At 39.5% G+C, this 72,089-nt stretch overlaps 2 protein-coding genes across 2 annotated transcripts; one reads left to right on the top strand and one right to left on the bottom strand.

The window, feature by feature from the left end:
• Nucleotides 1-36,162: 36,162 nt before the first annotated feature.
• On the top strand, nucleotides 36,163-59,653 carry LOC100667948 (olfactory receptor 1J4-like). Its single transcript, XM_003407469.4, has 2 exons — nucleotides 36,163-36,651; nucleotides 58,706-59,653. Exons 1-2 carry the CDS (start codon nucleotides 36,163-36,165, stop codon nucleotides 59,651-59,653), a joined length of 1,437 nt encoding a protein of 478 aa, XP_003407517.4.
• LOC100676301 (olfactory receptor 1J1-like) lies at nucleotides 41,438-42,452 on the bottom strand. Its single transcript, XM_010602581.3, has one exon. The coding sequence runs from the start codon at nucleotides 42,427-42,429 to the stop codon at nucleotides 41,488-41,490; it is 942 nt and encodes a 313-aa protein (XP_010600883.3). The 5' UTR covers nucleotides 42,430-42,452; the 3' UTR covers nucleotides 41,438-41,487.
• Nucleotides 59,654-72,089: the final 12,436 nt, after the last annotated feature.

Genomic DNA, 72,089 nt, shown 5'->3' with positions numbered 1-72,089 from the left:
TGTTGTAAAAGTTGGGCCTTTTCTTTTGAGAATTTGTATCCCTTTTCTGCCAGGTGATTTACAGTTTGAATAACATGTTGGTGTCCCAGTTGTTCTGGGGGGGAGCAGATGAGCAGGTCATCTACATATTGAACAACTTGCCCACCGCCCTCAAATGTTAGATATTCTAAGTCCTTTGCCAAAGCTTGGCCAAAAAGGTGGGGGCAGTTCCTGTACCCTTGGGGTAAGGCTGTCCATATTAACTGCTGTTTGTGACCAGCAGGGTCAGACCATTTGAAGGCAAAAAGAAACTGACAAGCCATGTCTAAAGGGATGCAAAAAAGCACATCCTTCAAGTCTAAAACAGAAAACCATTGGGTGTTAGGTGGTATTTCTCCCAAGATGGTGTAAGGGTTAGGAACCACAGGGTGGAGGGGAATTACAGCCTCATTAATGACCTAAGGTCTTGTGAAAAAAAAAAGGTCTTGTACTAGCCTATATTTCCCATCTTTCTTTTTGACCAGAAGAATGGGGGTATTGCAACGGGAGCTGCAGGGAATTAATATTCTGTGATTTAAAAAGGTAGTAACTATGTTTTGCAGTCCCTGCCTAGCTATTGTTTTTTTCTTAGAAATTTGTTGCAGTCTTTTAACCTTACCATTACTGGGGTGGCGTTATGTGCCCGTGCTGGTATCTCAGTAGCCCATGCCTGGGGGTTTAACTCTTGCTGTTCTTCTATATCTATGCAAGTTCCATTTCAGTTAATTTGTAAGGTCATTATTTGTTTAAGTGTTAGATCTTCTGTTGAGATCACTCAACTTTTTACCTTACTTAATATGTCCCTTCCTAGAAGTGGAACAGGACATTCTGGGAGGATTACAAACTGGTGTGAGAAGCTCATTGCACCCCACAGGCAGTGTAATGATGGAGTAAAATATTTTACCATGGGTTTCCCTTCTTCTCCCTGAACTGTGCTTTTGTTAGAAGAAAGGGGTCCTTGATAGGAGATTAGTACAGAAAAGGAGCCTCCGGTGTCCAAAAGAAAAGTTACTGACCTTCCTGCTACATCTAGGGTGACCCTCAGCTCCTGTGCACTGACGTTGATGCTTTCAGCGCTCTCACTGAGAGCCTCTGGGAGCCCAGGGTTCTGTCAGCTTAAGGCTATTTCCATTGAGGGATCGGGCCTGGGAGTCCTTCTACCCTCAGGGAAGTCTCACCTCCAGTGGCCATGCTGTTGTCAATTGGGACAGGGCCTCTGGGGAGGTTAGTTCCAGGGGCAACCCTTTTTCCAGTGGCCAAGTTGACCACATCTGTGACATGCACCAGGTGGAGCATCCTTGGGTCTTCCTGCCAGCAGCGGGTGGTGCCTGCACTGTAGGGCGGTGAGGAGACAGGCCTGCCTTTTCTCTTCCTTTTTCTCCTTTTCTCAGAGCCTTTCTTCTTCCTGGTCTGTATTATAGAAGACTGAGGAAGAGACCTTTAACAGTTCATTTAAGAGAGTTTGGGGTCCTATCCCTTGTTTTTGAAGTTTACACCTCATGTCTAGAGCAGCTTGAGTTAGAAATCTATCCTTTAAGACGAGTTCTCCTTCTGGTGATCCTGGTTCTAAATTGGTATATTTTAAGAGGATTTCTTTTGGTCTTTCTAAGAAGGCAGTGACGTTTTCTTGGGGCCCTTGGTCAACGGTGGCCAGTTTATTGAAATTGGTAGGTTTTATCCTGCAAGATTTCATTCCCTCAACCAGGCACACTAACATGTGTTCTCTTGCCCGTCTGCCTCCCTGGGTATTATAATCCCATCCCAGGTCTATGCCTGGGACTGCAGTGGTGCCAATGGGGTAGACCTGTTGGTTTTGTATATATAGCCCATCTGCAAATCATCTGGCTACCTCGGTGAGATTTAATCTTTCTCCCTGGGTGACCATTTTGTTACAGATTATCATTATGTCTTTCCAACCCAAACCAAAGGTGAGTGTTAAGTTCTTAATTTTTTCTGTATAGTTGTTAGGGTCACCAGAGAAACTTCCTAGCTGTTTTTAGTTTTCCTAAGTCCTGCATTGAAAAAGGAACCTGTACCCTGACTGGTCCATTTGGGACAGCCACTTCTTGAAGAGGGCACAGGTAAGGCAGTGAAGATGTTGTAGATGAGGAATTGGAGTAAGGAGGAGTAGGAGGAACAGACATTTCTTTGGTATTTAAAGGTGGGGTTGCAGGGTTTGTAGGGCTTGGGTCTAAGGTGTCTATTGTTTGGTTTGTAATGATGGTGAGAACTGCAGAGTCTATCCTACACTTTTTACGCAGTTCTGGATTTTCCCTTAAGGCCATAAAAACCTGGACATAAGGGACCTCTGTCCATTTGCCTTGTTTCCAGCAAAACAGATGTAGCTGAAGGATGGTATGGTAATTTAGACTTCCCTGTTGTGACCAAATTTCTACATTTCTCAATTTATATTGAGGCCACGTGGTATTACAAAAGAAGACTAATCTCTTTTTCTTCAGGGTTTGAGGGTCAAACCTGTCCCAGTTTTTGAGGATACATCCCAGAGGCGAGGCCGGTGGTACTGAGTTTTCGTTTCCCATCTGGGAAGGAATAGAGTGAGTCATAGGGGGTAGGATGTCTCCTGTGCCCCCCATGTTAAATCCCTGCCTGGAGAAGGTGTTCCTTCTCAGGCTTGGGCTTCCAGAATTAACTAGCCTTACTGTGTAGCCCGCACCTGAAGTTTCTTGCCTAGAAACTTCCTACTGCCTCTGTCTTAGGGGTCCTTGCTCTTGTCTATGTCTGCCGTCTTGGTGGGACATGGACCTATATATTTGTTGATGTCCTTGTTCTGCCAAGAAACTGATTATTGCATACGCCACTAGCCATTTTAGGGTGGGGGTCCTTTGTACCTCCATCTGGGAAGCCCTCATTTTATTGGCAAACTTTACTATCCATTGAAGCTGACACCTTGGTTGCCTTGCCCCCAACACAGCGCATAATCTTGGAGGTCCCTTGGAATTGGGTGTAGGAGATGATTTAGCATTTGTGGGAGCCCCTCTTCTGTCCATATCCAAGGGGGGGTAATCCTATTATTTTCTGGGCCCCACCCTTCCTTTTCTCTGCAGAACCAACAAACCCATTCCTCATGTCTGCCCCTCTCTGTATACTTTTTGAATTGTTTCTGCACACTGAAAGAGGGAATCATGGTGCAGAGCGCTGTCATAAAGTAGACTCCCGCAGCCCACTTCTTTGTATACTCTAGGACATTCAGATTCTTTGTAAGGGGGGTAACAGATATAACTTTAGTTAGTCTAATGAATAGCCTTAAGATTCTTGATTCAATGAGGCAGACCAGTGTGTCCCTGTTCACTCTTCTATAGCATGTAAGCAGGAGGAGCTGATCAAGGAAAGGCCACCTGCGTTTAGCTTCACAATGGCAGTATAAACAAGGAAGGGACAGAGGTCCTTCACTGGAACAATTATCCCTCAGCCTATCACAAATACAGCATTGATCCCTTTTGCAAAGCACACACGGAGGATATAGATGTATGTTAGCTAGGAGTTGGATGGGGCTGACAGGTGCAAAAGGTAGATGGGTCACAGGTCTCTTAAGGAGACTCACCAACTTGGCATGACTATTGCTGAGGTTAGCGGGAGTCAGGTGCTCTGGGCTGGAAACACACTGCTTTGTGAGCAGGGCTCCCATAGGGTGTGACCCCTCTAGTTGGCCGGCCCTTCTCTTATGCGTCTTGGTTTCTCTCCCAGTTGTCTAAGACAGTCTGGAGGGCTCGAAGAGATGGGCAACCAACGCTTACGTGCACGTTCCCAGACGAGCCTGGTTGTTAATTAAGTGAAGTTGGAAGTCCCTGTGAGTCTCCTGCACGTCTTGGGTTTGACCCAGACACCTCTGCAAAGCGGAGGGAGGAAGTGCATCTTTTCTTCGGAGTCTGAAAGAATCACTCATTATTACCGTATTCTTGTTAATAGTTAGACCAAGTACAGACAAATATTTCTAGTACCTCTCAGACTTCTCTCTCAAGAAGAAACAAAACACACACACGTAGAGGTAGGGATACCTCAGCTCTGGGCTGGAAAGGAATAGAGCCTGCGCTCTGAGGTGGACTCTCCACTTTGCTGATGAAGGAGGAGAAAGTTTTCTATCCGAGTCAGGGCATCAGAATATGTTACTGGAGAATAGCCTTGGTTCTTGTCTTCGGTGTAAGAAAGAATTGGAACACTGAGACAAATAGTGCCAAGTGAACAGAGGTTTATTAGCAAGCAGAGGGTTAGTAGATTAGGGAGCATCAAGCAGGCTACTCAGGTAGGGAAAGAATCTGAGTGCCCCAATAGTTGTTTTCTTAGGGTTTTATACCCTTCTTGTCTCTTATCGCTCCCTGTTAATGTTTAACAGCCAAGACAGGGACCCCTCCAGAGACTGTTTCCTTGGCTTAATGTTTAATTACCAAGTTAGAGACCTTATCAAGTTAGAGACCCCTATAGGGACCACTTCCTTGGCTTAACGTTGAACTACGTAGGGACCATCTTATTGAGGAATGTCACCCCCCCATCTCTTCTTCTGTAGGAACTATCTTGTGAGGAATGTCACCACCCATTGTCTCTTCCTTTTCCCGAGTGCAAGCTCTCCCCCTCCCCCTTATACTTTTTTCTGGTGGCTGAGGGCTCCTTTTGCTGTCCTCTTTCTATTTGTTTGAGTTGTATAGCTAACTTTTTGATTTTGTTCCTTTTTTCTTTTTTGATGTGAGCATTTATTACTATAAATTGACCTCTGAGGGCTGCCTTTGCTGTGTCCCAAAGGTTTTGGTATGATGTGTTTTCATTCTCTTTTGATACTAAGAATTTTTTTTATTCCATCTTTGATTTCTTCTATTACCCAGTGGTTTTTAAGGAAGATGTTATTTAGTTTCCATGTATTTGATTTTTTTTTCCTTGCTCTTCCTGTTATTAATTTCTACTTTTATGGTGTTGTGATCACAGAAGATGCTTTGTATTATCTCAATTTTTGGATTTTTTTTTTGAGAGCTGCTTTGTGACCTAAGATGTGATCTCTTCTGGAGAATGTTCCATGTGCATTAGAAAAGAATGTATGCTTTGCTGCTGTTGGGTGAAATGTTCTATATACATCTATCAGGTCAAATCTGTTGATTGTGGCATCTGGATCTTCTGTATCTTTGTTGAGTTTCTTTCTAGATGTTCTATCCTTTAGTCAGAATGGTGTGTTGAAGTCTCCTACTATTATTGAAAAACCATCAATTTCTCTTTTGTCAGCTGTTAGAGTTTGTTTTACATATTATGGAGCCCTGTTGTTGGGTGCAATCTGTCCTCATGGCAGATTGTCCCTTTAATCATTATGCTATGTCCTTCCTTGTCTTTTATGGTGGATTTTGTATAAAACTCTACCTTATTTGAGATTAGTATTACCACCCCTGCTCTTTTTTGGTTACTGTTTGCTTCATGTATTTTTTTTCCCATCCTTTGATTTTTAAATATTTATGTTTTTGTTTCTAAGTTATATCTCTTGCAGACAGCATAATGATCAGTCCTGTTTTTTTATCCATTCTTCACTTTTTGCATCTTTTTTTTTTTTAACTTTTATTAAGCTTCAAGTGAATGTTTACAAATCAAGTCAGACTGTCACATATAAGTTTATATACACCTTACTCCGTACTCCCACTTGCTCTCCCCCTAATGAGTCAGCCCTTCCAGTCTCTCCTTTCATGGCAATTTTGCCAGCTTCCAACTCTCTCTATCCTCCCATCACCCCTCCAGACAGGAGATGCCAACACAGTCTCAAGTGTCCACCTGATACAAATAGCTCACTCTTTATCAGCATCTCTCTCCTACCCACTGTCCAGTCCCTTCCATGTCTGATGAGTTGTCTTCGGGAATGGTTCCTGTCCTGGGCCAACAGAAGGTTTGGGGACCATGACCGCCGGGATTCCTCTAGTCTCACTCAGACCATTAAGAATGGTCTTTTTGTGAGAATTTGGGGTCTGCATCCCACTGATCTCCTGCTCCCTCAGGGGTTCTCTGTTGGGCTCCCTGTCAGGGCAGTCATGGGTTGTGGCCAGGCACCAACTAGCTCTTCTGGTCTCAGGATGATGTAAGTCACTGGTTCATGTGGCCCTTTCTGTCTCTTGGGCTCATAGTTATCGTGTGACCTTGGTATTCTTCTTTCTCCTTTGATCCAGGTGGGTTGGGACCAATTGATGCATCTTAGATGGCTGCTTGTTAGCATTTAAGACCCCAGATGCCACATTTCAAAGTGGGATGCAGAATGTTTTCAAAATAGAATTATTTTGCCAATTGACTTAGAAGTCCCCTTAAACCATGGTCCCCAAACCCCTGCCCTTGCTCTGCTGACCTTTGCAGCATTCATTTTATCCCGGAAACTTCTTTGCTTTTGGTCCAGTCCAGTTGAGCTGACCTTCCATGTATTGAGTATTGTCCTTCCCTTCACCTAAAGCAGTTCTTATCTACTAACTAATCAGTAAAAAACCCTCTCCGTTCTTTGAGTTTTAGTTTGTTTCAATCTCTTTTTTTGTTTTGGGTCTATTTAGTTGTTCTACTTCTGATTGTGTTAGTTTAGGTAGGTAGTGTTTTTCCAGGAATTCATCCATGTCTTCTAGGTTTGCAAATTTGTTAGAGTACAATTTTTCATAATATTCTGATACTATTCTTTTAATTTCAGTTGGGCTTGTTGTGATGTGGCCCATCTCATTTCTTATTTGGGTTATTTGTTTCCTTTCCTGTATTTCTTTAGTCAGTCTGGGCAATGGTTTATCCCTTTTGTTAATTTTTTCAAAGAACCAACTTTTGGCTTTGTTAATTCTTTCAATTGTTTTTCTGTTCTCTAATTCATTTAGTTCAGCTCTAATTTTTATTATTTGTTTTCTTCTGGTGCCTGATGGATTCTTTTGTTGCTCACTTTCTATTTGTTCAAGTTGTCGGGACAGGTCTCTGATTTTGGCTCTTTCTTCTTTTTGTATGTGTGCATTTATCGATATAAATTGGCATCTGAGCACTGCTTTTGCTGTGTCCCAGAGGTTTTGATAGGAAGTATTTTCATTCTCGTTGCGTTCTATGAATTTCCTTATTCCCTCCTTAATGTCTTCTCTAACCCAGTCTTCTTTCAGGAGGGTATTGTTCAGTTTCCAAGTATTTGATTTCTTTTCCCTAGTTTTTCTGTTATTGATTTCCACTTTTATGGCCTTGTGGTCTGAGAAGATGCTTTGTAATATTTCGATGTTTTGGATTCTGCAAAGGTTTGTTTTATGACCTAATATGTGGTCTATTCTAGAGAATGTTCCAAGTGCACTAGAAAAAAAAGTATACTTTGCAGCAGTTGGGTGGAGAGTTCTGTATAAGTCAATGAGGTCAAGTTGGTTGATGGTTGTAATTAGGTCTTCCGTGTCTCTATTGAGCTTCTTACTGGATGTCCTGTCCTTCTCCGAAAGTGATGTGTTGAAGTCTCCTACTGTAATTGTGGAGGTGTCTATCTCACTTTCCAGTTCTCTTATAATTTGATTTATGTATCTTGCAGCCCTGTCATTGGGTGCATAAATATTTAATATGGTTATAACTTCCTGGTCAATTGTCCCTTTTTTCATTATGTAGTGTCCTTCTTTATCTTTTGTGGTGGATTTAAGTTTAAAGTCTATTTTGTCAGCAATTAATATTGCTACTTCTGCTCTTTTTTGCTTATTGTTTGCTTGATATATTTTTTTCCGTTCTTTGAGTTTTAGTTTGTTTGTGTCTCTAAGTCTAAGGTGTGTCTCTTGTAGGCAGCATATGGACAGATCGTGTTTCTTTATCCAGTCTGAGACTCTCTGTCTCTTTATTGGTGCATTTAGTCCATTTACATTCAGAGTAATTATAGATAAGTATGTGTTCAGTGTTGTCATTTCGATGCCTTTTTATGTGTGTTGTTGACAATTTCATTTTTCCACTTACTTTTTTGTGCTGAGACATTTTTCTTTGTAAATTGTGTGTTCCAGATTTTCATAGTAGTTCACTTTATGTTTGCTGAGTCATTACGTTTTTCTTGGTTTTTATTTTGAGTTATGGAGTTGTTATACCTCTTTGTGTTTACCTTAATATTTACCCCTATTTTTCTAAGTAAAAACCTAACTTGTATTGTCCTATATTGCCTTGTATCCCTCTCCATATGACAGTTCTATGCCACCTGTATTTAGTCCCTCTTCTTGATTATTGTGATCTTTTACATATTGACTTCAATGATTCCCTGTTTTGAGCTTTTTTTTTTTAATTAATCTTAATTTGTTTTTGTGATTTCCCTATTTGAGTTGATATCAGGATGTTATTTTCTGTGACCTTATGTTGTGCTGGTATCTGATATTAATGGTTTTCTGACCAAACAATTTCCTTTAGTATTTCTTGTAGCTTTGGTTTGGTTTTTGCAAATTCTCTAAGCTTGTGTTTATCTGTAAATATCTTAATTTCACCTTCATATTTCAGAGAGAGTTTTGCTAGATATATGATCCTTGGCTGGCAGTTTTTCTCCTTCAGTGCTCTCTATATGTCATCCCATTGCCTTCTTGCCTGCATGGTTCCTGCTGAGTAGTCTGAACTTATTCTTATTGATTCTCCCTTGAAGGAGACCTTTCTTTTCTCCCTGGCTGCTTTTAAAATTTTCTCTTTATCTTTGGTTTTGGTGAGTTTGATGATAATATGTCTTGGTGTTTTTCTTTTTGGGTCAATGTGAAATGGGGTTCGATGAGCATCTTGGATAGATATCCTTTCATCTTTCATGGTGTCAGGGAAGTTTTCTGTCAGCAGATCTTCAACTATTTTCTCTGTGTTCTGTCCTCCCTCCCTGTTCTGGGACTCCAATCACACGCGTTATCCTTCTTGATAGAGTCCCACATGATTCTTAGGGTTTCTTCATTTTTTTCAATTTTTTTATCTGATTTTTTTTTTTTTTTCAGCTATGTTGGTGTTAATTCCCTGGTCCTCCAGATTTCCTACTCTGCATTCCAATTGCTCGAGTCTGCTCCTCTGACTTCCTATTGTGTTGTCTAATTCTGTAATTTTTTTGTTAATCTTTTGGATTTCTGAATGCTGTCTCTCTATGGATTCTTGCAACTTATTAATTTTTCCACTATGTTCTTGAATAATCTTTTTGAGTTCTTCAACTGTTTTATCAGTGTGTTCCTTGGTTTTTTCTGTAGATTGCCTTATTTCATTTCTGAGGTCATCCCTGATGTCTTGAAGCATTCTGTAAATTAGTTTTTTATATTCTGTATCTGATAATTCCCGGATTGTATCTTCATTTGGGAAAGATTTTGATTCTTTTGTTTGCGGGGTTGTAGAAGCTGTCATGGTCTGCTTCTTTATGTGGTTTGATATCGACTGCTGTCTCCGAGCCATCACTAAGATATTGTAGTGATTTATTCTATATTTTCTCACTGAGTCTTGTTTTGTTTTCTTTCAATATACATGGATGGGCTACTAGATTGTGCTGTCTTGATTACTGTAGCCCTTGACTTACTTATGACCTATTACCAGCTGGTTTGGGCTGTTACCAGATATATATGCCTGAGTCCATTCACTATTCTTGAGTAGAATCTGATTTTGGGTCAAGTGTGTGATGCACCCTAACACCTATCCACCTTGAGAAGTAGTGGTGATAGTTGTGTGCACCAGATTCTATTAGTAGCTGGGGTTCACACTCCTGGGGGGCAGGATGCTGACAGGCTTCCCCCAAGTGTGAGTGAGGTAGGTGTGTCTCTATTCCTAAAGCACCTTGGTGGGTGGTCTCTGCAGCTGTACATTAGGTCCCCAATGCAAGTACCTCTACAGATTGGTAGGTGTCACCCTCCTTAGACCCCTAAGACAGGAGGCTAGGTGGTCTGGGGGGAGCTTCAGCCCTCAGTTCCCTGTTGTGGGTCAGTGAGGGCTCTGTTGAATACGCAGAGATATCAGACCTGGGAAACTTGTCTTTCCAGTAAATCCGCTAAAACAAATGCAGTCAGATCCCTATCAGAAATGCCTTTGCATTATAATAGCCACCTTGTTCCCTGTAGGGATGAAAGCCGGAGACTGTGGGTCACATATGCTTGGCGGGAGCTGCTTCTGTGTTTTTAGCCCAATTAGGGGATGATTTTTGGTCCCTGGGTTTTTTGTGGTTGCTTCTCTCAGTCCAGAAGAATGGGTTAGGAAAAGACCAAAAAAAAAAAAAAAGGAAAAGAAAAACAGCAGAGCATTTCTTCCTCTGGCTCAGGAAATTCCAATGTTAGTGAAGGTGCCTGGGAAGGGGAGGGGAGAGTTCAGAAAAACAGGAGAGAGTAACACCCCGGAATATAGACAAAGTTACTTATCTTGCTTGGGATGACTGTTTTATCTGAGATGCCCGAGGGGCACATCGCCTGTGTGGGCTGGCTGGGTAGAGATTGCTCCCGAGGGTCAGGCCCGTGTCCCGTGCTTACGCTGTCTCAGAAGCCCCTGCCAGTCTAAAGCCCAGCGTCAAGTTTCCCTGGCTGGGACGCTGCACTCCCGACTCCAAAACCAGTCGCTGCCTCCTGTTGACTTCTCCTTCCACCAGCCGTGTCACTGCGCCGCCTGTGCAGACCGGCTGGGCTCCCCCAGATCAGTTCAGGGGGCTGGGGCTGCGCCCCGTGTTTGCACCGTCACAGAATGGGGTGCTCAGCTCCCCTGCCCCCAGTCCAAAGCCCGGCGCCAATGTTCCCCACCTGGGACACTGCACTCCCGGTTCCAAAACCAGTCGCTGCCTCCCGGGGACTTCTCCTCCCGCCAGCCGCGTCATCGTGCTACCTACACAGACTGGCTAGGCCCCCTCCTGGGGTCAGTTCAGGGGGGTAGGGCTGCGCCCCATGTTTGCACCGTCATAGATGTCCTGCTCAGCTCCCCTCCAACCAGTCCAAAGCCCGGTGCCAAGGTTACCTGACTGGGACGCTGGCTCCAGGCTCCGAAAACAGTTGCTGCTTCCCCGTAGTTGTTCGTTCTGGGTCTCTGTCACTCAGGTCAACTCTTTAAATCTGTGTTTGTTGGTCAGGGTTCGTAGATTGTCATGTATGTGATAGATTCACTTGTTTTTCCGAGTCTTTATTGCATGAGGGATCTGAGGTAGCGTCTACCTAGTCAGCCATCTTGACCCCGCCTGTCCACTTTTTGCATCTTTATGGGTGCATTTAAGCCATTTACATTCAGTGTGATTAACAATAGGTGTGAGTTTATTGCTGTCATGTTGTAGTGCTTTTTTGTGGTGCTGATGTTTTCTTTGTTCTTCTTACTCTCCTGTGCTTAATTCCTTTTGTGTGTGTGTGTGTGTTTCATTCCTTTCAATTTTGTAGATTTTGTGTTTACTGAGACTTCAAGTTTTTCTTTTATTTTGATATGTGAGTTTGTTAATTTTGAAATTTACCTCATCTTCCTAAGTTTAAACCTCCTAAGTTTTATTACTTTACATCGCCTTTACTGCCTCTCCATTTTAAAGCTCTCTACCTACAACATTTATTCCCTCTTTTATTGTTCTGGAAATCCAGGTGGTGTAGTGATTAAGTGCTACAGCTGCTAACCAAGAGTTTGGCAGTTCAAACCCGCCAGGTGCTCCTTGGAAACTCTATGGGGCAGTTCTACTCTGTCCTATAGGGTCGCTATGATGGCAGTGGGTTTTTGTTTTTGGTTTATTGTTCTGACATTTTTGTCATTTACAGATTGATGTCTCTGTTTCCCTGTTGTAGAAATGTCCTAATTTTGCCATTACACCTGAGCAAGAGCTTTGCAGAATACATTATTCTTGTTTGGCTCTTTTTTTTTTTCCTTTCCAGGTTTTATATATGTCATCCCATTGCCTTCTTGCTTGCATATTTTCTGCAAAGTAATCAGAGCTTAATCTTATTGTTTCTCCGTTGCATGTGACTTTTCATTTTCTCTTAAGCTGCTCTCTGGATTCTTTCTTTGTCCTTGGTTTTGGGAAGTATGATTATGATATGTCATGGTGACCTTATTTTGGGGTCTATACTATAATGGATTCATTGAGATTTTTTGATGGTTATTTTTTCATCTTTCATGGTATTAAGGAAGTTTTCTGTCAGCAAATCTTCAATGATTCTCTCTGTGTTTTCCATTTTCTCCCCCTTTTCAGCAACTCCAGTCACACCCTAATTTTCGCTCTTGATTGTATCCCACATAGTTCTTAGATTTTCTTCATTCTTTTCTTTTTCCTCAAATAAAGTGGTATCCATGGATAAGTCTTCAATTTTGCTGATCCTGTCTTCCACTGTTTCAAATTCATTCCTAAACCTTCTATTTCTTTGTCCATTTCTGAAATTTTGTTGTTTATCTCTTGGATAACTAAGTGCTGTTTTTTATGATTTCTAATTGTTTGTTTATTTTGACATTTTGCTCTTGTATTATTTTCCTGAATTCTTCCATTGCTTTGTCTGCATTTTCCATGATTTTGACTATTTTTTAACTGAATTTTGTCTGTGTTTTCCTTCATCTCTTTCCTAATCTTTGCAAAACCCTGGACATTAGACTTTTGAATTCCCTAACAGGTAGTTCTAATGCCTTTTTTTTTTTCTACCAGAAGGTCATCTGGTGTTTTATTATGGTCACTTTCAGAAGCCATCCTGTCCTGTTTTATGTGTTTTGATATTGTCTGCTGTCTCTGAGACATTCAGGAATTATCTTCTTTGTTAATTAATTTTAGTTTGGATTGCTTTGTCATGATTTTTTTGGTTTATTTTGTTGTGCCTGGGCTGGTGGGTTCCGTGTGTTTTGTTACTTGCTCCTTTGTGGGCACAATACTTCTCCCCACCTTGTCCATGTGGGCAGAGCCAGTCACTCAGCTATGGTGCAGCAGGGCAGGACCAGAAGGGGTGGAAGAATGGGGATGGATCATTTGACTCAGCACAATCTGAGTTGGCTGGGCAGATCTGGGGTAGCATGGTGGGGCAGGGTGGCAGTCCAGGTGTCTGCGCTTTTCCCACATAGAAGCTTGGTGCTCTGAGGGGTGGAGCAGGGAGCAGTGTGGGGTGGGGCCTGGGGTTCCAATGGTGTGCATCAGTGTCGCTTGAGGGTGCAGCATTCAGCGGAGTAGGGCATGGTCCGGGGGTCCAGAGGTCTACACCCAGTCCACAGAAGCATGGTGCTCAGCAGGTTGGGGCTATGGGATGTCATGGGGCAGGGTCAGGAAGTGCACATTGGTGCCACTTAGAAGCATGGCATTCAGCAGGGCTGGTCCAGGGGGCAGCACAGTGCAGGGACCAGGGATATAGGAGTCCATGCTGGTGCTGCTTCGGTATGCAGCATTCAGTGAGCAGGGTTGGGGATAGTGCAAAGCAGCGTCCTGGGGTCTAAAGGTTTACACTAGTGCTGCTTGGGGGCACAGCTTTCAGTGGGCAGTGAAGAGAGGCAGGAGAGAAAGAAGAGAATGTGATGTGGGAAGTTATGGTCAGAGGGAGAAAAAAAAAAGAGAGAGAAACAAAAACAAAGCCAACAAACAAAAAAATGGTGGGGTGACAGGAGTTAGCCTGTGGGGGCAGAGCACATGCGGGGAGGCCATGTGCTGGTAGCTCTCTAGATGAATGGTGCAGCATGGCCCATCGAGAAGGGGTGGAGGCCGTGTGTGGCACTAGGTGGGCAGGAGAAAGTACAGAAAGGAGGGGAAAGAGAGAGAAGAAATAAACAAACAAAAATATGGCACTGAGGGAACTGACAGTTGAGGACAGAGTAGAACCTGAGTGGTGGCAATCTAGTGTCTCTCTTGCAGGGTGGCACAGCCCACTGGGAAGGGGTAGAGGCCACACAGAGGACTAGGGTGGAGGGAGAAGGAAAAGGGAAAAAATAAAAAAAGTGGCACTGAGGGAGCCAGCCAGTGGGGGTGGGCAGACGCCGGCAGCAGTGAGCAGGTGTCTCTCCAAACAAGTGACTGTGGCCCATTGGAAAGCAACAGAAGCAGAAGGGTAAGGGGTGGGAAAGCATGTACCTCTAGTTTACCGGGTGCTCTGTTTCCTGTTGAGACCTCCTTAAAGTTGCCTTCCTTTGCTCCCTGTCCAGGGTCATTGCTGCTTGTGTGCTCCAAGATGCTGAAGTTGTGGCATGTTAGCTGGCTGGGGATCTTCACTCCACAGTTCTTCTTGTTCTCTGCTCTGTGTCAGGTTGTTCCATTAGGTGCTTAATCTAGTTCTTTATCTTTTAATTTGATACTTAGGGTTCCAGGATTAATGTTTGTATCCATTTTACCTTGCTTTCCAGGTCTTTGCTGCAGAGGGACAGCGTGGTTCTTCTGTCTATAGTGTCATGTTCTTATGATCATTGGAAAACTTATTCTTATTTGCATTTTATAGTGGTGAAACTTTGGTTCAAAGAAGTTAATTTGTGTAAAAGTGTATACTCGTCCTCTGGCAGAACTCAGGCCTGTTAAATCCAGGTTATCTCCATCCATGGAGTACCTGGGTGGTACAAATGGCTGTTTGACTAGTAGCCAAAAGATCAGCAGTTTGAACCCACTTAGAGATGACTCTGAAGACAGCCTTGATGATCTGCTTCTAAAAACCGTATCAAACAATACTACTATGTACACGTGGGGTTGCCATGAGTCAAAATTGACTCAGTGACAACTAACACCAGCAACAACAACGTCTCCATCCAGTCTACAGACTCAATCTCCCCTCTCTACTACCTCCTGAACATGGTACAGTACCTCCCATGGTGGTGGAGAAATCTGCAAAATGTAAGGATGCAGTGAAATTTGTGTTCTATATGATGCCAGTGTGGATGATGCGGGAGCCTGCAGGAGCCAGTGCTGACCATTTCTGTGTCATTCTTTGGTATAGGAATGGGCTGAACCCTGTGCTGTGAGTACTTCAGATGCTACAGTTGACCACAGACCCTCATGCTGGCCAGCTGGAGCCACAATCAAGAAGAGGGGAGTCTAGAATATCACTGACCTCAGAGACAGCTTCTTCTGCTGCAACTTCTATGGCTTAGTCCCTTTGACCCCTTCCCAGGATCTTCCCCAAGAGTGAGAAGGAACTTGAGCTATTAGCCTGTGTTTGTTCCTTGATTCACCAAGTGCTTGATGTTGATTCCCTGACCGTTCTCCCTGTTTGGTAAAGTTGTTTTCTCCTTGCCCACTGTGCTTTGGAGAAATCAGACTGGAATAGCAGCAAAATTCTTCCTGCCAAAAGATGTTCCTTGTATCTCTGTATCTGGATCCTTCTTGAGGATTAGGTAGCAACAAGGGAAGGTGGTGTCTGAGGTCACTGAAGACTCTAGAGGTCAGGGAATTCTGAATATCACATTCATCTGTGTGCATCTGCATATGTGAGAGTGTTTTATGTTATCTGTAAAACAGTTTGTGTATATTGTTGTGTGTTCTTGCCCATACATTTTTAAATATTATGTATATGTGAATTGCATACACATTGGTTTCACCCAAAATGGAAATAATTCAGTGGCGAATGGAAGTATTTGCTCAGTATTGAATATATGCCTGTGAGTACACGCATATCTGACTACACATGTGTGAGAATGGGTATATTTTTTTCTTTTTCTTTTTGGTGTATTTGTGTGTTCTGTGTATCAAACATGATTGTGACTTTTGGTTTTGTAAACACAGAGTGTGTGCTGTGAAGCTGACTCAGACCATGAATGTCTTCACCTAAAATGGATGTCAATGAAGGGGGCCCAATAGTTACACAATTTCTATGTGTGTGTGTTTGTATTGTTTGTGTATGTTTTTGAGTAATATTTGACTAGTGTTTGTGAGTTGTGCACCACATGCTGACATCTTCCTCTCAGATGAGGACTAAGTGGGCTGACATCATGACTTAACACCATTTGCTTATAAGGGAAAGGAAGGTGGTTGTCACGCACCCCTCTATGTTGAAAAGGACATTATAAATTTTTTTGGAGACCAGACTGTATCATAAATCAACTCCATTACTTTTGTGACTTTATTTCTCTGTTTCCACATCTGTAAAATGAAGGAGATAATTCTTGCCTTCTCTATCTCACTGGTGCTCAATGAATTTTGATTTATTAAGTGGCACTCATGGAACTTTTGGCTATTGAATCTTCACCGAAGCCCTGGAATGATTATACGTAAATTCCTGGGTATTCTGCTAATTGTGAGTACATTCAGTATAGTGGATACTTATAAAAAAAAAAAATATTCATTATTCCTACCATAATAGACTTTGCTCCATTTGTCAGGGGTCCAATGTGGGGTTCCGCCAGTTACTGAGTATATCTATTCCAATTATGCATTCTGGAACTGGGGAAATCACTACAGGATGGGTTTGGGGACCCACTGAACATACTGTGAGAAGAACATAAGCTAAGACTCCATTAATAACCTGACCTCCCTATGCCCCCACTCTGACTGGTGGGCCACAGTGATGTTTTGAGTTTGCTTGAATTAGTGTCAATTCAGAGACAGTATCCCGTAATCCCTGAAAAGTCTGTTTATTTCCTTTTCCCCAGTGAACAGTCATTCTAGTCAATGGCCGTAGATCCCTTTGGCTGGGAGAAAGATTAACACTATGTTTTTGGCAGTATCAGAGTCCTTCCTCAAGGGGACCCAGCCTCCCTTTCATTCAAGGGGTTGTGGGTCTGTAAACTAGCTCAAGCCTGGGACTTGATTAGTGGCCATGACTCTCCATTCTGATGATTCAAGTTAGACTGCTGTTCACTTGACCTAGAATTCTTCCCCGTGTACAGATTCAAGTAAATATCTGGCAGATTTCCTATCTACTTTACTCCTAGTGATGCCATGACTAAGTAGCCAGCGAGTCAGAATATTCTAATTATTGCTTTGACTTCACTGCCCATTATGGTAACCACACCCACTTTGTCTGTCAATTGAGTGCCACCACTTGGCCCCTACCACCATGGGGTCCAATCAGCCTCATTGTAGTTAGGTCTCTTAATTCAGTTAGGGCAGTTCACACTGTCAAATCTGACTTACATAAAATAGCAATCACAGCAGTCTCCAAGGATGCTGGAGCTCCCTTCACAAATTTGTTCTTCACCACTGTGGTAAAAGGTATGTCCTCTGGGCAGTCCGTGTGTAGATCTGTGGGTCTAACCTGATAAATCCACTATAACATGCCAATTTCCCTAACCCTTTGGATACCTTCTTCTATGGTATACCAAGGTAGGTCTGGTACTTCAACTTGACTTAGTGTAGGCTACTGCATAATCCATGCTTCAGCAACCTAACCAAATAAACTATTAAACCCTTTTCTAACCTCTCGAGCTGAAACATTAAATGAAGAATCTGTGCTTAGTGGGCCCATATCAATAAACTCAGACTGACCCATCTTTATGTTCCTTGCACCATTATCCTACACCCTTAATAGCCATTCCCACACATACTCCCCAGGTTTCTGTTCATACATATTGGAAATGTCAAGTAGTTATTTTGGAGTGTAGTGTACCTCCTCCTGGGCCACACTTTGTACTTCAACTTTTGCCGCTCAGTGGGACTTAAGTCTAGTTATGTCTCCAAGCCAAAATGTGTGATGGGGATATGTTTTGAGAACATTCAGCATTATCTTGTAAGGTATCTGCCTCAGGTGATGCCCCAGGCAATGACTTAGACAAAGGCTCTTTAGATGCAGCTGGATTAATCTCATCAGGTGGGGGTGGAGGAGCTAGTGATTTTACTGGGGAGGGTGGTTTAGCAGACAAAGATGGGCTAATCTCTTCAGATGGGGGTGAGAGAGCTGGTTCTGTTGGCAGGAGTAATTAAGTAGAATTTAGGGGTTCAGTGCCCCCAGCTTCCTGATTATCTGCCCATATGTCCCCATTCCAAGTTTCAGGATCCCATTTTTCCCCAATTAGTGCCCTCACTTTAACTTCTGACACAACTCAAGTTTAGCAATTCATTTGTTGTCTTAGTCATCTAGTGCTGTTATAACAGAAATACCAAAAATGGATGGCTTTAACAAAGAGAAATTTATTTTCTCACAGTAAAGTAAGCTCAAAGTCCAAATTCAGGGCATCAGCTTCAGGGGAAGCCTTTCTCTCCGAAGATTCATTGTCCTCAAACTTCCCCTGGTCTAGGAGCTTCTTAGGCACAGGGACCCCAGGTCCAAAGGACATGCTCTACTCCCTGTGCTGCTTTCTTGGTGGCTTGAGGTTCCCCTGTCTTTCTGCTCACTTCTTTCTTTTATATCTCTAGAGATTGCCTCAGGACACTATCTAATCTTCTAGATTGAGTCCTGCCTTATTAACACAACTGCCACTCATCCTCCCTCATTAACATCATAAAGGCAGGATTTACAACATACAGGAAAATCCCACAATACCAGGAATCATGGCCCAGTCAAATTGACACACACATATTTTGGGGGACATAATTCAATCCATGACAGTTGGCACTGTAATTCAACTACTCTTATGATAAAACTCTGAGTTTGGTTTCTGGCAATATCAGTTCTGTTACTAGAAGAAATAGGACCTTCTTTCAGGGCACAAGTGGAAACTTTGAGGTTGTTTATATGGTACTTGAGCTTTGACTCTGAAGTCTTGCACTCACCTCTTTCTTTTACCGGTTTGTCTGGGAACCAACAAACCAGCTTCCTTATACTTCTCATTATGACAAAATTTTAGAAAGGTATTAAACATGCTATCACCTGAGACTCATCTTTCACCAATACCTGATCTATTGGTGTTGATATTTTGCATATTTCTATTGCCACCTCGTGCCATGTATTAGCAATGCCCTGTTTCCTACTGGAAGCAGTGTCATCAACATCTTTAACACTAACCAGACTTGAGAACAAATTTAGAAAACTTATCCTTACAATTTTGTTTCTTTAGAACCACTGTTGGTAGCAAATGTCTTAGGCTGAGTTCTCCAGTAAAGTGTATAAATGTAGAGGCTAGAATGTCTCAAGACCATGGGTCAGGCTAGAGCTTCGCCTGATTCATGTAGCCACAGGGAGTGGCAAACTCAAGATTTACAGGTCAGACAGCAGGGCTCTTGCTCACCCACTGTGAAGGCTGACAGATCCCAAGATTGGCAAGAAAGACAGCATGTAAACTGCTAGCTCAAGTCCCAAGAATCAGAGGTCAGAAAAACTACAGCCAGCTGAATTCAGAGTGAACAAAAGCCAGTGAGCCTTGCCAGAGTCCACCTATATTGGAGGTAGGCCACACCCCTAAGGAAATTCTCTTTTTAACTGATTGGCTACTCATAGCAGATCCTATCATGGAGCAGATCACATTATATCAAATCTCATTATGGAAGTGATCACATCATCATATGACTGTCAAACTACATCATAACTGCCAAGCCACTGAGAATCATAGTCCAGTCAGGTTGACACACAACCTTACTCATCACAGATAGCAACAAGGCAGATCTCCCTAGGGATCAGTTAGGAGCATGACAGCCCCTACCCAACCTGGTTATGATAGGCTGCAGGGGTGCTGAAAAATGCTATAGAAGGAGTCTTGCAGCTGGGTCTTCTCCCATAGGAAGCACTCTGCCTGTCTCCTTGTGCCTTTGTATTTCATGCCTCCAAAACCAACAGCACAGAATTTCCTGGGGGTCAATTCAGGTCAGTATTCCCCCACTTCTATTGGGCGCTGAAGACTGCTGACTGAGGCTGCTGTGTGGTAGGAAACAGGTATATTAGTGGAGGTGGCACTCACAGTCAACAATATATGGGGGGGTAGGGTGGGGGCTCTGATAGCATCAAGGCAGAATTTTGTGGGGATCCGATTGGAGCATGACACTCCCTATCACACCCATTGACTGTTGGTTGCCAGGCTGCTGCAAATTGCTACAGAAGGCCCCTGCTGTACTGTCTGCTTGCATAGGCAGCACTCTACCTGCCTCCCTGCACACTCCATAGCTCAGGCCCCCAAAACCAACAGAACAGATCTCCCTGGGGGTCATTTTGGGTCTGTCTGTTTCCCCTTCTGATCAGTTCTGAGGACTACTGACTGAGGCTGCCCTGTGCTAGGAAACAGATGTAATTAGTGATAAGAATAAAAAATGGATGGGGGAGGAATGGTATAGGTACAGAATTTCTTGTATGTTACTGAAGCTAAGTTGGTACAACACACTAGAATGTGATAAACACAAGCTGTTAAATGTAGTATTCATTGTGGCCAGTAAGAAAATATCTAAAAAACACACAAAAGGAAAGGAGAAAACTACAAGTCAATATCCCTTATGAATATAGATGCAAAAATTCTACAATAAAATCAACAAAACACAAAGCAAGCATTAGTAAAGGACAAAGAAAAAGAATGCTTAAGAAACACTAAAAACAAATAACAAAATGGCAGAAGTAAGTCACTTCTTACTGATAATTATGGTGAATGTAAATGGACTAAATACCCCAACCAAAAGTAAAAGAGTGGCAGAATGGATAACAAAATAAGATTCAACTGTGTGCTATTTAGAAGACACACCTTAGACCCAAGGACAAGTAGGTTGAAAGTGAAAGAATGGAAAAAAGTATTCCATTCAACAATAACCAAGAGAGCTGGAGTGTCTAACAGACAAAATCTGTTAGAAAAGAGAAAGATGAACATTATACAGTGATAAAAGAGTCAATTCATCAAGAAGACTTAATATTCATAAATATATATGCATCCAACATCAGAGCACCTAAATATATAAAGTGAACACTCATAGATTTGAAGAGAGAACTAGATAGTATTAAAATAATAGTTGGAGACTTCAATACACCACTTTCAATATTGATTTCTAGCTTCATTCCATTGCAATGAGGCTTCAATATGTCACTTTAAATATTGGACAGAGCATCTAGAAATAAGACCAACAAGGAAACAGAGGATCTGAATGACACTATAAACCAAACAGACTTAACAGACATATAGAACACTTCACCCAAGAACAAAATATACATTCTACTCCACTGCACATGTATCATCCCAGGATAGATCACATGTTAGGTCATGAAGTAAGTTTTGATAAATTTAAGAAGATAGAAGGAGAAATCAATTAAAAAAAAAAAAAAAGCCCAAACCTGGAAAATACACAAACACAGAAAAATTAAGCAACACACTATTCTTAGAAGCACACAGCCTATACCCAAATTGTCTCCAGAGGAATAGAAATCTCAACATACCCATAGCAAGTGACGAGATAGAATCAGTAACCAAAAACCTCCAACAACAACAAGTCCTGAACCAGATGGCTTAACTGAGGAATTCTACCAAACATTTAGAGAAGAATTTAAGCAAATCCTACTTAAACTCTCCGAAAAGACAGGAAAAGAAGGAATACCCCTTACTTCATTCTATGAATCAAACATAATCCTGATACCAAAACAAAACAAAGAAAGTGCAAGAAAAGAAAACTACAGGCCAAGATCCCTTATAAATCCTCAACAAAATAGTAGTGAGCAAAATCTAACACCGTAATAGTCATACACCATGGCCAAGTGGAATTTATTCTAGTAATGCAGAGATGGTCCAACATTAAAAATCAATCCATCTTATGCCCCATGTCAACAGAACAAAGGAAAAGAACTACGTGATCATCTCTATGGATGCAGAAAAGGCATTTGATAAAATCCAATACCCTTTCTTGATGAAAACCTTCAAGAATATTGGAATAGAAGGGAAGTTTCTCAATATAATTCAGGGCATATACGAAAAGCCAAAAGCCAACATTATACTTGATGGAAAAAGATTGAGAGGTTTTCCCTTGAAATTAGAAACAAGACAAGGATGCCCACCTTCACTGCTTCTATTCAATATTGTATTGGAAGTCCTAGCCAGAGCAATAAGACAAGAAAAGAAATAAAAGTTATCCAGATTGGAAAAGAAGAAGTAAAATTATCTCTATTCATGGATGACATGATCCTATATATAGAAAATTTCAAAGAGTTCACAAGAAAACTTCTAGAGATAATAGAGAAATTTAGCAAAGTTGCAGGGTACAAGGTCAACAAACAAAAATCAGTTGTGTTTCTTTGCACTAACAATGAGAAATATGAAAGGGCAATTAGTAAAACAATTTTATTTACAATACCATCTAGGAAAATAAAATATCCAGGAATAAATTTAATCAGGGATGCGAAAGACTTACACAATGAAAATTATAAATCACTGCTGAAAGAGATTATTGAAGACTTAAATAAATGGGAAGATGTTCTGTGTTCATGGATTGTAAGACTTAATGTTGTTAAGATGTCCATACTACTCAAAACGATCTCTAGATTCAATACAATCCTGATCAAAATTTCACTAGCCTCCTTTACAGAAATGGAAAAACCAACCCTCAACTTTATATGGAATGGCAAGAGGTCCTGAAAAACTAAAGTAATATTGAAAGCGAACAAAGTAGGAGAACTCACATTTTCTCATTTTAAAATATAACTAGTATTTTAAAGCATACCAGTAATCTAAACAGCCTGGTACTGGTGTAACAATAAATGCATAGACCAATGGAATAGAATTGAGAGTCCAGAAATAAACCTAAACAACTATAGCCAGTTAATTTTTCACAAGGGTGCTAAGTCCATTCCAAGGGAAAAGGAGAGTCTCTTCAATATATGGTGTCACGAAAATTGTATTTCCACATGCAGAAGATGAAACGGGACATATGCCAAACCCCATACACATAAACAAATTCAAAATGGATTAAAGACCTATATGTGCAAACTAAAACCATAAAATTCTTAGAAGAAAATGCAAGGGTGACACAGTTAGGTCTAGCTTTTAAAAATGTGCTATCTAATATGATAACAAAAGCACAAGCAGCAAAAGACAAAACAAATTAACCTCATAAAAGCAAAAAAAATTTTTTTTATCAAAAGATTCTACCAAAAAAATGAAAAGACAAGCTGCCTTCTGGGAGAATATCTTCAGAAAGCATGTATCCAACACGAATCTAATATCCAAAACATATATAAAACCTCAACAATTTAACAATAGAAAGACAAGTAATCCACCATAAGACGAGCAAAGGACTTGAATAGATATTTCACCACAGAAGATATACGAAGAAACGTCCATCATCATTAGCCATCAGAGAGATGCAAATCAAAACCACAGTGAGACACCATTTCACTCCCACTATCATGGTTATGCAAAGGCATTCAACTGTGTGGACCGTAAAAAATTACAGATAACATTTTGAAGAATGGGAATTCGCAAACACCTAATTGTGCTTACGTGGAACCTGTACATAGACCAAGAGGCAGTCATTCGGACAAGATGATGGGATACTGCATGGTTTAAAAGCAGGAAAAGTGTGCATTGGGGTTGTATACATTCACCTTGCTTATTCAATCTGAGCAAATGCATGCTGGGCAAATAATTGAAGAAGCTGCATTATATGAAGAAGAATGCAGAATCAGGATTGGAGGAAAGCCCATTAACAACTTACAATATGCAGATGACACAACGTTGCTTGCTGAAAGTAAAGAAAACTTAAAGTACTCACTGAGGAAGACCAAAGACTATAGCCTTCAGTATGGATTACACCTCGACATGAAGAAAACAAAAATCCACACAACTGGACCAATAAGCAACCAATAAGCAATCATGATAAATGGAGGAAATATTGAAGTTGTCAAGGACTTCATTTTACTTGGATCCACAATCAACACCATGGAAGCAGCAATCGAGAAATCAAACAATGTACTGCATTGGGCAAATCTGCTGCAAAAGACCTCTTTAAAGTGTTAAAAAAAAAAAAAAAAAAGATGTTATTTTGAGGACTAAGGTGCACCTGACCCAAGAAATTCCACTCCTAGGTATGTAATCAAAAGACTTGAAGGCAGAGACTCAATCCAACACTGTATTTTTATGCAAATAACACACACTATTATATGCTTTAACATAGCACAATTTCAAAAATATCTTGGGGGGAGGGTGCGATTGGCAAAAAATTTTAGAATGTGCACATTATTTGCATAAAATTATGGTACTTGTACACCAATGTTCATTACATATCTATTCACAATATCAAAAGTAGAAACAATCTAAATGCCCATCAAGAGAGGATGTATAAACAAAATGTGCTACATACATACAATAGGATACCACTCAGTCAGTAAGAGAAATGAAGTCTTGATACATTCTACAATATGGATGGAGACAGAAGACATTATGCTGAGTGAAATAAGTCAACCACAGAAGGACAAATGTTGTATGGCCTTAATTATATAAAAAGACAACAAAAGGCAAATATATCAAGACCAAAGTTTATTAGTAGTTGCCATGGGTGGGAGGGAGGGAAAGGGTGGCTTATTGCTTATGGAGTACTGAGTTTTGGTTTATGATGATAAGAAAATTGCATTGATTAAAGCTAGGTCCACACAGCCGATTAATGTAATTGCTGTCAATAAGTTGTATACCTGTAAAAAGTTGAATTGGCAAAAGATGTGTGACAGATATATTTGCAACAATGACAAAAGACAAAAAAGGAGTAGCTTATGAGGCTGGTTTTGTACAACCGAACACCTCATGGAATTTGGTTCCATGGTTTGGAGATTTAGGGTCATGGTTTCATGGGACATTACAGTTGATTGGTCTAATAATGTGTTCAGTGCTACCGTTCTACCTCCTATTTTGTTGTCTAATGCCTTGAGTCTTAAAAACTTGCAAGCAGCTATTCATAGTACAACAATTGATCTGTATTCACGTGAACAATAAAGGAAGTAGGAGAGTCAGGAATAGAAGGAAGAAGTGGAATATGTGCCTGATTGCCTCCATGAAAAACTGCCCCTTTGCCATGAGACCAGAATAACTGGATGTTGCCCAGCTACCATTACTGGATATTTTGATCAAAGATTCTATAGAATAACCCTGATCAAAATGAGGAAATGCAGAATAGAATTTCATATTATCATGGAATCCATACTTTCTAGAGCCATAAAGGTTGGATGAGCCCCTGAAACTATTGCCCTGAGATGATCTTTAAACCTTAAACCAAAAATATCCCCTGAAGTCTTCTTAAAACTAAACAATAAAAGTAAATAAATAAATAAATAATAATTCATCTTAATTAGTAAAGAATGTCTGCCTCAAGCATTGTGGTCTTTTAACATCTATCTATATGGGATCAAACTGATAACAGCAACTGAAAGATTAGATAGGAAACTTAGGGGATAGTCAGTTTATGTTAACGGGGAGGAACAACTCAGAAAAGGAGGCTGAGAAAGGTTGCACAACTTGAAGAATGTAATCAATGTCACTGAGCTGTACATGCAGAAACTGTTAAATTGCTGTGTATAGTCTCAACAACAGCAACAAAACTAAAATAAATTATTAAAAAAGAATATATAAATATCTTCTACAACATAATAATAAGACACAACTCAGTAAGATAAAGAACAAAAGACTTAAACAGACATTTTGCAAAAGAAGATAGTCAAAAAGTACATGAATAAGCACTCAACAGCTTTAGTCAACATAGAAAAGCAAAATAAAACCAAAATTAGATACTACTACACACCCCATGTAATGACAAAAATGAAAGAGATTGACAATACCAATTGTTGGTACAAAATAAGAGTTATTGAAATCATCTGCGGTTCAGACACAGAAACTTGGGTTAACACATTCAACCTCCAGCTTTGTTTATTATGGCTTTTTTAATCACATTTTCCCCAATGTAAACTGAGAAGGCAAAAAGCTTTGTGGGGCGGGGCCAAGATGGGGGAGTAGTCAGATACTTCTGGTGGTCCCTGTTACAACAAAGACCTGAAAAAACAAACGAAATGATTATATATATGACAAGCTAGGAGCCCTGAACATCAAAGGCAAAGTAAGGAAATCAGACTGGGTGGTAGGGGGAGGGAGAGATGGTTCAGAAGCAGGAAGGAGTTGCCAGACCTGACTCCGTGGGAACCAGTGCCTCTCAGGCACAATCCCCTGGAGCAAACACAGAGGGGCTGGTGGTAGTATTCCAGACATGGTTTCCTCAGGGACAGACAGTGACCCACACAGTCTGCTCACACCTCCAGAACCAGAGAAGAACAGTGCCCTTGGCAAAAGCTAAATACTCGCATTTGTTTTACCACACCCCCCAGACCCCAAGCTGGCTTCAGTGGCTGTCAATTTCCCTGGACCTGAGATAGGTTCTGCTGCATGCTCTGAGCCATTCTCCTGGCCATGGAGAAGGAATAAGGAAAGAACTGGGGGAAAAGATAATCTACCGGCTCCACTAAACTGGGGAGCTCAGGACAGAAGTGGCTCCTGTCCAGGCACAAATGGTCTGCAGATTTTGGATAACTTTCACTCCTGCACTGACCTGTGTGGACCCATTTCAGGAGATTAGGCCCACGTTACTGCAATGGTGTATGTACTTGAGATCTGACTTCAACTGTTTCAGCTGTGTGATGGAGAGTTGTCTTTTTTTTACATTTGACACCACTTTGCCTATTAAACAGGGTCCTCACTTACCCATATCAGGGGCATGAGGACTCCTGGCTCCAACCACATCACCTAGCCACCCGTGACAGGTGTCCAAGGCTAAGTGGTGCCTCCCAATCCTTACAACCAAAAGTGTTGGGTGCCCAAGGTCCAGCTGCAGAACCCACCCATCTATGTGCTCTAGGGAACAGGGATGCACTTTCCTCACAGACAATCAGGGGATGGTTGTCAGCATCCTGCCTAGTTCAGAGTGTGACCCCCTGGTGCAACTGGATACCCGTGTCTACGCTAATCACCCCTGCCCCCTAAGACTGTAGGACAGAGCCCGTACCACACACTTGATGACCAACTACCTGGACACCTGAGCTGAATCCATACAAGAAAATTGAATGGACTCTTAGGTTCATATACCTGGTAACAGCTCTAGCCATCTGGTCACAGGGCGTTAGAGCTTCAAAGGCACAGATTATCAAGCTAGCTCACTCAAGCAGCCTATTTGGACATATCAAAACAAAACAAAGCAAGAAGCTAGGATACAGTAAGCAAACATAAAATAAACTAATACAATAACTTATAGATGGCTCAGAGACAGCACTCAATATCAAATCACATAAAGAAGCAGGCCCTGATCACTTCGACAGCTCTCAAAACAAAGAATCAAGGAATCTTCCAGATGAAGATGTCCTCCTGGAAATACCAGATGTAGAATACAAAAGATTAATATACAGTAATTTTCAAGACATCAGGAAGGAGATCAGGCAAAATGCAGACAAGCCAAGGAAGACACAGATAAAGTAGCTGAAGAAATTGAAAAATATTCAAGAATATAATGAAAAATTTAATAGGCTGCAAAAACCCATAGAGGCAGCAATCAGAAACTCAGAAGATTAACAATGAAATTACAGAATTAGACCACTCAGTAAAAAGTCAGAGGAGCAGAAATGAGGAAATGAAAGGCAGAATTAGTGAGACTGAAGATAAATCACTTGGCACCAACATATTCAAAGAAAAATCAAATAAAAGAATTAAAAAAAAAAATGAAGAAACCCTAAGAATCTTGTGGGACTCTATCAAGTTAAATGGCCTATGAGTGACTGGAGTACCAAAACAGGGAGGGATAACAGAAAATATAGAGAGCATTTTTATAGATTTGTTGGCAGAAAATGTCCCTGATATCATGAAAGATGAGAAGCTATCTATTCAAGATGCTCATCAAAACCCACATAAGGTAGATCTCAAAAGAAAGTCACAAAGACATAATCAAACTTGCCAAAGCCAAAGATAAAGAGAGAATTTTAAGAATGGATAGGCATAAACAAAAAGTCACCTACAAAGGACAGTCAATAAGAATAAGCTCAGATTACTTGGCAGAAACCATGCACACAGGAAGGCAATGGGATGATATATAAAGCACTGAAGGAAAAAAAAAAATGGCCAGCCAAAAGTCATATATCCAGCCAAACTCTCTCTCAAATATGAAGGTGAAATTAGGACATTTCCAGATAAACAGAACTTTAGGAAATTTGTAAAAACCAAACCAAAACTACAAGAAATACTAAAGGGAGCTCTCTGGTTAGAAAATCAATAATATCAGATATCAACTCAAGACTAGAACACAGGACAGAGCATCCAGATGTCAACCCAGATAGGGAAATCACAAAAATTGATCAAGATTAAAAAAAGTGCTCAAAACAGAGGAACAGTGATGTCAGTATGTAAAAGATGACATTAAAATAACAAAGAGGGACTAAAAAATGTAGTCATAGATCTTTCATATGGTGAGGAAGTCAAGGCAATCTAAAGAAATAAAAATTTGGTTTAAACTTAGAAAAATAGGGGTAAATATTAAGGTAACCACAAAGGAGACTAACAATCCTACACATCAAAATAAAATACAAGAAAAACAGAAAGACTCAGCAAAAACTAAATTAACAATGAATAAGAGGAAAAGACAATATATAAAGATAAACTAGCCAGCACAAAAAAAATTAAGTGGAAAAAAGAAACTGCCAACAATACACACAAACAAAAATAAAAATGACAGCACAAAACTCTACATATCCATAATTATGCTGAAAGTAAATGGACTAAACACACCAATAAAGAGACAAACAGTGGCAGAATGGATAAAAAAACACGATCTGTCAGTAATCTACCTACAGGAGACACACCTTAGACTTAAAGACACAAACAAACTAAAACTCAAAGGACGGAAAAATATATATCAAACAAACAACAATCAAAAAAGAGCAGGAGTGGAAATAACACTCTCTGAAAAAATAGACTTTAAAGTTAAATCCATCACAAAGGATAAGGAAGGACACTATGGAATGATTAAAGTGCCAATACACCAGGAGGATATAACCAAAATAAATACTTGGACACTCAATGACAGGACTTCAAGATACATAAAACAAACTCTAACATCATTGAAAAGTGAGACATACAGCTTCGCAATAATAGTAGAAGACTTCAACACACCACTTGCGGTGAAGGACAGAACATCCAGGAAGAAGCTCAATAAAGGCTTGGCAGATCTAAATGCCACAATCAACCAACTTGACCTCACAGACATATATATAGAGAACATTCTACCCAACAGCACCCAAGTACCCTTTCTTTTCCAAAGCACAGGGAACATTCTCTAGAACAGACCACATACTCGGTCATAAAGCAAGGCTTAACAGAAACCAAAACATCAAAATATTACAAAGCATCTTCTCAGACCTTCAAGACATAGGAGTAGAAATCAATAACGGGAAAAGAAACCAAACACTTGGAAACTGAACAGTACCCTGCTCAGAAACAACTGGATTATAGAAGAAATTATGGATGAAATAAAGAAATTCATAGAACCCAGTGAGAAGGAAAACACTTCCTATCAGAATCTTTGGGACACAGCAAAAGCAGTGCTCGGAGGTCGGTTTATAGCAATAAATAAAAAGAAAAAAAGCAATAAATACACACATCCAAAAAGAAGAAAAGGCCAAATCAAAGAATTATCCCTACAACTTGAACAAATAGAAAGAGAGCAACAAAAGAAACCATCAGGCACCAGAAGAAAGCAAATAGTAAAAATTAGACCAGAATTAAATGAAATAGAAAACAGAAAAATAATTGAAAGAGTTAACAAGACCAAAAGCTAGTTTTTCAAAAAAAATTACCAAAATTGATAAACCATCAGCCAAAGTGACAAAAGAAAAACAGGAGAGGAAGCAAATAACCCAAATAAGAAATGAGATGGGCAATATCACAACAGACCCAAATGAAATTAAAAGAATCATATCAGATTACTATGAAAAATTATACTCAAACAAATTTGAAAACCTAGAAGAAATGGATGAATTTCTAGAAATACACTACCTACATAAACTAACACAAACAGAGGTAGAACAACCAAATAAACCTATAACATGAGATTGAAAATGTAATTTAAAAAATCCCAACAATGACAACAAAAAACCCTGTTCCTGATGACTTCACTGGACAATTCTTCCAAACTTTGAGGAAGAATCAACGCCAGTACTACTAAAGGTATTTCAGAGCATAGAAAAGGATGGAATACTCACAAACTCATTCTATGAAGCCAGCATATCCCTGATACGAAAACCAGGTAAAGATACCACACAGAAAAGGAAATTACAGACCTACATCCCTCATGAACTTAGATGCAAAGAGCCTCAACAAAATTCTAGCCAATAGAATTCAACAACATATCAAAAAAATAATTTACCATGACCAAGTGGGATTCATACTAGGTATGCAGGGATGGTTCAACATTAGAAAAACAATTAAGGTAATTCATCATGTAGATAAAACAAAAGAGAAGAGCCAGATGATCTTAGCAATTGATGCAGAAAAGACATTTAACAAAGTCTTACACACATTCATGATAAAAACTCTCAGCAAAATAGGAATAGAAGGAAAAGCCTTCAACATAGTCAAGGGCTTTTATACAAAGCCAACAGCCAACATCAGCCTAAATGGAGAGAGTCCGAAAGCATTCCCCTTGAGACAGGGAACTAGAGAAAGATGCCCTTCTTTATCACCACTCTTATTCAACACTGTGCTATAGATCCTAGCCAGACCAATGAGACTAGAAATGAAATAAAAGGAATCCAGGTTGGTAAGGAGGAAGTAAAAGTATCTCTATTTGCACATGACATGATCTTATACACAGAAAACCCTATAGAATCTTCAAGAGAACTACTGAAACTAACAGAAGAGTTCAGCAGAGTATCAGGATACAAGATAAATGTACAAATATCCATTGAATTCCTCTACACCAACAAAGAGAACATCAAAAAGGAAATCACCAAATCAATACCATTTAAAGTAGCCCCCAAGAAGATAAAATACTTGGAATAAATCTAACCAGAGATGTAAAAGACCTATAAAAAGAAAAATACAAGACACTACTGCAAGAAACCAAAAGAGACCTACATATATGGAAAAACATACCTTGCTCATGGATAAGAAGACTAAACATTTAAAAATGTCTATTCTACCAAAAGCGATCTATAGATGCAATGCAATCTCGATCCAAAAACCAGAGACATTTTTTAATGAGATGGAGAAAAAAATCACCAACTTCATATGGATAAGAGGCCCCTGATAAGTAAAGCATTACTGAAAAAGAAGAACAAAGTGGGAGGCCTCACTCTACCTGATTTTAGAACCTATTATACCACTACAGTAGTCAAAACAGCCTGGTACTGGTACAACAACAGATACATTGACCAATGGAACAGAATTGAGAATCCAGATATAAATCCATCCACATATAAGGAGCTGATATTTGACAAAGGCACAAATCTGTTAAATAGAGAAAAGAGAGTCTCTTCAACAAATGGTGCTGGCATAACTGGATATCCATCTGCAAAAAAATAGAACAAGACCCATACCTCACACCATGCATGAAAACTAACTCAAAATGGATCAAAGACCTCAATATAAAACCTAAAACAATAAAGGCCACAAAAGAAAAAATAGGAACAATGTTAGGAGCCCTAATACATGGCATAAATAGTATACAAAACATTACTAATAATGCACAAACACCAGAAGAGAAATTAGATACTTGGGAGTTTCTAAAAATCGAACACCTATGCTCATCCAAAGACTTCACCAAAAAAGTAAAAAGACTACCTACAGATTGGGAAAAAGTTTTTAGCTGTGACATTTCCGATAAGCACCTGATCTCTAAAATCTACATGATAATGCAAAAACTCAACAACAAAAAGGCAAATAACTCAATTAAAAAATGGTCAAAGTATATGAACAGGAGCTTCACTGAAGAAGACATTCAGGCGGCTAACAGATACACTAGAAAATTCTCAGGATCATTAGCCATTAGAGAAATGCAAACCAAAACTACAGTGAGATACCATCTCACTCCAACAAGGCTGGCATTAATCCAAAAAATACAAAATAATAAATGTTGGAGAGGTTGTGGAGAGACTGGAACACTTATACACTGTTGGTGGGAATGTAAAGCGGTACAACCACTTTGGAAATCGATTTGGCGCTTCCTTAAAAAGCTTTTTTTTTTTTTTTTTAAAAAGCTAGAAATAGAATTACCACATGATCCAGCAGTCCCACTCCTTGGAATATATCCTAGAGAAATAAGAGCCTTTACACGAACAGATATATGCACATCCATGTTCATTGCAGCACTGTTTATGATAGCAAAAAGACGGAGGCAACCAAGGTGCCCCGCAAGGGAAAAATGGATAAATGAATTATGGTATATTCACACAATGGAATACTACGCATCAATAAAGAACAATGATGAATCCGTGAAACATCTCATAACATGGAGGAATCTGGAAGGCATTATCCTGAGTGAAATTAGTCAGTTGCAAAAGGACAAATATCGCATGAGACCGCTATTACAAGAACTCAAGAAATAGTTTAAACACAGAAAAAAACATTCTTTGATGGTTACAAGGGTGGGGAGGGAGGGAGGGAGAGGTGTATTCACTAATTAGATAGTAGATAGGAACTATTTTAGGTGAAGGGAAACACAATACGCAATACAAGAAAGGTCAGCACAACAGGACTAAACAAAAAGCAAAGAAGTTTCCTGAATAAACCAAATGCTTTGAAGGCCAGAGTAGCAGGGGTGGGGGTCTGGGGACCATGGTTTCAGGAGGCATCTAGATCAATTGGGATAATAAAATCTATTAAGAAAACATTCTGCATCCCACCTTGGAGAGTGGAGTCTGGGGTCTTAAACACCACAAGCGGCCCTCTAAGATGCATCAATTGGTCTCAACCCATCTGGAGCAAAGGAGAATGAAGAACACCAAAGATACAAGCTACTTATGAGCCCAAGAGACAGAAAGAGCCACATAAATCAGAGACTACATCAGCCTGAGAGCAGAACTAGATGTTGCCCAGCTATAACCCATGACTGCCCTGACAGGGAACACAACAGAGAATACCTGATGTAGCACGAGAGTAGTGGGACACATTCCTCAAATTCTTATAAAAAGACCAGACTTAATGGTATGATTCAGACTAGAAGGACTCCGGAGGTCATGGTCCCCAGAACTGTTAGCCCAAGACTGGGAACATTCCCAAATCCAACTCTTCAGACAGGGATTGGACTGAAGTATAAAAGATAGAAAACGATACTGATGAGGACTGAGCTTCTTGGCTCAAGCAGACACATGAGACTATGTGGCCAGCTCCTATCTGGGGGGGGAGATGAGAAGGCAGAGTGGGACAGAAGCTGGCTGAAGGGACATGGGAATACAGGGTGGAGAGAAGGAGTGGGCTGTCTCATTAGGGGGGAGAGCAACTAGGAGTACATAGCAAGGTGTATATAAATTTTTGTATAGAGACTGATTTGATTTGTAAATTTCACTTAAAGCACACACACACATGCACACACACACACAACCCAAGCCAAACCAAAAAAAAAAAAAAAAAGCTTTGTAAGTCACCAATTCCTAGTAAATATTTTGTGGCTACTATCATCATTCCTCCAAAGGTGAACTCTCCTATTGTATGCTAGCAACAAACAATTCTTCCCCCAAGGGAAAATGAAATAATTATTTGCTGTTTGTCTCTAATTTGGAGCTTGGAGTCTTTCCTCTGGGGCCCATTTCGTGGTTTATAAAGTTAGATCTCATGGTCATTGCTCAGGATCTATGAATAAGGGTGTGTGAATATATCTACCTTGTTTGGTTGTGAACGGATAACGATTCTCCCTATTGCAATGTATCTTTGAGACTCTTAGAGTCTCTACCTATTTTACTGGATTCTGGGTCTTCTTGAGAGAAATGAAGAACCATCCCGTGCCTTGTAGCTGAAGGTATCAGTGTTCATTATCTAAGAGTCCACGTTAGAGCAGGAGCAGAATTTAGATTCAACCATAGGATTATTTGTATTTGTGAGTGTTTATGTGTGGATGTGTTCAGTTTATGCTAGTGATTGCTACCATGATTCTTCTCCTCACACAAGAGTATGACAGCACCACGTAGAGTAATTTATCCGGAATAGATCATTTATTCAACTTTTAGAGGATATGTAAACACATCTCTCATTTATCTTTCATCCCCCCCTTGAGTTATGCAGGTTTTCTCCAAATTTTATCCCAAATCTCTTCAATTATCTTCATCCTCCCTGCCATAATACAGGTGTACACAGCCATTAATTTGTGCCTGAATTACTGCAATAGCCTTCTATTAAGAGTTCCGCTAGCACTCTTGCCTTCTTATAGTCTTTTCCCCACCTAGTAGCCAGGAAGATATTTAAAATTTTTTAAGTACTCATTTGAATAATCTGTTCATGGGTGCTCTACTGCTCTGAAAATAGAACTGAAACTTTATTATGGCAGAATAGACGTTACATAATCTGTCTGCTGGATAATTCTTTAACTTTATATCCTTCCCCTGCTTCCTATACTCCTGCATTTTCTGTGTTCCTCAAACACCTTAGCCCTTTCCTCTTTCAAGTACTTACACTCACCTAGATTGCCCATTTCTGGAATCTTTACATGACATGCTTTTTTTTATTATGCAGGACTTATTTTACAGAACCCATCACACTCGGCTTCCTTACCACCGTAGCTTTTTTTAGATTTAACAGTAGTTATTAAAATAATAAATACACATACCCTGCAATTTTCTAAAAATTACTGATATATTTGCCCATGTGCAAAATAACACAGAAGCCATGTAATTTATTGTAGTATTGCTAGAAATAACTAAACATTACAAACAACCTAAATGTCAATTAGATAGGCAATTAGCACTCTTATAATGATTGTGATTAACATAGTGATGTTCAGCCAAACTGAATGTATAATTCTTCTCAGGTAACAATGTCTTCTTAACAGCATTTTAAATTTAGTGGGCAGAAGAACACACGAATTTTACAGACCTTGTAGTCTTTTTTTTTTTTTTTTTTTGTAGTCAGGTTGGGAAAATTTGCAGGTAACGGAAGTTTTGTTTAATATCCAATGTGAATGATGACTCCTATAATGAAGCATCCAAGTGAAAGACCTTGAGATTAATTAACAATATCTAGCTATTATAGGAGATCTATTTCATAGTAGACAGGGGCATCATGTTCCTTTTTCTAATTATTTCATCAATGCCTAAATGGACAGGACTAAGACCAACTGACTGACCAACTGCTCTGAAGAAGAAAGAGAGAAAGATTATAATATTCACAGATTGCAATAAGTGTTCTAAGTATAAGAAAAAAATCAGGTACGTGTCACCGGCATAAAACTAGGTTAAAAAGAAAAAAAAAACAAACCCATTGCCATGGAGTCGATTCTGACTCATAGTGACCCAATAGGACAGGGTAGAACTACCCCATACAGTTTCCAAGGAGTGCCTGGTGGATTCGAACTACTGACCTTTTGGTTTCCGGTCATAGCACTTAACTCCTACGCCACTAAGTTAGGATCAGTTTAAAAGGGAGAAGGTGTTATTTGGTAAACTAGGCTAGACAAACGATTATAAAGAGTTTCTTCTTGGAGTTACAAGCAGTGACTGGAAAAGCCAACATCTTTCCTGGTGTTGTAAAACTTGAACGAGAATGATCTTATTTGAATTGAGAATTTAAGTGAGTTCAGAATTTGAAAGGAAACTTGAACTTTATTTTCCCCTCCCCCAAACATTCCTTTAAAAAGGATTATAGTGGACCGAAAATGTTGAGGAGTAGGAAGGAATTCTGGTGAAGGAAGGGCTGATGGTTATATTTCAAGGCATGTCACTAGATCTTTTGTGATTGACCTATATTCCTGTCCTTACTGATCTTATCTTGAGTAGTTACAGATGATGTTTCTTACCAAGTATCCACGTCCTGATTTCTGGGAGCTCTAGAGTAACCCACTGAGTATCTTATTCTGATCCAACTCGTGGAAATAAAACATTAGCCAAATATTGTGTGAGAAATAGGTAGGGTCAGGAGAGGGCAACAGGCCAACTAATTGGAGAGCCTGTACATCTTTCTAACCAGTGGTTACTGAGCTAGCCTTGCAACCTATTTTCCCTAGTCTCAGATTTGCCATGGAGCCCTGGACTCCTCAAGTGCGAACCTGTTCTGATGTGGTAAATCATCCTGATGCTTCATGATTTCTTTAAAAGAGGTTTTGTTGATTTTATAAGTGGACACATAATAACCCAAGGTGAGACCATTACTGACCCACACTAGTTGGGAAAAAAGCATGATATATTCAGGTTAAGATTCACTTACTAAATAGTTCAAAACCATATTCTCATTATGCAACAGTCATAATTATTTTTTTATTCTTTCACATCTCTATCTCTCTTTTCATCTACAGCAATAGAGACGAACAGGATGAAGGAGGATAATCAGAGCAGTGTGTCCGAATTCCTCCTCCTAGGGCTCCCCATCCAGCCGGAGCAGCAGGGCACATTCTTTGCCTTGTTCCTGGGCATATACCTCACCACAGTGCTGGGAAACCTGCTCATCATACTGCTTATCAGACTAGACTCTCACCTCCACACCCCCATGTACTTCTTTCTCAGCCACTTGGCTTTCACTGATGTCTCTTTCTCATCAGTCATAGCCCCAAAGATGCTGATGAACATGCAGACACAAAGTCAATCTATCTCATACCCTGGGTGCATTTCCCAGGTCTATTTTTTCTTATTCTTTGGAGATATTGACAGCTTACTTCTTACCTCCATGGCCTATGACAGGTACGTGGCCATTTGTCACCCCCTTCGCTATACCACCATCATGAGTCAGAGCCTGTGTTTCATGCTAGTAATTTTGTCGTGGGCCCACTCCTTTGCCTATGCATTATTGCACACCCTGCTCCTGGCCCATCTCTCTTTCTGTGGAGACAATACTCTCCCTCACTTCTTCTGTGACCTCTCTGCCTTACTTAAGCTGTCCACCTCAGACACGTCAACTAATGAGCTGGTTATCCTCACTCTGGGGGTTGTGGTCATTACCAGCCCACTCATATGCATCCTGGTCTCTTATGGCCGCATTGTGTCCACCATCCTGAGAGTCCACTTAACCAAGGGGATCGGCAAAGCCTTGTCCACTTGTGGCTCCCACCTCTCTGTCGTGTCTCTGTATTATGGGGCAATTATTGGACTCTACTTTTTCCCCTCATCCAGTGACTCCAATGACAAGAATGTCATTGTGGCTGTATTGTACACTCTGGTCACTCCCATGCTAAATCCCTTTATCTACAGTCTGAGAAGTCGGGACATGAGAGGAGCTCTGGGAAATATACTCAGTAGAAGAACGTTTTTGTCACAATAGGCAATGTTTTCTCTATTAATTTGATACAAGTTTTATTCCCTGAGTAGCTTTTTCTTGGTGAATCTTGAAGGGGCACTCTTCCTTCATCTTCTCTGTTTCAGCTTGGACTTAGTTTCTTCTCTATTTAGTTTCTTTTTTTTTCTTTGGAGAGTTTATTAAAATATGTACCTGGACAACTATCCTTTCCTAGACATTTTTTTCTATTTTCATGTGGTATGCCTTGTCCTATAAGCATTTTAAATTTTTATTAGTCCCAGCTTTCAATCTTTTTTTCTTTTTGATAATTATAGTCTTCATGTAGCAAAGCTTTTCCCTTCTCAAGGTAACAAAAGTATTTTTTTAGTAGTTTCATTATTTTATTTTTGTGTTTAATTCTTAATACATTCACAATTTATTTTTGTGAATGACATTAATTGGAGATCTAGTGTTACTTTTATCTTAATTTCGCATTCATCACTCAAATTTTGATTTTTCATTGTGTTCATAGAGTAACAATAACATGATATGTCACTTTTTTCTCCCTTAGATTGGACAACAAATTGAAATGAGATGGTTCTCCACAAAAGGCCATGATAATGGTTCAGACAGGACTGGTACAGGCCCCAGGTGGTGAACACAATCTTGATTGGAGCCCTCTGTATCCTAGGATGTCCAACTGGGTGTGAGGAATGGCAGTTAAGGTGGAGATTGTAAAGTGAACTCTCCTGGTGGTGATGTGATTATGGCTGATCAGTCCATTCTGATAAGAGGGTTCAGCCTTTCAGGATATGGGACAGAGAATGGCTAGGCAGGTTACCAAAAACCCAGAAAATCTGAAATGAATTCAGGTGGGACTTCACTGTAGTTTAATATATCTAATATCACATAAAAATTACTTCCCTGTGCCAAGTACATAAATATAATGTCCTAAATTTGGCCCTGGTGGCTCAGTGGTTAAGAGCTGTGGCTGCTAATCAAAAGGTGGGCAGTTAGAATCCACCTCTTGCTCCTTGGAAACCCTATGGGACAGTTCTACTCTGTTCTATAGGGTCGATATGAGTCAGAATCGACTCAACGGCAACAGGTTTGGTTTAATTTGTTTTTTTTAAGTCTAAAATATTTTGTGTTTAGTCCTTGAGAAACTGCATTGCTCAAGGCAAAGATAACTAACTTTATTGCTGTATGCCAGTTACTGAGACAGGCATTTGCATAACCATTATTTCATTTAATACTAGCAATTGGAATTAAGGAGGGAATTCAGATTAAGAGTGATTTAGTAATTAGTCCCATACGACAAAACTAACAATATTTAGTAGAGGTGGTACTCAAACTATTACTCAGAGCCTGAGCCCTTTAAATCACTTAAATATTTTTCAAATCTGAGAAGTAGTTTTACCCACTTTACTGGAAATTTTATTTTAAACTTTAAAAAATACTGAAATAGCATACAAAAAAAAGAACACATATAGTATATATAAGATAGATACATTTTAAATAAACTTTAAATATATATACATAGTACATTGCGTGTGTGTGTGTATAAACACACACACACATATAGAAAATAGTATCATGGATGATAAAGTAGAGGGTTAAAGAAAACAAGGGAAACCTTCAGTGAGATAGATTGACACAATAGCCAAAACAATGGACTCAAACATAGCAATGATTATGAAAATGATGCAGGACCAGGCAACATTTTTGTTACATGATACATAAGGTCCCACCTCGCAACAACAACAGGGTTAAATAATAGAAAACTAACAATATTGCTGAAGTTCCTTTTGTCTCCTCCCAAATTATCTTTCCCCCTACTCTTGAAGGTATCCTTTATCTTGAATATTTTCAATATTCTCTTACTTTTCTTTATAGTTTTAACACTTCCACATTGCTCTTTCAATTTTCATGCTCTAGAACTGTACATAGATAGAATAATATTATATTTTACTCTTCCAGGTCTTGCTTTCTTTGTCTAATACTGTCCTTATGAAATTTGTCCATATCGTAGAATATTCCAATGTGAGAATATAACACACTTATATGTTCTGTTTTATGTGGCCATTTTGTTTGTTTTCATAATTTTGCTATTATGAACAATGCTGCTATGAACATTCTTATATATGTATCTAGGGTATATATGCAAGAAACTCAGCAAAGTATATGCAGAAGAAGAATTAGGGTTGTAGGGTATGTTTATATTCAAAATTAAATATGCCTTCTAAACTCTTTTCTAAAATATTTATGCTAATTTAAACTTACATCAAAGTATGAAAGTTCCTGTTATTTTACCTTTTCACAAACACTTGGTATTGACAGACTTTTCAATTTTTGAGAGTCTGGTGAATAAAAAATTATATCTTATTGTTGTTTTACTTTCCATTTTCCTAAATATTAATAAGCTAGAGCCTACTTTTATTGGACATTTGTGGCTGACTGTCCACCAAAATTTCATGACTTCTTTCCCAAGTGTGAAGTTGTCACTGGGAGGCAGCTGCAAAATTTCCTACTAATCTAGGTATGGCTAGATGACACATTCTCTCCTGTGGAAGAGAATATGTTATTTCCTAACCGGAAGTTTAAATAAGCACGTGGATCTTCTCTGCTATTGGGTAGAAGATTACTCTCCTGCCTTGTGAGGTAATTGAGTCTGGTCTCTAAATCACCACACAGTGAAAAGTCATCTACCACCTGGGAGATTCACAATGCCCTATTACAGCAGTCATCATTAGCCTTATTACTACAAAATTCCTCTTATGTAAAATACATGGCTACTGTCTTTTTCCTTCATTTCTATTGGGTTGTTTCTCTTTTATTTATTGCATTATAAACATTCTTCATATGATCTGGAAATAAATCCTTTGTCACTTGTATATGTTGTTGTAAATGTCTTCTATCATTTTGAAGCTTTTTTTTTTTTTTTTTTACATAACACTGGATGGGTTTGAACCATCAAACTTTAGGTTAGTAGCTGCATGCAAACCATTTGCACCACCCAGGAACCTCTCATAAAGGTAAGAGATTTATATCAAACTCTATAAATGATCTTTTCGAAGCCTATCCCAGTGAGCTTGAAGTGATTTGGGACTCACTGCACAGCTTTCTTAAAAAGGAACCCCTTCAGAGGCCCCCACTTGACTTCAGTTCTGAGCTCTTTTTTAGATCCATACCTAGATTGAGAAGCTCAGGAATTATGAAATTGATTATTAGGCATTTTCTATAAACATCTGCATTTTGTATCTTACAACTAACTGTGGTATCTGACATCTAAATAATTTTGGTTTCTCAGTTGAAACTTCCAGTTTACCATCCTGACACATGTTGATCCCTCATCTTGTTATCATCAGGACAAAACAGAACTTTTGTGAATGGATAATTCTTATTTGTTAAGCCTCAGGTAAAGTAATGTTATCTGGGAAGGCTTTCATATCCTCTACCACCAGCTTGTGCTAATTACCCCTTATCAGAACTGACACAGTGCTCTGTATAAACTGTTATTGTGCGTGTCTTACTGCATCACTCTGGAATCAGACAGCCAAGATTTAAATCTTCCTCACTGCTTTAAGCCTGAGTTTCCCCATCTAGTGTCATAGGTTTTTTTGTCAGAATTAAAGTATATGATTTCAATGCATATTAGGTTCTTAAACCAGTGCCTGAGACAACTAAGATTTTATTGTGTCACTGAATATTTGTATGTGTTTGGGGAGAAAGGAAGTGTAGGCTGTATTCCTGAAGACAAGAAAGGAGTGTGTTAATGATTGCGTAAGAAGAGTAAAGTTTAGTATGCTCTCCCTGTAAATTCTAGAAGAATTCAGAGTCCCTAGATGCACAGGTGCCTGGGTGAAGGAGGAATCAAATTATCACAAAAATGGAAAAATGCTTAGAAATCAAGGTCTGAAAGACTGAACACATATTATAACAAATTTAGAATTTGGGGAGGTAACCAGTCCTGACAGCTTCTGTTTAATGATACCAAACCAAAAAACCAAACCCATTACCGTTGAATCGATTCTGACTTATGGTGATCCCATGTGTTACAGAGTAGAACTGCTTCATAGATAACTTCTTACCTGTTATCTATGTGGAAGAAGGCCACCAAATCTTCTGCGGACCCACCAGATGAATTCAAACCACTAACCTTTAGGGTAGCAGTCAATCACAAACTGCAGTGAAATAACATCCTCAAAGTAATATCCAATTCCATTATATGAAACAAGAGCAAATAAAGACCTATAAGGCCTACTCCATTTTATTGTTTCCTCTAAGAGATGCAAGAATAATGTCAGCAAAGCATTTCTGAGTGATAACAATGGAAGAAAGACAAGTGAGCTATATTTTTCAATAATATGTATTTACATATAACTGAGGAAATAAGACCATACGGATGCTCTAAAAGAAAGGTAAATATCAGTTGGAAGAATATATTTTCTTACTAAAGAGTTTTCTCAAGGCTCCTTTCATTTCTTTATTTCTCAGGCTATAAATGAGTGGGTTCAACATGGGAGTGATCACTGTGTACAACATAGAAGCAATTATGTTCTTGTCTGTGGTGTTGACAGATGAGGGAAGAAAATATAGACCAAAAATTGCCCCATAATAGAGAGTCACCACTGAGAGATGGGATCCACAAGTAGACAAGGCTTTGCAGATACCATTGGTAGAAGGAACCTGAAGGATGGTGACTCCAATATGGCCATAAGAAACCAGGGTACATAAGAATGGAAGAATAATGGCTGTCAGTCCTGCAGTAAAGATTACCAATTGGTTGATAGAGGTGTCTGAGCAGGACAATTTAAGCAGAGCAGCGAGGTCACAGAAGAAGTGGGGGATGGTGTCATCAGCACAGAAAGACAGCCAGGCAAGGAGAAGGGTATGCAAAAGAGCACAAGCACAAGCAGTGACCCAGGACCCAGCCACCAGCATCACACAAAGGCTTTGACTCATGATGGTGATATAGTGGAGAGGGTGACAGATAGCCACATATCTGTCATAGGCCATTGAAGTGATAAGGAAACTGTCCAAATCAGCAAGGAGTATGAAAAAATATGTCTGTGAAATGCACCCTTCATAAGAGATGGATAGGTGCTGGGTCTGCATGTTCATCAGCATCTTTGGGACAGTTACAGATGAAAAAGTGGTATCAGTGAGGGCCAAGTGGCTGAGGAAGAAGTACATGGGCGTGTGCAGGCGAGAGTCCCCTCTGATAAGCACGATGATGAGCAGGTTCCCCAGCACGGTGGTGAGGTATATGACCAGGAACAGGGCAAAGAACATGCCCTGCTGCTCCCGCCAGAAGGGGAAGCCCAGGAGGAGGAATTCAGACACGCTGCTCTGATTCTCCCTCCTCATACTGCTGTATTAGCTAGAGGGGACTGGGGGGGAAATTTGAAGGAAAAAGGTAGAATAACTTCAAATAAGAAATGATGACTGTGGCACAGCATAGTACAGATGTTCTTTTGACCTAGGGGATGTTTTCATTCATACTTTCTTACATTTGCCGCATATTTTGCTGCATCAATGTAGTAGAAGAAATGTAGGTTTATGATAAACAGTCTCTTTCTTTCTCAAGTTGGTCCTGGTCTCTAAATGATAATAATAACAGTCAGTATTTATTAAATGTCAACCTTACTTAATGTTCTAATAGTTTATATGTAATAACTAATTCAGTAGTCTTAAATATATGACCTAAATGTTTTTAGTTGCCATGGAGTCAATTCCAACTCATAACTAAGTAGGTACTATATTTCTAGTTTTCAAATAGGATAACTGAAGCAAAGAAATCTCATGATCACAGAGGTAAGAAGAGGAGACGCTGGGATTTGGATCCAAGCATTTTGATTCCTGAGATTGTTCTCTGGAAGCAAAAACAAATGATGTGATATCAGAAATGTCATTTCCATTTGTAATTTTGCATATAATTATCTTATTACTTCTGTATCCCCTCTTTGCCTATGCATGCATTCTGTGATTATTTCTAATCTGTTCATAGGTTATAGACTGAGAATCTACCATAGGCTACTTAATACATACACAATACAAACTTCTTGTTGAAATAAGAATTTCATGTCCAATTAAACCTGTCAGGGTAGGTTCATTAAGAAAACTACATCAGGCTTACATCAGAACAAGATTTAACCTTAATGTCAGTTTTTTTTTGTGTGTGTGTGTGGACTCAATGTGATTTAGTTGTCACATGGCATCACATTTAAAGAAGTACAATCCCAAAGCCAAAAGTAATTCTAATCTTTTCAGTGTGTCTAAAATAGCCTATAAGATACATATTTTTAACATAAATCAATATCTATCAAAATAACTAGTTTTTTTTTTTTAAGAGAAGGTAGGGATTCACTACAACATATCAGACCTTATTATAAAGCTATAATGATTACAACAAATAATGTATTTTTACAGAGATAAACCAATAGCCAATGGAGAAAAACAAAGAGCCTAGAAGGACACGTTTTGAAATAGGCATTTGGCAATTGACAGAAGTGGCATTATAAATCAGTGAATAAAAGCATGGACTCTTCAGAGAATGGTGCTGGCTATCCAATGGGCAATTAGATATTCATAAAGGAAAAATAACTTTATATCCGTATCTCATACCATATATGAAAAAACTCAGATGGATTAAAGCCAAACAGAAGAAGCAAAATTTTAGAATGATTAGACAAAAATTTTGTAGATTGTATGTAATTTTAAGGTAGAAACACATTTCTTAACCAAGACTCCCAAAGAATGCAACATAAGATTCTAATAAGTTGATGACATTAAAATAAAATGTCTGTACTACGACAACTACTTTCACCACAACAAAGCCATAAAGTCAAGAGACAAACCATGAAAGGGAGAATATGTGATGCTTAAAACCAGCAAAAGGTTAGTACTCAGAATACATCAGAATTTTGTACCAGTACTACCGAAACTATTGCAGAACACAGAAAAGGAAGCAATACTTCTGAATTCATTCTAAGAAGCCAGCATAATCCTGAACCAAAACCAGGCAAAGACACCACAAAAAAAGAAAATTAAAGACAAATATCTCTCAACAATATAGATGCAAAAATTATCAACAAAATTCCAGCAAATAGAATTCAGCATCATATATAAAAGAATAATATCCCTGGAACAAGTGAGATTCTTACCAGGTATAAAGGATGGCTCAACATTAGAAAATCAGTCAATGTAATCCACCATGTAAGTAAAACAAAAGAAAAGGATCACATGATCATCTCTATTGAGGCCGAAAAGGCATTTGATGAAGCCCAACACTCATTCTTGAATAAAAAAAAGAAACAATCTCAATAAAGTAGGTATAAGAGGGAAATTCCTCAACTTACTAAGGGCATCTATACAAAACTAATATCCAGCATCATTCTTAATGGAGAGGCTGAAAACATTCCCCATTAAAAACAGGAATAAGACAAGGATGCCCTTTATCACCGCTCCTATTTAACACTGTGCTAGAAGTCCTAGCTAGAGCAATGAGGCAAGAAAAGGAAATAAAGGCCATCTAAATTCGTAAAGAAGAAGTAAAACTGTCCCTATTTGCTGATGATATAATACTACACTTCGAGAACCCAAAAGACTCTACAAGGAAACTACTGAAACTAACAGAAAGATTCATCAGAATAGCAGGATACAAGATAAACATACAAAAATCAGTTGGATTCCTAAATACCAATAAAGAGAACTATGAAAAGGAAATCATGAAAGCAATATCATTTATAATACCGAAAAAACCCAAAACAAAACAAAAAAACCTGTTCCTTTTGAGTCATTTCTGACTCATAGCAAGCCTATAGGACAGAGTAGAACTGTACCATAGGGTTTCCAAGGAGCAGATGGTGGATTTGCATGGCCAACATTTGGTTAGCAGCCATAATTCTTAACCACTGCACCACCAGGGTTCCACCATTTATAATAATCCCTAAAAAATTAAAATGCTTAGAATAAATCTAACCAGGGACGTAAAAGGCCTATACAAAGAAAACCACAAAACACTACTGCAAGAAACCTAAAGAGAACTACATAAATGGAAAAATCTACCATACTTATGGGCTCAATATTGTGAAAATGTCAATTCTATCGAAAGCAATCTACAGATATAATGCAATTCCGATCCAAGTACCAACAGCATTCTTTAACGATATGGAAAAATTAACTTTATGTGAAAAGGAAGGAGGACCCTTTAGTAAAGTACTATTGAAAAAGAATAAAGTAGTAGGACTCACACTACCTGACTTCTGAACCTACTATACAGCTACAGTAGTCAAAACAGCCTGTACTGGTACAACGACAGATACATTGACCAATGGAACAAAATCGAGAACTCAGATGTAAATCCATCCACTTATGGTCCTCTGATCTTTGACAAAGGCACAAAATCCATTAAGCGGGGAGAAGACAGTCTTTTTAACAAATGGTGCTGGCAAAACTGGAAGTCCATCTGTAAAAAAATGAAACAGGATCCATACCTCACGCCATACACAAAAACTAATTCAAAATGATCAAAGACATAAATATAAAAACCAAAACTATGAAGATCATCGAAGAAAAAATAGAGCCAAAAACCAATTCAAAATGGATCAAAGACTAAATATAAAGTCAAAAACTAAAGATCAGAGAAGAAAAAACAGAGTCAGTGCTAGAGGCCATAACACACAGTATAAATAGGATACAAACCATAACTAACAATACACAAACACCAGAAGATAAGTTAGATAACTGGGATCTTCTAAAAATTAAACACTTATGCTCATCAAACGACTTCACTAAAAGAGTAAAAAGAGAACCTACAGACAGGGAAAAAAATGTTGGCTACAATAAATCCAACAAATGTCTAATCTCTAAAATCTATGGGAAAATACAACACCTCTACAACAAAAAGAAAAATAATTCAATTTAAAAACTGGGCAAAGGATATGAACACACACTTCATCAAAGAAGACATTCAGGTGGCTAACAGACATATGAGGAAATGTGCGAGATCACTAGCCATTACAGAAATGCAACTCAAATCTGCAATGAGGTATCACACCAACCTTACTAGCATGAATCAAAAAAAGAAAAAAAAATGACAAGTGTTGGAGAGGCTACGGAGAGATTGGAACTCTTATGCACTGTTGGTGGGAACACAGGATGGTAAAAACATGTTAGAAAATGATATGGTGCTTCCTTAAAAAGCTAAAAATAGAAATACCATAGAATTTAGCTATCCTACTTCTAGGAATATATCCTAGAGTCATCACATGAATAGACATATACACACCCTTGTTCATTGCAGCATTGTTCACAATAGCAAAAAAGATGGAAACAACCTAGGTGCCCATCAACAGATGAATGGACAAATTATGGTACATACACACAATGGAACACTATACAATGATAAAGAACAATGATGAATCTTTGAAATATCTCACAACATGGATGAATCTTGAGGGTATTATGCTGAGTGAAATAAGTCAATCACAAAAGTGCAATACTGTATGAGACCACCATTATAAAAACTCATGAAAAGGTTTACATACAGAAAGAAACAATCTTTGTTGGTTACGAGGGAGGGGAGTGGCGGGAAGGGAAAAACACTAACTAGAAAATAGGTAAGTGCTAGCTTTGGTGAAGGGTAAGACAGTACACAATACTGGGGAAGTCAGCACAACTTGACCAACGCAAAATCATAGAAGATTCATAGACATATCCAAATTCCCTGAAGGACTGAAGTACTGGGCTGAGGGCACCTAGCTAAATCGGCATAACATAGTTCATAAAGAAAATGCTCTACATTCTACTTTGGTGAGTACTGTCTTTGGTCTTAAAAGCTTGTGAGTGGCCATGTAAGATACTCCAATGATTCCACCCGGTCTGAAGTCAGGGAGAATGAAGAAAACCAAAGACACAAGGAAAAGATTAGCCTAAAAGACTAATGAACCATAATTACAACATCCTCTATCAGACTGATCAGTCCAGCAGAACTAGATGGTGCCTGGCCACCACCAAAGGCTGCTCTGACAGGGGTTACAATAGAGGGTCCCAGACAGAGCTGGACAAAAATGTAGAACAAAATTCTAACTCACAAAAAAAGACCAGATTTACTGGCCTGACAGGAACTAGAGAAACCCTGAGAATATGGCCCCTGGACACCCTTTTAACTCATACTGAAGTCTTTCCTGAGGGTCACCTGTCAACCAAAGATTAGACAAGCCCATAAAACAAAATGAGACTAAATGGGCACACAAGCCCAGGGGTAAGGATGAGGAGGCAGGAGGGGACAGGAAAGCTGGTAATGGGGAACCCAAGATGGAGAAGGGGAGGGTGTTAACATTTTGGCAACCAACGTCACAAAACAATACATGATTAATTGTTTAATGAGAAACTAATTTTCTCTGTAAACCTTCCATTTAAAACACAATTAAAAAAAAATACTTCAGAATTCCTATGAATCAATAAGGAAAAGACAAAAAGCTCAATCAAAATATGGAAAACAAAATAGACAAGAAATTCACAGAAAATTAAGTCCAAATGACCAAGATATATATTGAGTGTTCACTTTCCAAGAAATAGGGAAAACACACATTAAAGCAACAATGAGATGTCATTTTATATCCATCACATTGGTAAAAGTTAAAAGATATATATGAGGACAATATGCATTGACCTCCCCCCCATGTCTGTCTTTTTGTCATAGTGTGGGGCTTGTGTGTTGCTGTGATGCTGGAAGCTATACCAGTGGTATTCAAATACCAGCAGGGTCACCCATGGCAAGCAGGTTTCAGCTGACCTTCCAAGCTAAGACAGACTAGGAAGAAGGATCTGGAGTCTACTTCTGAAAAGAATTTTCCAGTGAAAACCTTATGAATAGCAGCAGAGCATTGCCTGATATAGTGCTGGAAGACGAGCCCCTCAGGTTGTTAGGCACTAGACCCTCAACAAGGTGGATTGACATAGTGGCTGCAACAATGGGATCAAGCATAACAACAATAGTGAGGATGGTGCAGGACCCAGCAGCGCTTCGTTCTGTTGTGCATAGGGTCACCATGAGTCAGAATCAACTTGATGGCACCTAACAACAACAACAACAACAACATGCATAAACCAGCATGTGAAGAAAAGAAACTCTCATACATTGTTTTTAGGTATATAAATTGGTTCAGCTGCTTTGAATATGTCTTATAAAGTTGAAGATTCATGTTCTCTTTGAGTAGTAATTTTTCTGGGTATATGCCATGGAAAAAGGTGACGCTTCTTCACAAGGAAATAGACCATATTATTATTTGCAACTTTGTTTGTAATAGTGAAGAACTGAAAGAACTAATTGCCCAATAATCAGGAAATGGATTAATGGATGTTAGTTTGCTCATACAATTCTATCCAGCAGTAAAAACTAATGAACTCTACATTACATGTCTATACATGGATAAAAACCCAAAAAACCAAACCCATTGTTGTTGAGTTGATTCTAACTCATAGTGACCCTATAGGACAGAGTAGAACTGACCCATAGAGTTTCCAAGGAGAGGCTGGTGGATTCGAACTGCTGAACTTTTGGTTAGTAGCCAACCTCTTAACACTGTGCCACCAGGACTCCATACTCTAAAATTAGTTTAAAATGGATGCAAAATTATGTTTACAGTACGATATCATATCAATCAAAACACTGAAGAAAATTATATATTATTTATGGATACTTACATATGTTTTTGTTTTACATATGTTGTAAAAGCATAAAAATGTTATAAAATGTATAAAAATTATCTTCATAATAGTGGTTAATCCCAGAAAGGAAAGACCGAAAAGGGGAGTGGAATGGAGAAGGGGAGTGGAATGGAGCTTCGGCCCTATCTGTAACACTCTGCATTGCTTGTTTGAAAGATCAGAAACAAATGTGGCAACATGCCAATATTTGTTAAACCTGAGTCATATATTTTATTTAATTTCCAAGTACTAAAAATTAACAAGTTCCCTTAAATGAAAAAAGAAACTGTTCTCTAGAAAATGTTTGACTGAGAAGGACGGAGTAGAGAATGGAGAGTGAGTTGTGTTCCCCAGGCAGCTGGAACAGATTTTGAGGGAAAATCTGTCTGGGTAAATCCAATTAATAATAAAGTGTTGTCAGTTTGATTAATACACTATACATCCTCAATATTATTTACATCTTAAAAGAAATGACTTCATGAAATAATTAATGCTAGGAGCCACTGTGCCTCACTCTATTTTCCCCTGCCAATTTTCAAGGTTCCCTTATCCCTATGCTTTAAAAAAAAAAAAAATTTTTTTCCCATGGCAATTAAGATTATTTTTGCCATTAAAGTGTAATGGAACTACTTTGTCCAAACTATACAGCCAGTGTATAAATTATTGATCCCAAGTGTGTATGGCACAGACCAAATATTCTGCTCTAGGTCAGTTGGTCAAATTTAAGGAGGTTATTTATTTATTTATTTATTTTCTCCTTTAGGTGAAAGTTTACAGAACAAATTAGTTTCTCATTCAAAACTTTATATACAAATTGTTTTGTGACGTTGGTTGCAATCTCAGCACTCTCCCCATTTCCACCCCAGGTTTCCCATTTCCACCCCAGGTTTCCCATTTCCATTTGTCCAGTTTTCCTATCCCTTCCCACCTTCTCATCTTTGCTTTTGGGCAGGTGTTGCCTATTTGGTCTCGTATGCTTGATTGATCTAAGAAGCACATTCCTCACGTGTGTTGTTGTTCATTTTACAGGCCTGTCAAATCTTTGCTGAAATGTGGACTTCAGGAGTGGCTTCAGTTCTAAGTTAGAAGCGTGTCTGGGCTAAGGAGGTTATTGACATAAAAATGCTATAATGAAACACAGAATCCACGCTTTTGCAGTTTTCTTCCTTTTAAAGGGGTGAGCAAACATTGCTTCCGTTTCATTCTCACCTAGTCATACACTATGCAACAAGCGGAAAAGAAGCAGAAGCAAAAAAAAAGTGTCTAGAGGTCTCACATTTACTCCATCAACTGGATTTGAAGGCAATCATATACGATGAGTCCTGGTTCTCCCACTGTCCACTTGAGTAAAAGGAATAATATAATTATGAACCAACTCAACCCAGAAAGTAAAAACTCATGTCAAATAATAACTTTTAATGGCTACATCAAATTAGCCGGTTGGTTCCATATAATATCCAGAAGCAGAATCAGAATATTTATGAATACTTTACCACTAGGTCGCCCAGAAGCTAATGAAAGACAGTTTGCTACTTAATGCTAGAGGCTGAAAAGTCTTTCTGCACAGATTCCAGAACCTTGGATGCAAACCCTGACCCTAGAATCTTCATGGATTAAGGAAAATGGGTGATGCACGCCTCTCTCCAAGTTTCCTGAACTTTTTCAGATTTTCTGGGTCAGCTTTTTGGGGCAGGGCATACAGAACTACACCTGTGTGGTATAACTTCCAGAAAAACATTGAACCTTCCAAATCCCTGCCTAAAACATCACTCTCACTGTGCTGCTGATGGCTGAAATTCTCTCAGAAAGAGAAAAGGGCCTTTAAATTCCCAACCAGAAATAAGGTTTAAAACTAAATATTCTTGGGGGAGAGAGCCAACACTATCATTGAGATGGAAAGGCTGACAGAAGTTCATATTTGGAGGCCAGGTTTAGATGGCAGAACAAGAGCACTGGTTTCCTCAGTGAAAGTGAGGCATGGGAAGAATTGGGGATCACAAGTAGTATAAACGCAGAGGCTACAGGCACTGAGAACAAATTTACTGTCTTTCTAATTTGGCTGAGATGACTGTTTTGGGGATGGGCCATAAAAATAGTCCCACTGTTAATAAAAAATGATTGAGTGCTTAATTTGTACCAGGTGCTTTCCAAATATTGTTCACTTCTTCCCACAACCTTTCAATGTAGCCGTTCTGATTCTCATTTTAGAGAGAACAATGAAGCTCAGGGACGAAATTTACCCAGTGTTATAAAGTTAGTAAATGGGGAACCTAGGATTTGATCCCAGGTCTACCTGGCTTCAAAGACCATATTCTTTTCACCATATTACAGCTTTCATTAAATATATCCTCAAGTAAGATTACACTTTTTGCCAGAGGGCACTCAAGAATATCAGGAAGTATCTCAGAAAGATTAAGGACAAATGAAAATCTATGGTTTCAAAATATGTGCCTAGAAGGTAATATCAATAATGATAACAATAAAATTATAATAACCATCATTCAGGAATCACCTGTTTATTATGTGAATAATATAAGCCAGCTGCTGTGATGTTACTTGATGTCACATCAGTCTAATACAACCATATAAAAGACATGGTTCTTATTTAACCAGTTGGAAACTAGAGCTTAGAGAGTGTAAGTCTTTGCCTAAGATCATAAAAAAATTACTGTATGAAAATGATGGAGAGGCAATTCAGTTTCAGAATTGTCTGATTTCAAAGCCCTGCTACTTACCACCATGCTATATAGTATTGCCTCCAGCAGAACATGACATGATGGGAAGGAAACAATTGGACATGTGCTCCTTGTTGAAGAGAAGAAGATGAGATCCCCAATATCCCCAAAGCATTTGGATAAATGTGCTGCCTTCGGCCTTAAATGAGCAACCCTTACTCAGATGACTGGAAGTGAATGGAGGCACTGGAATATCAGCCACTGAATTTATAAAAACAGCTGCAAGTAAAGTGAATCCCTCAAGGCTCCAGGACAAAAGCAGGTCAGACCTGGCCAATGTATTTGATGAACTGCTGACTTACACAGCTTGGATGAAGGCCAGATAGTCAGCGAAGTTGTGAAAGAGATAAAATTTTCCTAGAGAGGAAAATACAAATCCCATGGTATTATAATTATTATGTCTAACTAAGGTATTTGAGACGACACAAAGAAATTATATAAACTGCCTGGCTAGTGCCCTCATCTGCAAAATTTATTGCAGACCATTACCACATGAGGTCTCACATGAGGGCACACACACACATACAAACACTGCTGAGTGAAATCTACAAGCACTGCCCTTAGCTAGGTCAGCGAGTGATAAATTCAAATATTTTCAGGTCCAAGATATGAACTACTTTTCTGTTTTCTCTCCAAGGTATTTAGACCTAGGATAGGAAGGAGTTATGAGCTCAAACTAAAGTGGAAACAAGGCACACTTTCTCTTTTTCATCAATTCCAAGGAAATGATAAGAGTATCCCTCTTTACCAGATAGGTTGGGGACCTAGGGAACCATGGCCACAAGTTTCTGGTGACAGACAAATTGGGAGTAATTACTCCATTTCCCTTAACATTCCCATCAGAGACAGGTCTTTGTTGGATACTCAAGAGAGTCGACTCCATTGAGAATGTAAATGAGGACTTTTATTGTTTGCAAAATCACTTATTCACAAAGAGTTTTCACACCCAAGAGCTCATTTAACCATCACAGTAATCCTGGATGTAGATAATATTTTTCCCACTTTATTGAGTATGAGAGTGTGGCTCGAAAGAAAATGGCCGAATGAGGATTCAAACCCAAACACACCAACTTCAGATATAAAGCCTTGTTCTGTTGTACCATGTTGCCTCCCTTATAGTTATGGGCTGTCTATCATATGGACTTCTTCCTTCCCACATTCAAACTTGGAGCTGGGAGGACAGTTGCTTTTTGACCTTGGGGAATAAAAGACACTTATCAAGGAGTAGTTGGGCATCTGTTTCTCAGAAATAAAGATTTTTTGCCTACAGAAAAAATGTATACAGGAATTTTTTTTTGTTGGTTATGATACATAGTAATAGTTGGCACATAGTCATGGCTGAAGAAATATTTTTTGATCATAAGAATGAGTGTGAAAAGGCTTCAGAACCTACATTATTCAGGTTGGCAAAAACGGAAGAGACAGGATGAAGTGGATGAGACAGAATTTCATTTCTTTAAGATACTATTATGGCAAGAATTTTGTGAGGTACTGTGTGTAAAGAGTTGAAAAACACAGTTCCTTTCCCTCAAAGAGCTCCCAAATGCTCTTATGAAGGGAAGTGAAGATTTTTATGGGAGCACAGAGGAGGGATATCAGACCCAAATTAAAGGAGGCAAGCAAGACAATTTTGTAGGAAGAACAAGTAAGCAGAGACTTGAGACGACCAAAACAAGTAGAAGGTAGCCAGGTGATGTGGACCGTATACAGAGCATTTGGAATGAATAAAAAAGAGGTAAAGGAGAAAAACCCAGAGAGGGGAAAGAATGAAAAATTTGTAAAATATTATCAGGAAGTTTATAATGGCTAAAACATAAACTTCAAGGACGGAAAGGATTTGGGATGAAGCCAGGGAGATTAGCAGGAGCAGATCATGCAGAACCTTTGATCCACATTGAAGAATCTGCACTTTATCTAAGAGAAGTAGAGCCCTGGAAGGATTTCCTCAGGGGATTGACAGTGTCATATTAAAAACGACAACCGCAACTGAAATATGAGTAATGAGCCTGTGTTTGTGGCAGGGGAGGTGGTGTTGGGAGGGCAGAGATAGGGTGGTGTGATATATGAGCAGAAGCAAGGGAAATTAAGAAGAAAAGTTCAATAATTGGCAAACTTTAATAAGATAAAAGGTGCCTTTAAGAGGCACCACTACTCTGTCTTTATCTTAGGGGTGACTTGCTCTTCTCTTAACCACTATCCACCAGAGGCACTGAATGGCCTCACATAAGGCCCTGAGAATCAAGGCATGAAGCTTTAAACTGACCCATTCTAATGCCACAATCAATGGACTCTGAGTAAATTTTAGGAGTTTCTGGGAATGGTCTCCCTCCTAAAAATAACCTGCAACCAGTAAGCAAGTGCTTATTCCTACCAGTAAACAGTATATACCTATATCCCATGTTCTATGGTGCTACAGGCTTTCTACATATGTGCAAATGAAAAAGAAAGCAAGATCTTTGTCTGATTATCTCTGCATCCTCAAACCTTAGTATAGCCCAAGCCCATAGAAATTCATTTAATAAATTCTTACTGAATCATAGCAAAGATCCCAACCCTTTGTCTTCAAGTGGATTCTGACTCATGCTGACCCTATACAGGACAGAAAAGAACTGTCCCATAGGGTTTCCAAGTTTGTAAAATGGAAGCAGACTGTCACATCATTCTCTTGTGAAGTGGCTGGTGGGTTCAAACCACCAATGTTCAAGTTCAGTCGACCTTTCACAGAGGTTAAGCTGAGCACTTAACCTCTGCTCCACCAGGGCTCCTTTATAGTGAAGAGAGGAATTTTTTAAAAACAAATATTCAGTAATAGAACATTTCTATAAGATTAAGGAAGTTTAATTAACTCATGCTCCTCCAGAACCCAACCTTGAGACAAGAATTGTTTATTTGAGGATTGAAGGAAATGGCAGTAGGAGAGTGGGAAAGTCAGGCAGGAAACGAAGGCTATCAGTGAAAGGTTAATATCAATAAAATAACCAGCTGGGGAACTGTAGCTAATCCCACTGGGAAAACTAGAATCCAGCACATCTCAGATTTTTTCCACCATAGGAATGAGTAAGCGGTTGTGTATATGTACCAATTCCTGTCTGTATTTACCTGACTGGATTCTAGGGGTGGGATAGTGAAAGTGTCAATTCCTGGCACTTCAGGCCTGCTGCATGTGTGGGAAAACTGGACTTTGGTGGTCGTAGGAAGCCCTCACAGAAGGAAATGAAAATACCGGTAGTTGAAGTTCAGGCCAGACTACACTGATGTGGTAAGAAAAAGAATATGAGTGGCAAGTTGATAGCGACTGCTACATTTACTTCTTGTACCATTCAGATCCTTTCATGTCCTATTACTGATTCTTCAAGATGGTAACCAGTCTACTTTCTTAAAAAAATTTTTACAAGAGGATTCCTTATTTCTTTGAAGTAAACAAACCTAAATTTTAAGAAAGCAATAAAACCTCCAAAACAGGGTGATTATCCCTGCTTCTTCTCACTTTACATTTTGTAACTATCACCAGAAGCACAGTCACTTTCATTGGGTTCCCTGGTGGGTGAGACCCAGTAAAATCCCTTTGAGTGGGATATGGTTTTACCTAAGTTCCTAGAGGATGGCCAGTCATTTAGATTTCTGTTTGGACCTTGTTGGAGACAGTATTTTTTTTTTTATTTTTACCTCCCTGGAATTTATTCCATGCTAGAGTGTGATGAAACCTGGGAAAATGGAGACAGAGTGTGCCTTGAGATCCTTTCTCTGTGGACTCATCCTCTAAGGTTCCAGCACAAACTTACTTCCCACAGGACATCTTTCCTAGAGGAATAAAGAAGGAAACTAGGAAATTAATCCAGGTTTAATGGGTGTCTTTAACTGGAAGTTACAAGTTCTGGTTCTTACTCCCTAGGGTTCTCTCTTTGACCAGTTATACTATTCCATTCATAGGTCTGGAGCTGGTAAACAGAAGTAAGAGTCTGAGCTTGTAGCATTTCTTCTTGATATTCCCCAAATGTCTAAGACCTTGGAAGCCAGTCTTCATGTCCTCTAAAGAGAACCTCAAGACACATTTACCCACTAGAACACTGCATCCTAAATGCAGGCAAGGTCAGTATTGGGATGGAATGAGTACTTTTTCTCAGCAGTACCTGAGTTTATATATGCATGTACAAGCGGAAGAATCTGGACACAGAGTTTGGCATAGGAGAGACGAGAGAGAAAATTTAAAGAAAACAGAGAAAGAGTGAGAGAGAGAGCAGAAAGATGTGACAGAAGAACAAAGATACAGCAGCAGAGAGTGAGGACTGAGAGGGAAGGAAGAAGAAAATAAAAGAAAGACAATGTGAAGGGATAGACAGGAAGAGAGAAAGAGGAAGAAATAGAGGTAAGTACCAAGAGATAAAGACAGAGATACAGGGAAGCAGAGTCTGTCAGCAGGAATCTACTCTTGCCATGGATCCTAACTTAGAAAACCAGATTCGAGCAGTGCAGAATTCAAGTATTCCAAAGCCTTTCAGATGTTTAATTTATCGGTTTCAGGAAGGCCCCCCACACTCCCACTCACTACAGAAAAATGCCCCAAATGCCAACATTAGACATTTTTTTCCCTTGATGAGAAGTGTTTTTCCTCTCTGTTCAGTAGGACAACACTCTACCATAGTTCTGTATCGGTGGTAGGTTTCAAGAGTCCAGTTGCTGAATTAACGTATGTGCTTTCTAAGGACAAATTTCATCTATTTAGCTCCTAATATCTGAGTGTGTAGCAAGTGCTCAGACTTACTCCTACTTCTGAAGCCATATGACGACACTGGAAATTGAGAAGAAAGGTGGAGTGAAGATGAATCAATGAAGGGAGGAAGATGTAGGGGGCTGGGATTAGTGTAAAAAACAGTCAGTTTTTTACATCTTGCTGAATATGTCCCCTGATCCCCTTCTCATGAAAGTAGGACTTTATTACTCATAAAGGCCACTGCCAGTTTCCCTCTGGACTTTAGCTTGGAGTTCTGGTTGGCTGTGGATGGGCCGGCACTTGACTACCCCGTAAGTCATCCTGCTCTTTCCCACATGGCCTTTAGCTTCTGGGTGTCAGAATATAAGTTACTTCTGTGAGAACAAGCTTCTCTCCTGAATTGCCTATTTAGTTTACTTCCATAGTAAAGAGGACCCATCTGTCTGGTGCCTGCCTGAATAATTAACCTCTTGGTAGAATGACGGACTTTTTTTCCTCAGCGTTTATATGTTTCCTATTTTGTTGCTTATGGTTTGCCATCCTGATGTTTGCCAGGGATTTCTAATCCCAATTCCACATCTTGTCCAAGATATCAAAACCCAGAGTCCAGCAAAGGAACTGATATGATTCATTTTCCCCTGAGTGTAAAATAATGTAAGTTCCTCTGCTCCTTCTCTGCATAGATTTGTATTTTGTCTTTAATTGTCACAGAAGAGGGATAGACATTTATTGGCACTAGTCTATATATAAGAAAAGGTACTACGGACTCTACTTGTGTCACCTTATTTCTTCTTTATAATAATTGTAAAGGGTATAATTAAAGATCCTCAGCTTTTTGAAATTTACAAAGGTTAAGAAAATGGGGACAAAAATGTCATAATCAGACTACGATTGTGAGCAAAGACTATCTTCTGCCAAAACCTTTGGCTTTTTCCCTGTACTCTCGCACTGACACTGAAGAGAGAGAGTTGGAAATGCCCCACTTTTTGGGTATCACTAGGAAAAGGAAGAAGTTTGAGCTGGCGCTTTTAAAACAGTGTGTTTATTGACCAATCTCAATACATACATTAGACCAAAGATACCACTGAGGATTTAATAGGAGGTGTATACAGTTAGATAAAAAATCAGAAAATTTAAACCCTGCCATTAACTTGTCTTCTCCTGAATTTTGGATCTTTGCTAGAAGCCTTTCTGATGAGTAAAAATCCTCTCTAACACTCCGATTTTCTTATCCATAGAGAGGTAGATATTCAGGTTTTGTAGGAGAAAACCCATTGCCATCGAGTTGATTCCAACTCATAGTGACCCTATAGGACAGAGCAGAACTGCCCCACAGAGTTTCCAAAGAGTGCCTGGTGGATTCGAACTGCCAACCTTCTGGTTAGCAAGCATAGCACTTAACCACTACACCACCAAGGTTTCCTTTGTAGGATAAGAGGTGGTTTATAGCCTCTTTTATGATTAGTGATAAATGCTTCTAATGAAATAGTAGCCTAATTTCCCTACTTGTTACATATTTTTTACATAGGAATTAGCTTTGTAAGTTATTCCTTGTTTTGTTGTACGCAAAGTGGAAGTTGGAGAAGGACATGTATATTTGGTACATAGTGGTACCCAGATAACTACTGTATTTGATTATATGTGAAATCTTTCCAATTCTGATGTATTAGTTTCCTATTGCTGCTGTAACAAATTACCACAAACTCAGTGGCTTAGAATACTACATCACATGGAAATGTGCCTTCCCACAGAAACCAGAATACAGAAGGCAGTGAAGGTGAGAGCGATGAGACTTGAGGAAAACAAGGAGGAAACGTAGGAAAGGGACAGATTTTCCAGGACCATTAAACCATATTTGGTTTGTAAACTTTATTTTAAGATCAATGGGAACCTTTAGAGGGTTTTAAAGGATGGGAATTTATGATGGAATTTAAGCCTTAAAAAAGATTGTTTTGGCTGTAATAGGGAGAATCAACTGATGAAATTCAGAGTTTCTTAGGCATCTTGTACTGACCTGAAATATAAAAAATTATGCATATTGATGAGTGTTCTTTGAGAAATACAGTACTATTGTTTGAATCCTTTTATTTGAAAATTTTGCCTCACCTCTGAAATTTAACAATGGGTGTTGAAGTCAAATTTTCAGTGGTTGTTGTGCCATGGTTGATGATTAGGAATATTCTCCAAAGAGCCATCTTGGGGCAATAACTTGGATGAGACACCATCTTCCATGGTCTGTTCCTCAGTGCTGCAGACACAAGAGTTCTTTATTGTCAGTCCGTGAACCAAGAAATGCTGGCTCTTGTTAAAGTTTCCTCATGAACAATTTTACTAATTCCCTTATGTACTAGCATATAAGGAAAATATGAGAAACAGACTGTTTCTCACTTTCTGAAACTTAACATGTATCTTTTTAGTGTAATGAATAAAATGATAATTTCAGAGTGCCTAATATTCTTAACTATTCTTCAACCCCAGCAGAGAGATGAGCACCATGAGGTGGGAGAACCAAAGCAGCATGTCTGAATTCCTCCTCCTGGGCCTCCCCATCCAGCTGGAGCAGCAGAACATGTTCTTCACCCTTTTCCTGGTGATGTACCTCACCACCATGCTGGGGAACATGCTCATCATCCTGCTCATCAGGGTGGACCCTTGCCTTCACACCCCCATGTACTTCTTCCTCAGCCACTTGGCCTTCACTGACTTCTCTCTTTCATCTGTCACTGTCCCAAAGATGCTGATGAACATGCATTCTGAGGATCTATTCATCTCCTACGCAGGGTGTATAACACAGATGTATTTTTTCATTTTTTTTATAGACCTGGACAATTTCCTCCTCACCACAATGGCATATGATCGGTATGTAGCCATCTGTCACCCCCTCCACTATACCACCATCATGAGGGAGGGGCTGTGTACCCTACTAGTAGCTGTGTCTTGGATCCTTTCCTGTGCCAGTGCCCTGTCTCACACCATCCCCCTGGCCCATTTGTCCTTCTGTGATGACAACACTATCCCCCATTTCTTCTGTGACCTAGCTGCCCTACTAAAGCTGTCCTGCTCGGACATCTTCCTCAATGAGATGATCATTTTCACGGTGGGAGTGGCAGTCATTACTCTTCCATTAATATGCATCCTCATCTCTTATGGCCACATAGGGACCACCATCCTGAAGGTTCCATCTACCAAGGGGATCTGCAAAGCCTTGTCCACTTGTGGCTCCCACCTTACTGTTGTGTCTCTGTATTATGGAACAATTATTGGACTGTATTTGTTCCCCTCATCCAACAACTCCAATGTCAATAACATAATTGCTTCTGTAATGTATATAGTGGTCACCCCCTTGTTAAACCCTTTCATTTATAGCCTAAGGAACAGGGACATGAAGGGGGCCCTGCAGAGACTCTTCAACAGGGTAATAGTCTCTTCTTAGTGACATTTGCTCTTCTTCTTTATAACAGACACATGTATTCACATATCCCCAGACGCTGGACCTCTAATCCCACTCAGCATGGAATAAGTGTTCGGTAAATAGATGATAACTTGAATTGAATTCTGTTACAGTCATATTTTCCATTCCTTACAACTCTTTAGTGTAAGCTGTGAATTCTGAGTTGACTTGATTGATTATTGCGCTTGCCTATTAGGCTCAGTAATTACATAGTTAATTGAACTTACATCTTTCACATGATTTCCTGGAAATTTGCTAGTTCTTATGAAACTTTGGAAGATGTTGGCTAACAGGGCTTCCACTGCATAGAAAGGCTGCAGAATTAGGAATTTGTCAGGTATCTCTTTTCCTTTTCTCATGTCTCATTCAGTGCTCTTCTCACAGTTTTTTAGTGGTGATGATGGTGGGTCAGGAGAAGAAAATTTAAAGTAACCTTTCTAGTTCCAGGGAACTTCTCATTGTTATGAGTTCAACTGTACCACTGAAGGACTCCAGGCCTCTTCCTGATTTTAGCAACACTTTTTTTTTTTTTTTTGAATCATTCTACTAGGTTATAATGACCTTCGTTCAGCATTTTACCCTCCAGCCAATTGTCTATGAAGTTTTCCCACTGCATATTTAAGTTTCAGTCAGGACATAAGTTCAATCCAGGTAGAGATTGAGAAAGACAAAGAAAGCACCCATAGTCTGGAACTTTCTGTTGCCCCCATTGAATTTAGTCCCCTTCTTTGTAAGCTCCTTCATACTAGCTGTCTGACAATAATTTCTTCTCAAGTTAGTGAGCCAGGTTTGTAGTCTAACCCCAAGAAATAGATATTTTTCAACACCTGGTAAAGGACCTACTAGGCTTCTTTCTTTATACCTTTCTTTAGTTAAGGATAAATAGGATCACAAATGCTCCTGAGAGTCAGCACCATGTAGCGACAAGAGAAACTTATTAGAGAAAGACAGATATGAATTGCAAGCTGTATCTACTAGAGTGCTGGCTGCGTGACCATAGAAATTAACCTAACTTCTCTGATTCTCAATTTCTTCTGTATAGATGGAAATAATTATAAAATGCTTAAAATGTTGCCGATTTAGAATAAATGTAATAATCAATTTGGCTTACCACTGAAACTGATCAAGAATAACAAATATTAACTTTCTATACCTTCTTTATCAAAGATGAATTTTGGACAGGAACTTGCACAAACACTCCTGAGAGATGGTGACTCTGGGAAAAAAGAAGCACTTGGGGGCAGAATGGCATGTAAGTTATATTCCCAATTCCAAGGAAGTCAGCTGCCCTAGGATACAGCAACACACCTTCCCAGGCTTGAGATATAATCGAATGACTAAGGTGCAATGAATGAGTTTGTGGATGTGTGAAGAAAAGAAGATCAAAAGAGCATTTTATTCCCTACTTGTTTCATATTCACTCAAACAGTGACCTTTGACCTGGAGCTGACGAAACAGCCTTCTAGCATCCCAAGGTTCTTTGTGGAAGGACAAATAGTGTTCATTCCTGCCTGATTAAGCTGCATGCATCAAATCACTCTGTCTGTAGGCCAAGTCCCAATCAGTTCCAGAGCCAAAACCTGAACAAGGCTGGAACCTTTCTTGCTGGTCTAGACAAAGCATGCCTTAGTAAGCCCAGGCATACCCATGAACTGGTGGTGCATACCCTGACCCCTTCTATGACAATTTCATCTGTAGGACACCTTGCCCACTTCCCTTCCTACACTTCAGTTCATTTTTCTGGAGCCCTGAACATCTGCCTAGTCCTGTTAGTTCATCTTCAAAGGCATCAAAACTGCCATTCATATTTTTAGCTATGGTTTGAGTTTCCTGTTCTGGATGCATTTTTCTCATGAAATATCAAGCCCACTTGCCTGTGGGGAGATGCTTTATCATCATCTGTCCTGCTAATCCACCCACCCATCCCCAGCTTGGTTTTTCTTGTATATGGATAGTCCAAAGCAAACCAGCATTCACCACGTTGTTTTGGATATGCATACAGAACTTCTGGAACTCCCATGAGAAGTATGCGGTTTATTTGGGGACATTTTCCCTTAACCAGGGATAAGGGCTAAGTTTCATATCCTTCCCCATTGAAGCTTCTCATTGGGTTTAAAACATAATTTGCTACATTTTTAAAAAACCATGAATATGCAATGTGGCTACAAGTTTACAAATACTTTCAGGAGTTTGTAATTATTGACACTTTCGCTGACCAGTTTACATCCTTCTCAAAAGTTAACATTCTTTCAAAGTGTAACAATAGATAAACATTTCTGAGAGTACAGAAATCATAATATTCCAGAATTAGGTAACCCAGCCCTTACATCATAGCCTGGACTAATAAAAACTACGCCTACAATTTCAACTCTGATATATATAAGATTTAAAAGACCAAACAAAAATTATCTATTCTGTCACAGATGGGAAGTGGATGAAGGAAGAGGGGGTCTACTGAAGAATTAGATTCACTTAGTTTTTGGAGGAAAAAGAAAACACTGAGATTTGTTTGATTAAACCAAACCAAACTAAACCCAGTGCCATTGAGTCGATTCTGACTTATTACCTTTGAATTCAAGAAAGTTTTTTAAGCAGGAAGTTATAAATGAAATCAGGAAAGACCTCATATATAAAATTTAGTTTATTTTCCATTGAAGATAAAAGGTTAGATGTAATACCAGAAAAAATACTGAGACTTTCTTTATAGATTCTGTCATTCAATAGCCATTTGTTGTTGTTGTTGTTGTTAGGTGCCATCGAGTTGGTTCCAACTCATAGCCACCCTATGCACAACAGAACAAAACACTGCCCAGTCCTGTGCCACCCTTACAATCATTGCTATGCTTGAGCTCATTGTTGCAGCCACTGTGTCAATCCACCTTGTTGAGGGTCTTCCTCTTTTCCGCTGACTCTGTACTCTGCCAAGCATGATGTCCTTCTCAGGAGACTGATCCCTCCTGACAACATGTCCAAAGTATGTAAGACGCAGTCTCGCCATCCTTGCTTCTAAGGAGCATTCTGGTTGTACTTCCTCTAAGACAGATTTGTTCGTTCTTTTGGCAGTCCATGGTATATTCAATATTCTTCACCAACACCACAATTCAAAGGCGTCAACTCTTCTTCGGTTTTCCTTATTCGTTGTCCAGCTTTCACATGCATATGATATGACTGAAAATACCATGGCTTGGGTCAGGCGCACCTTAGTCTTCAGGGTGACATCTTTGCTGTTCAACATTTTGAAGAGGGCCTTTGCAGCAGATTTGCCCAGTGCAATGCGTCTTTTGATTTCTTGACTGCTGCTTCCATGGCTGTTGATTGTGGATCCAAGTAAAATGAAATCCTTGACAACTTCAATCTTTTCTCTGTTTATCATGATGTTGCTCATTGGGCCAGTTGTGAGGATTTTTGTTTTCTTTATGTTGAGGTGTAATCCATACTGAAGGCTGTGGTCTTTGATCTTCATCAGTAAGTGCCATTTAGCAAGAACCTAATGTATCCAGGCATTGTGCCCAGCCCTGGTAGTACAGAGTTAGGTAGAGACATGGCCTCCGTGCTAAAGAAGCTCACAGTCTAGTAGTATAGAGTGACACATAAAATAATAAAAAGAATACAAAAAGTGATTTAATATTATAATATTAATGATAACTGTGCTTATTATGCATGGTTACTTTTTGTCTGGCACTGTATTAAAAGTTTTGCCTGTATTATCCCTTTTAATCCTCATAATAATTCTATGAAGCATACACTGTTATTATCTGTGATTTACAGTTGAGGAAACTGAGGTTTGGACACAATAACCTAAGTATAATAAATGGTAGTAGCACAAGATAGGATACAATCAATCCTGCATGGATATCAGTAAAAGCTTTACAGATGAGGTGATTATTCAGCTGTGTGTTGAAGAATGCTCATGATTATGATACATAATGGAAGAGATGGCATTCTAAGCAGAATGAAGCAGAGCATTGAAATAGTGTAGTCAATTCAGGGAAACATAAAAACTTTGGTATTGTTAAATCATAGGTAAGGGGAGCACCAGGAAATAAGTTTGGACAAGCAGACAAGAACTATGTTGTGAAGGGGCTAGGGTGCCCTGCTAAGAAGTTTAGAAGTTGCCTTGCAAATTATGGGGTTCCATTGCATGAGGGGTTGGTGGGGTAGGGCTTAAAACTAACAAGGTTATGTTTATGTTTTAGAAAGATTGCTCAGATGGCCAATATGCTGGATGGGCCGGTAAGGGAGTGAAGAGCCAGCAGACAAGGAGCTCAGTTAGAAAATGTTATTTCAAAAATTGAGGTGACAGCTGATTTGTGCCTGAATGAACACTATGGCACTGGGGATGGAGAAGAGAATACTTTCGAAGGTAGAAGAGACAGGCCTTGGCAAGTGATGGGAAGTTGGTGGTAGAATAAAGAAAAGGCTATTCTAGATTTTTGGCTCTATGAACTGATATTTAAGAACAGAATGGAAGGCGAGGCTCCTTGAAAACTTTTTAGTGTCTTCGTCCATCATCTAGTACTACTATAACAGAAATACCACAAGTGGATGGCTTTAACAAAGAGAAATTAATTTTCTTACAGTCTAGTAGGTTAGAAGTCCAAATTCAGGGCGTCAGCTCCAGAGGAAGGTTTTCTCTTTCTGTTGGCTCTGGAAGAAGGTCCTTGTCATCCATCTCCTCTTGGTCTGGGAGCATCTCAGTGCAGGAACCTCAGGTCCAAAGGACGCACTCTGCTCCTGACGCTGCTTTCTTGGTGGTATGAGGTCCTCCTGTCTCTCTGATGGCTTCTATCTTTTATATCACAAGAGATTACCCCAAGACACAATCTAATCCTGTAGGGTGAGTCCTGCCTCACTAACACAACTGCTGCCCATTCTCCCTCATTAATATCATGAGGCAGGATTTACAACATAAAGGAAAATCAGACAATATCGGGAATCATGGCCCAGCCCAACTGATGCACACATTTTTGTTGTTGTTGTGTTGTTAGGTGCCATCGAGTCAGTTCCGGCTCATAGTGACCCTATGCACAACAGAACGAAATGCTGCCCTGTCCTGAGCCATCCTTACAATTGTTGTTATGCTTGAGCTCATTGTTGCAGCCACTGTGTCAATCCATCTCGTTGAGGGTCTTCCTCTTTTCCACTGACCCTGTATTCTGCCAAGCATGATGTCCTTCTCCAAGGACTGATCCTTCCTGACAAGATGTCCAAAGTATGTAAGATGCAGTCTTGCCATCCTTGCCTCTAAGGAGCATTCTGGCCACACTTCTTCCAAGACAGATTTGTTCATTCTTTTGGCAGTCCATGGTATATTCAATATTTTTCACCAACACACATTTTTGGGGGGACATAATTCAATCTATGACAATTAGTTTTAGCAGTCTTAAGGAAGGGAACAACTTGCTGATTGCCTGCTTTTTAGAAGTTGGTTCCAAGTAAGAGGAACATGAATACCCTAAACAGGCGAGGGGCACCGGGAAACTTTCCTTTGCCTACCTCTAATCCCAATTAAAGGTACCTCCCACTCACATTCCATCACTTAAGTGTGAAGATTTATAAATGCTTGTGTTTCAGTGTGAGTTATTTTAATGCTGTCATCTCATAACCCTACTTGAAATGGGTGACCTTAAGGGAATGGAAGTTTGAGCTTAGGGATTGGGGATGGGGGGCGGGGAGGGGGATAGGATGTATCAAGAGAGGGGTCAGTTTGGAATTATGAGAATGGTGGTAACTTTTTGGCTGTGTGGGATCTTAGATTGTTAGGGGGGTTGAACAATTATAGGCAACACTGACCCTTTACAGACTTTTCTATGTATACTTTTCAGTGACCTAACTTCTAACTGCTACAGAATAGTATTACCAAAAAAAAAAAAAAACTAAGCCCAGTGCTGTCGAGTCGATTCCAACTGATAGCGACCCTATAAGACACAGTAGAACTGCCCCATAGAGTTTCCAAGGAGCACCTGACAGATTCAAACTGCCAACCCTTTCGTTAGCAGCTGTAGCACTTAACCACTACGCCACCAGGGCTTCCAGAATAGCATTAGGGGAATCAACTGACACCCAGCCATATCTCCTGATTTGCTTGGGGCCTGTGGAAAAGAACACAAATACATCCCCCAATAGTTCATACACGTACTGAACTATTAATGGATTTAGATTCCCTGTAGGTCAGAATGCGAAAGAAACCAGAAGGCAATCATTGAGAAAGCACCTGGAGTAAGGAAGGTGGTGCTGATTGTGCCATCTGAACAGCAAGTTTAGGATAACAAAGGGCACATGGGCTGCAGAAATAGTGTGAGCCTGTATCTGATAATCTCATATCTCAGCCTTGTTCATGTCCAAAACTGTGTAATTAGAGGCCCTGGAACACTCAGTTCTCTCTCCTGAAAGAGCTTATCATGAGAAGTGGAGGGTATGTTCCTGCCAGTTCAAAGGCAGAAGAAAGCTAGAGGTCAGTGGTTCAGAGTATATCGTCAATGGCTGATAGTCTATAGAGCAAGAGACATTAACAGAATGGAAGAAGAGTTAGGTGGAAGCGACCAGAACTGAAGGACTCCAGGGCTGTAATCTGCAGCTCTTGTTATAGAAGAATGGCTTCCTTACCCCATTCAAGGGCTACTAGAAGAACTATTTAGAAAGGATATCTGGGGAGAACAAGAAACTTCATATTCCAGGTCACCAAACAAATGGAATACTCAATAAGATAGAGCATTTTGCTCTAAATAATTCAGATTTGCACTTACCAACTGCTGAAGCCTGGGCAGCTTGGTTCTTTGAAAGATGCTCAATAGTTAATCTCATGATCATCTCTTTTCTTGAAGAAGTGCAGGAATCATGACACATTTTAAAATATGTTGGGTCTCAGAAGCAAACTGGAATGGGGAGATGTAGGGAGCCAGTGGACACTTGGACATGTCACAGGGAAATAAGAAATCAAAATTTTCTGGCCTTTATTTTTTAAAACAATATTTCAAAGGGCATTGGAAGGAGAAGAAGCCCCATGTGCCAATAAGCATCTTTTTTTTTTTTTTTATCTCTGCAACTAATTTAAGCTGCTGATGGCCTTTTTTGAAATACTGTTTCTTGAATCCAAATAAGGAAAGGGAGTTTCAGGGTTCGCCCCTATTGTTGTTAGTTGCTGCTGAGTGGCTTCTGGGTTCGCCTCTACCAGCCCCATGAGGGATGATCTACATTGAACATTCTGACCAGCAGGGTGCAGAAACAGCATGAGGAGCTCCAAATCCTTCCTGATGAATCTGGGAAGAGGGCAACCAACTCTGAAAGCTAAAGCTGAATTTCAACCTTCTGAGGGGGAACTCCTTACCTATTCTGCATCTCCTGGATTATATAACCTCACCTCCATCATTTCTTTTGCCTCCATTTAGTGCTATAAAGGAGACAGATGCCCCTCAATTTTTTTGTTTTAATATCAACAAAGCCAGAAGTTTATTCTTTCCTTTTTTTTTTTTTTTAAATTGCCCTTTAGGTAGAATTTTACAGCTCAAGTTTATTTCTCATTCAAAAATTTATACAGGCATTAGTTGGCAATACCCACAATGTGACAGCACACTTCCCCTTTTCACCCAGGGTTCCCTGTGTCCACTCAACCAGTTCCTGTCCCTTTTGCCTTCTTCTCCTGCCTCCAGACAGGAGACGCCCATTTGGTTTCATGTGTCTGATTGAACTAAGAAACACACTACTCACGTGTACTATTTTTTGTTTTATAGTCTTGTCTAATCTTTGTATGAAGAGTGGGCTTCAGGAATGATATCAGTTCTGGGTTAACAGAGCATCCTGGGCCATAGTTTTGGGGTTTCAGCTAGTCTCTCTCAGACCATTAAGTCTGGTCTTTTTACATGAATTTGAATTCTGCTCCACACTTTTCTCCCGCACCATCCAGAACTCTCTGTTGGGTTCCCTGTCACTGCAGTCTTTGATGGTAGCCAGGCACCATCTAGTTCTTCTGGTCTCAGGCTGGTAGAGTCTCTTGTTTATGTGCTCCTTCAGTCTCTTGGGCTAATATTTTCCTTATGTCTTTGGTTTTCATCATTCTCCGTTGCTCCAAGTGGGATGGGACCAGTTGATACATCTTAGATGGCTGCTCACGAACTTTTAGGCTTTTATGCTCATCCAAACGCTACTACCAAGTGGGATGCAGAGCATTTTCTTAATAAACTTTCTTATGCCAATTGACCTAGATGTCCCCTGAAACTATGGTTCCAGGCCTCAGCCCCAGCTACTCTGTCCCTCAAAGTATTTGGGTGTGTCCAGGAAACTTCTTAGCTTTTGTTTTGGTCCAGGTGTGCTGACTTCCTCTGTGTGTTGTGTTGTCCTTCCTTTCACTGAAGATGATCCTTGCTCTCTAGCTAGTGAATTCTCTTCCCTCCTCCCTCCCTGCCCTCATAGCCATCAATGAATGATTTTTTCTGTGTTTAAACCTTTTCTTGAGTTCTTATATAATATTTCTTCTTTTGAGAATGACTAATTTCATGCAGCATAATGCCCTTCAAATTCTTCCATGTTTTGAGATGTTCCTCTGGTCCGTCACAGTTTTTTATTATTTCATAGTATTCTATTGTGTGTATGTGTTACTGGAATTGAATAAGGTTCTTGCCTCTCACTGGTCAAGAATGAGCAGGTAAGGCACTTAGAGTTTTCCACATGAGCAAAGCTTTATTGAAGAGGCTTGCAAGCAGAGTCGAGGAGGGCCTAAAGCAATGCTTTCCCCCATCTCACGGAACAAAAGACTTCCCTGGGTTTTTAAAAGTTCTTGTGTGGGAAAAAAAGCTCATGTTTATTCATAAGCAAAGGCAAGGATATGTTAACTACAGTGCATGCGCAGCAGCTTTCTAAGATGGCTCCTGTCCCAGAGGCCTCTGGGATTTGTAGCAGGACTTACTATGGGGTGTCAAGCCTGCACAGTCTCTCTCTCCCCAAGTTCGATTCCTGGCTACTGCTGCTGCCCCTCACTGCCCCTGGTGGAAGGTCACACAGCCATCACAGGTGGATGTAGTGTGCACGTCCCTGAGGCTGGTTTTATCCAGCTGCTTCTCTAAGACAACTTTAAGGAAGTTTGCTGGCTATTTTCTGATACCCTGCCCCATTGTTTTGGAAAATGGCTTTGTTTCTGGGCCCTGGCCCATTTCCTGTACTTTGCAGATTTGGGGGCCCTCTGTTCCCTGTCTTATATGTACCATAATTTGTTTATCCATTGATCTGTTGATGGGCATCTAGGTAGTTTCCATCTTTTTGCTATTGTGAACAATGCTGCAATGAACATGAGCATGCATATATCTATTTGTGTGAGAGCTCTTATTTATCTGGTATATATTCCTAGATATGTTGCTGGATCCTATGGAACTGCCATTTCTAGCTTTTCAAGGAAGTGCCAAATTGTTTTTCAAAATGTTTGTACCATTTTACATTCCCACTAGCAGTGCATGAGTGTTTCGATCTCTCCATAGCCTCTCAAACATTTATTATTTTGTGTTTTTTGGATTAATGTTAGTCTTGTTGGGGTGAGATGGTATCTCATTGTAGTTTTGATTTGCATTTCTCTAATGGCTAATGATCCTAAACATTTCCTCGTGGGTCTGTTAGCTGCCTGAATGTCTTCTTTGGTTAAGTGTATGTTCATATCCTTTGCCAATTTTTTAATTGGGTTGTCTTTCTGTTGTTGAGGTATTGCACTATCTTGTAGATTTTAGAGATTAGATCCTGACTGGATATGCTGTAGTCAAAATTTTTTTCCCAGTCTGTACATTCTCTTTTTACTCTTTTGGTGAAGTCTTTGGATCAGCGTATTTGATTTTTAGGACCTCCCAGTTATCTAGTTTCTCTTCTGGTGCTTGTGCATTGTTAGTTATGGTTTGCATACTATTTATGCCATGTATTAAGGTTCCTAGCATCGTCCCTATTTTTTCTTCAATGATCTTTATTTTATTAGATTTTCTATTTAGGGACTTTGTTTTGTTCATTGCAACATTCCCTGCACTTATAACAGCTCCCAGCACATAATAGGTGTTCAGTAAATATTTGTTGCATGAATTAATCTCATGGAAGAAGAGTGACAACAGTAATAAAAATAATAATAGCTACCTTTTTTTTTTTTTTTTTTTTACCATTTATTGAAAGACTACATTGATTGCCTCTGTACTAGATGCATTTCATAGTTTATCTCATTTAATCTTGCTATTGTTATGGCAATGCAGATATTCCTTGGAGGAAAAATTCAGAGATGCTGGTTTGATTATTCCCATCTATTACTGCAGAGAATCTAGAGGATAGAGAAGAAAGCTAGAATACTAGATTTCTTCTAAAATACTACTTATGATCTACAACTCCCAATCTCCCTTTAAATTCTTTATCATCTCCCAATTCTGAATTTAACTTCCATCTGACCCCTTTCCTTCCTTACTCTCTTTCTCTGTCAGGAGGGATCAGTCCCTGGAGAAGGACATCATGTTTGGCAGAGTATAGAGTCCGTGGAAAAGTGGAAGACCCTCAACAAGGTGGATTGACACAGTGGCTGCAACAATGAGCTCAAGCCTAACGATGATTGTAAGGATGGTTCAGGACAGGGCAGTGTTTTGTTCTGTTGTGCATAGAGTCACTATGAGTTGGAATCGACTCTATGGCACCTAAGAACAACACCTCTCTCAGAAATCTCATAATTGTTTCCTTTCTCTTTCCCTCCGGTCAATCTTTTATACAGAGGGCACTCTTCCAAGGAGGAGTTGGGCATGTTCAGCCCGTATCAGATTCATTGTTGCAGTATCATGTATACAGGAGTAGACTGAGGTGAGTTAAACTTACATTTGTTGGGGAGGTGAAGCATCCATAGAAAATTCTTCTTTTAAAAATCCCTCACACTACCTCATTTCAGTGACGGGCATATGAAACACTCATGGCCCTTTATTTCCTTATCATTTCTTCTGAAAAGGAATATAGAGTCCCAAGTTTTTGCCCTGTGTTTCGGTTTTTTCTCATCACTATCATCATCATCCTGGAGCTAACATTTACTGGCCACTTGTTATATGTCAGGCACTCTACTAAGTGCTTTACATAGATTGTCTCTTTAATCCTGAAACAACACTTGAAAGCAAAGGTTCCTATTTTTACCATGGTAGAGAGGGAAAAAAAATTTTTTTTTTTTTTATAGAGGAGAAAATTGAGGATTAGTTTTGAGTAATTGGCACAAGGACTCATGACTAGTGAATTTTTGAGACAAAATTCAAACCCATACAGATACTTAGATCAATGGAACAGAACTGAGGATTCATCTACCTATAAGCAGCTGATATTTGACAAAGGCCCAAAGTCCAGTAAATGGAGAAAAGAGAGTCTGTTTAACAAATGGTGCCTGCATAACTGGATATCCATCTGCAAAAAATGAAACAAGACCCATACCTTGCACCACGCACAAAAACTAACTCAAAATGGATCAAAGACCTGAATAAAAATCTAAAACAATAAAGATCATGGGAGAAAAAATAGAGACAATGCTAGGAGCCCTAATACATGGCATAAACAGTACACGAAACATTACGAACAATGCACAAACACCAGAAGAAAAACTAGATAACTGGGAGCTCCTAAAAATCAAACACTTATGTTCATCCAAGATTTCACCAAAAGAATAAAAAAAGAACCTACAGACTGAGAGGAAACCCGGGTGGTGTAGTGGCTAAGTGCTATGGCTGCTAACCAAGAGGTCGGCAGTTCAAATTCATGAGGCACTCCTTGGAAACTCTATGGGGAAGTTTTACCCTGTCCTATAGGGTCACTATGAGTTGGAATCAACTTGATGGCAGTGGGTTTGGGCTACAGACTGGGAAAAAAAAATTGGCTACAACATACCCAATTAGCATCTAATCTCTAAAATCTACAAGATACTGCAAAACCTCAACAACAAAAAGACAGATAACCCAATTAAAAAATGGACAAAGGATATGAACAGGCACTTCACCAAAGAACTCATTCAGGTGGCTAACAGATACATGAGGAAATGCTTAGGATCATTAGCCATTACAGAAATGCAAATCAAAACTATAATGAGATACTATCTCACCCAAACAAGGATAGCATTAATCTAAAAAACACAAAATAATAGATGTTGGCGAGGTTGTGGAGAGACTGGAACACTTATACACTGCTGGTGGGAATGTAAAATGGTACAACCACTTTGGAAATTGATTTAGTGCTTCTTTAAAAATCTAGAAATAGAAGCACCATACAATCCAGCAATCCCACTCCTTGCAATATATCCTAGAGAAATAAGAGCCCTCACACGAATAGATATATGCACACCCATGTTCATTGCAGCACTGATCACGATAGCAAAAAGATGGGAACAACCTGGGTGCCCATCAATGGATGAATGGATAAACAAAGTACTCACACAATGGAATAGTAT

Source organism: Loxodonta africana, chromosome 9 (genome assembly GCF_030014295.1).
Source record: "Loxodonta africana isolate mLoxAfr1 chromosome 9, mLoxAfr1.hap2, whole genome shotgun sequence".
In the NCBI taxonomy this organism is placed as follows: Eukaryota; Metazoa; Chordata; class Mammalia; order Proboscidea; family Elephantidae; genus Loxodonta; species Loxodonta africana.
This window is presented reverse-complemented; position numbering and strand designations above follow the sequence as displayed.

Excerpts from the sequence above, each read along its gene's own strand:
- LOC100667948 (XM_003407469.4), top strand. The coding sequence starts at position 36,163 with ATGAAGGAGGATAATCAGAGCAGTGTGTCCGAATTCCTCCTCCTAGGG. Across the intron at positions 36,652-58,705 it reads TATTGCACACCCTGCTCCTG|ATGAGCACCATGAGGTGGGA; the intron begins GCCCATCTCTCT and ends CCCAGCAGAGAG.
- LOC100676301 (XM_010602581.3), bottom strand. The coding sequence starts at position 42,429 with ATGAGGAGGGAGAATCAGAGCAGCGTGTCTGAATTCCTCCTCCTGGGC.